The 72089-nt window shown below is 40.3% G+C and overlaps 1 pseudogene; it reads right to left on the bottom strand.

Annotated features, from left to right (window-relative positions):
* Positions 1–24325: 24325 nt before the first annotated feature.
* Positions 24326–42840, bottom strand: LOC110737566 (annotated as a pseudogene).
* Between the last annotated feature and the right edge of the window lie 29249 nt (positions 42841–72089).

Raw genomic sequence — 72089 nt, 5'->3', positions numbered from 1 at the left:
AAGGGTGCCGGCTCGGGGGGAGGATCATACAAGGAGGATTCCCTATCTCCCGTAATTCATGACTCTCATTATAGGCCGGGTCACTCTCGGTCTAGCAGGGGTGAGTCCGATCATAGGACACATTCAGTGTCCCAAAGCCAACCATCGGCTGCGCGCCCTCATTCCCACACTCGGCCGAGGACCCCTATGACGGGGCCCAGCTCGGAAGAGGTGGCAAGAGCGCTGGCAGTACTCATGGAGGCGATGAGGGCACAAAATATGCCACCACCTCGTGATCGAACTCCTCCGCATACCCGGCATCAGCGGAGGAAGTTAGACCATGATGGTGGGAAGCTTCCTTCCTTCCGGGAACTGGAAGAGTGGGAGGAGGATTCCTGGAAAAATGAAAAACAGAGGAAAAAGAACCCTCAATTTTTAAAAGGATCCTCATCCTCAAGACCAGAAGCGCATAAGAGCAGCAGCTCAGCTTCTCGGCCAGAATCTACTCACCGAGAACCTGAGACTGTTCGCAGAAGTGTCCTTGACCGACTCGGCGGCAAGGAACCGAGCGTGCGCAGTCGCCTCTCGTTCCCTGCAGCCGAGGCCCAGACTTCCCAGCCAGGGACGAAAACCACTCCTACCTCTCTAAGAGGGCGGAGCGCGGTCCCTTCGGCCAGGAACAAGGGCAAGGTCGTTATGCTACCCGCCAGTTCACCATTCGAGCAATGGATACTGGAAGAGCGCGTACCCACGGTTAAAATACCGTCGCACATCACATATGACGGGACCACGGATCCGAAGGATCACGTGGCCTCGTATGAGACTCATATGCATCTTTGCCCCAGATCCGAGGCGACTTGGTGCAAATATTTCCCAACCACTCTCAAGGGGGTCGCGCAAGCGTGGATCTCCAAGGGAGTAAGGCAAGGCTCCATAACAGGGTGGGATGATCTGTCCTCCAAGTTTAGGAGCAAGTTTTCCACGGCAAACCGCCGAGAGAAGACTACCGCAGAGCTCATGAGTCTGCAACAGGGGGAAACCGAAAGCCTCCGAGACTACCTGACCCGTTTCAGTAACGAGTCATCAAGCGTCTCCCAGCTGGACCAGGGGCTAGCCGTTTTCGCAATGCAGAATGGCCTTCAGCCCGAGAAGTTCCTAGACTTCATGGTCATGCATACCCCGCAGACCTTGGAGGAAGCTCTTAATGCTTCGGATAAGTTCATCCGAGCCGAAGAATGGAACAAAGCGAAAACCCAACCTCAATTCGGGGGAGGGAAACAGAGACAAATACCCTTGTCTGAAGGCCAAGGCCATAAGGCAAAGGGAAAGTCAAAGGCCCCGGAGCAATCTTTGGCCATCGACCCAAAGAAGGAAAGATCTGCCTCATACACAGGCAGATACGAGTCCTACACTCCGCTCTCTCTTCCACGCGCCAAAATTTACAGCGTGACGAAGGAGGAGCAGAGTTACCGAAAGCCGAGACCACTCCCAGAGTGGTATCAGCGAAAAAATAAAAATCAGTGGTGCGAGTTCCACGAGTCTTCGGGACATAACACTGAGGAGTGTATCCAACTGAAGGACCAGGTAGAGGACATGGTCCGGAAGGGATACTTAAAAAAATACATCGCGGATCACCGCGAGAAAAAAAGAATCCGAGAGGTCAGCAAAGGACCCTCGGCAGGACCTCGACTTCCCCCGGAAAAACAGTAAAAGATAAAGCTTTGGCCTCCAAGATGAATAAAACCAGCTCTAGGTTCATTGTCTTCAGGGGGGAACTTCTGAAAAAGTCCTTTTCAGCCCCATTGCTGAAATGCGTGGGACCAACAGATGCAGATTATATCCTACGGGAGATTCACCTCGGCATCTGTGGGAACCACATTGGGGGAAGAACCTTAGCCCACAAGGCATTGAGGGCTGGATATTACTGGCCCACCATGATCGCAGATGCTAAGGAGCTGGTTCGGAAATGCGAAAAATGTCAAAAATACGCTCCAGTTATCCATCAGCCAGCAAGGGATCTTCAGCCGATCCTTAATCCACTCCCGTTTGCCCAATGGGGACTGGATATACTGGGACCATTTCCAGAGGCTGTGTACCAGAAAAAATGGCTGATAGTTGGTGTCGACTACTTCAGTAAATGGATCGAGGCCGAAGCAGCCTCGAACATTACAGAGCAAACTGTCAGAAAATTTATCTGGCAGAATATCATCACTCGATTTGGCATCCCGAGAGTATTTGTCTTCGATCATGGGAGACAATTCGATAACTTGCCGCTGAAGCGGTATACAGATCAGTTCGAAATCAAACTGGCATATTCAGCGGTATGCCACCCGCAAAGTAACGGACAAGCCGAAGCTGCAAATAAACAAATCCTAAATGCCCTCAAGAAGAGGGTGGAAGATCAAAAGTCCAAGTGGCTGGAGGAGCTCCCTGGAACCCTTTGGTCCCTTCGGACAACTGAAAAAGAGGCAACGGGCCACTCACCTTTTGAACTGGTGTATGGTGCCGAAGCAGTCCTTCCAGTGGAAATTGGCTCTGAGAGCCTTCGAGTGCACCACTTCTCGGCTGAGAATGAGCGACTGATGAGGGAATCTCTCGATTTCCTCGACGAAGTAAGAGACTCAGCCCGAGACAGAATGGCCGCCTATAGGCAGAGAATCAGCAAGTTTTATAACCGAAGGGTCCATGCAAGGCCTCTCAAAATTGGAGACCTTGTCCTTCGGAATGCTGCTGCAGTTCAGAAAGGCCGAATCCATGGGAAACTCTCAGCTGCATGGGAAGGACCTTATGAAATTTATGATGAGCTTCAGCCAGGGACATACCGACTTCGGCAGTTGGATGGAACTGAGTTGAAAAATCACTGGAACGCTGATGTACTGAAAAAATACCATGTGTAAACCCTTCGGGGCAGAACAATCTCTGTAAGTACATTTTGAATTAATGAAAGGCCTTGGAGCCGCCATTTATATAAATGTTTACAACTTTTTATCCTTTCAAAATTTTCTTTGTTCTATCTACTCTTTAAGGGTTTTTTATTCAGCCTCGTCTGAAACCTTCGCCTTCGGGTAACTGGGTTTCAGATTGCTGACAAAACTCGTCTTTTTAAAGAACACTGGTCTTTCAGCTGAAGTCAAACTTCAGTAAGACTTGTTCTCCAAAGACATGAGTCCATGGACAATTTTGGGATATTGCCTTAACTGAGCCTTGTATCCTAGAGAGCCATTATCCGAAACATTGCCTTAAGTTGGCCCTGTGTTTCGGGTATCCATTTTTCAAAGATAGACAGAAAATCAAGGATAACAACAACAGTTGAAAATTTTTAAATCAGCCTCGTCTGAAACCTTCGCCTTCGGGTAACTGGGTTTCAGATGGCTGACAAAACTCGTCTTTTTAAAGAACACTGGTCTTTCAGCTGAAGTCAAACTTCAGTAAGACTTGTTCTCCAAAGACATGAGTCCATGGACAATTCTGGGATATTGCCTTAACTGAGCCTTGTATCCCAGAAAGCTAATATCCGAAGCATTGCCTTCAGTTGGCCCTGTGTTTCGGATATCCAACTTTCAGATGAAGTCAATCTTCAGTAAGACTTGTATCCCAGAAGCATTGCCTTCAATTGGCCCTGTGTTTCGGATACCCATTTTGAAGAAGTGAAGAAATTGCTTATTCAGCTGAAGTCATACTTCAATTTCTGGGGGGGGGGCAAGAAGCACTCTCAGTGCAAGTATGTTCGGCAGAATTGAAGAAACAGAAACAGTAAAGCATTCAAAAACAAAGCAACTGAAGAAAAGAGCATCAGATTAATAATTCATGCTCAGAAATTGAGCTACAAGTTCAATTAAACTGTATCGGCAGCCGCCCACAAGCGGAAAATAACAGCTGCCGAAATACGTACATAAGCAAAAAAATAAACTGTTGTACGACAAGGCAAGCTGAAGCAAAAAACAAGGCAAAAAATTCAGAAAGCGGCAAGTCTAAAGTTAAGCGCATGATGAACCGCAAGATTCTGAAGACGACTGCCCGAGTTCCTATGCTTCAGCCTGAGGATCAGACTGATCAGCGTTGAGCCCCATGGTGGCCTCAGCCCCAGCAGCAGAAGAAGCGGGCTTTGCACTCTGCCGAGCCTCCCTTTCCCTCTGTTCAGCTTCCAACTCCATTCTCTCGGCTTCCTCCTCGGCTTCCTCAGCCTTAAGGATTTCAGCTTCGGCTGGAGTTGCATACTTCATATGAGGGTCTTCGGGATTCTGGACCCACTCAGCACATTTAGACCAGTCCAGCTTCGGTTCAGCATGAAGGCAGACTCTTCGGCATACTCGGAACCCGTTTCTGAAACCCATCTCATATTCCTCTTGGGTATAGACACGGACTTTGAGTAGAGCCTCAGCATCAGCCAGCTTCTTCTGGGTCTCCTCCAAGTCTTCCTTGGATTTCTTCAGCTCATCAGCGAGCTTGGAGGAGGAACCTTTCAGCTCATTCAGCTCCTGCTGAACTTGGGAAGCCTTTGTCTGAGCCTGGGCCATTTCAACTTTTTTGGTCATCAGTTGATCCTCAGCCTCATGGAGTTTCGCTCTCTGAGCTTCGGCAGCAGCAGCAGCCTCTGAGAGTTGGACATCTTTGGCCTGGAGCAGCTCTTCAACAGCCATTCGGCTGGCTTCAAGAGCTTCTAGACGTTGCTGCACTTCAGCTTGTGCAGCAGCTCCTTCCTGAATACGGATCTCAACAGCAGCCTTGAATTTGGAGACGTCCACTCCCATATGCTCCTGGAGGAATTTTTCCCCTTCCATCAGTGGAGGAAAAACTTCCTTCTCCATAGCGTCGCAGAAGGTTTTGAGGGCTTCAGCAGCTCTTTTCTCGTACTCCTCACCCTTCTGCTGTTTCTCTTCAGCTGCTGCTTGCTTCAGCTTAGCAAGCTTTAATTCCTCTTCAGCTACATTCTTGTCGTGCACAGCAGCGTCTACCCTATCTTGTAGGGTATCTATCAGCTCTACAGTGAGAGTCTGATTGTGCACGAACTGAAAACAGGAAGACAAAAAAAAAAATAATAATAAATAATAAATAAAAAAAATATATATTTATAATAATAAAAATAGAGCTGAATTTCAGAGGAAATGAAGACAAGGAAAATTACCTGCATCATCAGCAGTTGGTTAGACCTGGCTGGGTCAGGAACTGATCTGCTGGATTCGCCCATCCCAGCAGTGGCCTTCAGCGACCAGATCCTTGCCCTATCTACTTCGGACATGCCAGCAAAATCGCCGAAGTAGGCTGCAGCTCCTTCTCGGTTCTGACCCCATATGAGGTCCCAGATGTGGTCTGGGATTGGAATTCGGGGGGCCGAGAAACCCATTTCTCCAGATTGCAGAGTCTGGAAGGAAGGGAAGGATGACGATGGAGCTTGATTAGCTTTGGATGGCTCAGCATCATCCTTCTCAGAGGAGTCAATTACTATGACCTCCTCTTCTTCAGGGGTGAGGACGAAAGCCTCAACCTCTCTTGCGATGTCTGCCGTGAAGCCCTCAGCACTGGACATCACGGCATCCTTGTTTTCGTGCTCAGCAGCACTCTCCTTAATTTCTTCTTGGACCGCTCCCTTAGATTCGGGAGTTCTCTGATCCACCTCCATCTTAGGAGGTGGCGGAGGGGTCTTTTGAGGTGATTGGGGTGGTGGCCGGGGAACCCTCGGCGATCCATTGCCTTCATCGGGTTCCCTTATTGCAACGCCGATGGTTATCGGCCTCCGCTGAAAGTCATGAGGGCCGATGATGGCCATCCTTCGGCGCCTTTTCTGAAGGGGCTGCTCGTCCATATCTGAGTCTGAAGACTCTCCTTGTATTTGGTCTTCAGGACGAACAGGAGCTTTCCCTTCTCTATGTCTGTTACTCTCTTCAGACTGTAACAGACAGGGGGAGGAAGAATGTGAGTAAAAAAAAAAAAAAAAAAGAAAAAAGAAAAAAGAAAGACAAAGTTAAGTCTGAAAGCTCACCGAGGTCTTCAGCAAAGCCTCGTCTTCTTCAGCTGCTCTAGCTGCAGCTTCTGCTTCAGCAGCTCTGGAGGACCCTTCTCCTCCTTCGCAAGCTTCGAGAACCCGTGCAACCTCTTCGGCTGTACGGGCAGCTTCAGCTTCTTCGTCCAGCAGCTGAAACCAGGGGTCTCTCTTCTTCCACCAAGGCTTCTGCCTCTGATACAGAGTAACAGCCTCAATTTGGAAGTGGGAAGAGTGATGAACTTCCCTATGCCTCGGCTCAGTGATAGACGGGGCCCGTTCAGTTACAACTCGTTCTCGGTTGACACCAAGACGAGCGTAGTTAATGCCAACGTTGGTCTCGTCCCGCTCTGAAAAAAGGAAAGGGGAAAGGTTAGTTCAGATAGGTTGGCACAGCATAAAAAAGCGAAGCGAGAGAAGAAAAAGAGATAGTTAAAAAGCCTCGGCCCCAGCCGAAGAAGCTTACCATCCTTAAACTTTCGGCTGAGGCCAACAGCTGCTAGCATGTTCTCTTGGAAAACGTAATGCGTATCGGGGAGCCAAGTCTCCGGGATATGCTGCATTCGGCCACTGCCCCCCCGGTTTGGCAGCTTGCCGAAGATATATTGCTGATCAAGGTTCGGATCCGCCCCGTTATCTGCGGGGGGACCTAGACTTCCGATTTCGGGATCAGGCTCAGCGAGGTACCGGGGAGCGCTGAAGACGCAAGGGTGGCCCGGATCTGTGGGTGCCCTAACCCAAATCCATTGACCTCTCCAGTCCTTGTCTGAAGAGTCGTTTGGCCACATGGTTAGGTATTGGGGCCGGGACTCAATCCGGTACCACCCAGAACCATGGCTTCCGTGCCCACTTTGAATATTTGGCACTAGCCGATGGAGCTTTTTGAAGCAGTGCAGGTTCGGCACATACTTGAAGAACTTGCAGACCCATAAGTATGTCATCACCCTTCGGATGCTGGTGGGAGTTAACTGACATAGAGAGATGTTGTAATGGATCAGCAAGTCTCGGACGAATACGTCCAAAGGGAACCTCAGCCCGTACTGAAGCTGTCTTGTGTACACCCCCACATACCCCGGGGGTGGACGATGGATTCTATCGGATGCCGAGGGCATTCGGCACCAATACCCATCAGCTTCAAAAATGCCGTAATGCAACTCAATTTGCTCGGCAAATCGATATTGATCGGCATTCTCCACCCACCATGGGTAGGGGCGGTTCTTTATCATGGCCGAAGCAACTTCGGCATTCTCCCATTCTGAAAACCCGTGGAGGATATCCCAAAGGACAGCGGGAACTTCATCATCCCGTCCAGAAGCGCTCGGCTCCTCCGTTCTCTGAGGAGGAGCCGAGGAAAGGGGAGTCGCCCTAATCCCTTCAGCAGGGTCAGACTCTGGCCTTTGTCCATTCCAGGTCCCAATCCTGTTCCTAGGATCGGGAATCGGCCTTGCTCTTCTTGGAGCACGGGCTCTACCTCTAACTCCTCTTGCCATTGATTATTTCGAAGAAAAAAGTCGAAAGAAAAGGGGAAGGAGTTCGAATTCGAAGAAAAATAAACTGAAATCAAAGGAATTTACCTTAATCTGAAGCGAAAGTTGCCGATTTACGAGTTCGTAGTGGCAAGTCTCAGTTTCTAAGCTTAATGCTCGGGGAATTTGCGAAGTTTTGATGCGGGTTCTTGGTTTCTCTCTCGAGAATTCTGGGTTTGTGTTGGTGAATAAGTGAGGAGAGATGACGCGCCTCTGTTTATATCTCCAGGAATGGGATACGAGGAGTCTGCGTTTTAATTTCTCTTAAATACTCCACTAAGTAACCGTTAAACACATGATCTTGTGATTAAACTGCCCATTATCCGTCCAACTTCCACAATCATCCGCCTTAACCGTTGTTATCTCATTAATTACGGTTTAAATTCAAATTTTTGGATTAATTAAATCATTTACTTCCCTCCTTTTCTGAATTAAATCAAACCCGACCCGTCATCCTTCCAAATCGGGTCTGGGGGGCAAGTTGTTTGGGTCCAATTTAGTCCAATTGGGCCTAGATATTAAATGATCCAATTAAAAGCCCAAGGTCAAGGTTCAACTCTCCAATTGTGCTAAAGTCAAAGGTCAGCCCACAAAGCAAGCCAATTGGGCTAAGGCCCAACCTCTCCATGTATGATGAGGTATAAAAGCCATCAATATTGATACATTCAGATGTTCATTCATAGGTTCATTCATAGGTTCATTCATATGTTCATTCATATATTCTGATATATTCCATTAAAGCCTCAAGCAACAAACTCTCTTGCATAGTGTCCTCTTCTTACACATTGTACTGACTTTAGCATCGGAGGGGCCTTCCTCGGCAACACCCCCGAGGCTAGTTTACGTGTGTTTACTGTGCAGGAAACCTTCGGCCCAACATAACTTGGACCGAATCCAGCCTTCTCCGTTTCAGCGGACCTTCGGCAAGGTCCCATTGTTTTCACCCGAAACAAAGCTTAAATATCTTCAGGCCCTCAAAAGGTCTCCTTGGTGTGTATTGATGAAATTCAAAGCATTTATCAAAATATAAAGAAGCAAATAGAAGCAAAGAAAACCTACGGAGCAGTTCCAGTGGCTCTTGCAAGCTTTGCCCTCTCTTCTAAAAGCGTGTGATAAAGTTGAACCTCGGCCTAAATGCAGAAGATGACACAAAAGTTCAAAATATAAAATTGGAAAATAGAACAGTGTTGGAGAAACAATCATGTAACAACTAACAATCAACACAGATAAACTCTGATATGGATCTCATATTCTCATTATACCTTCAGATTCTACCCAAATTAAGCACTGGATGCTGAATGGTGCTAATCTCCATCCAAAATTGATTGACCAAAACTTTCAAAATGTAACGTACATAAATATTCCTACCCCATAGCAACTAGGATATGTTTATGTACTTCCTCCGTTTCCTATTATGTGTAACATTTGCCAAAAAGGGAAACTATACATTATGTGCAACAAACTTTTTCTTTCCTTTTTGGGTATGTTTATTTAAATGAAATTACTATAATACCCCCTGTTTAAGAAATAACAGCATTATTTTAGTTACTATTTTAAATTAATTAGATTACTTAACATTAATAATTAAAAACTCCTCTCCCCTGCCTGCAACTGCCACCGACCACCATGAGAACCACCGCACCACACCAGACCACGAACACCTTCGACACCAAGGCCACCATAAACACCTCCGACACCGGACCGTTACAACCACCAACACCATCTTCTTCATCTTCATTTAGGGTTCATCTTCTTTACCGCCGCCACCACCACCACCAGCCGCATTCTTCTTCGTCTCAATTAAGGATCTCAGATCGAAACGAAACAGAAAGAGAAATGAGTGTGCGATGTTAGAAAAACGACGGAAATCAGATCTAAAGCTAGGGTTGGTGTTTTCGTGGTGGATTTCGATTTGCTGCGGCCTGCGGGGAGGGTGAGTGAGGTGGGTTGGGTTCCTACCGCGGAGTGGCTTTCGATTTGCTGCGAGGAGGGTGAATGCAGGGTTGGGTTTCAAGATTTCACCGGTACGGTGGTGGGGTTTCGGTATTTTGGGATTTCGCTGGTGGTGGGGTTTCAGGTGGTGGTGGGTTTTGGTATTTCGCTGGTGGGGTTTCGGTATTTCGCTGGTGGTGGGGTTTTTGATTGTGGTGCTGGTGGTGGGGTTCAGGTGGAGTACAAATAGAATAGTGGTGGTGGAGGGGTGTTAGTTGGTGGTGATGTGGTGGATTATTAATCAAACCACTCTCTCTCCTTCACATAACCACTTACCCTTCAATCTCACTAATCAAGGCTTAATATCTTTTGTCTTGGAATCCGTGTCAACCTATTATGTTCACCTTTGCCTCCTATGACGTATTTCACTCATATGCAAAAAAGACAGCGACATACTAATAATACAAAGCCTACTACTACCATGTAATCACGTAATAAGTATTTTACACATTAATATGACCAACATCTGTTAATCCTTCACATTCGGAGGAAGTCAAAGTTTTCAAGCCTTCAACTTGACCTGGTGCACCTTCATCTTCCTCGTACATCTCATCAATTATAGGCAGGATCAAAGGAGGCTGATGATCAGGTCCTGCAGATTTGAGATATTGCGCTCCTTTGGTGCTGACACTAATGCATCAAGAATCCATGAACAAGAAACATGCCCAAAAGTTAACAGAAGCTAAACTAAGTAGCTCAAGGGTGAAGACATGTTGAGTAATATAGACAAAGAAGCTATCCTGTCTGTGACTAGTTTATACATATATATATGACTCACCTCACAAATCTGTAAACGTCACTAATTGTCTCCTTCAGATAACCTGTGTTTTGTTACTAGTTAGCCTTTGAACATACCAAGAAACAGAGATCTTAGCTATTACCATGCAAAATAAAAAAATAAAATAATAAAATCAAAAATCAAAACAAATAAAAATATAAAGTAAAAAAAAATATGAACAATGCAGGGACAACAAAACCCTCCATTTTATTTTATTTTTTTTGAAACACCATTTTTAAAAATATGTCCACATTAAAACAAGATGAACATCAAAGTAATTTCAATGCACAAAAAGAATTTAGTTGTTTTGTCCACTACGGAATGTATGCAGATCATGCAGTCCTTTACAAGTGATAAATCTTAGTCAACTCAGTGTATTTGCAGATCAAAGAAATTTACTAGTTGCAGAGCATGTGGTATATTTGATGACATTATACAGGCATGTTTATAACTGTATATTACTATAATAAAAAAATTTATATATAATTCACAAAATATTCATCTGATGAAAAAGAATTCTGGATAGCAGTGAAAGACACTTTCAATATGACATGTCTTGCTTTGATGATGAAGAGAACTAGAAATTTCCAAGCATTTTATATACTTAAATCACGATTAACACTAAAAATAATCCTTGATTTACCATGAGAAATCAATTGAGAACCTAGCGACTTCCACCAGTTTGAAGAGTATGCCTTCCCAAGGCCATGCAGTGATTTAAATACAAAATCAAAGAAAAATATCATCAGCGTTCAAGGAACAAGAAAGACGGATACAATGATACTGAAAAAATCTAGATAAACATAGGAACAAATTAATGGTTAAGCATGACTTTTTACTCCTATACCATTTACAGAAAATATTATTGATACCGAATCTCTAATCCTACTATACCAAATCATCATTGACATGAACTTCGTCACGAACAAACAAAAGTAGGAATCAATAAATAGCTTGTGGAGTGTTAATGGTGCCTTGAAATCTAGCATAAAAAGAAAGGAATATGGACTGCAGTTCTCGGGAACTTTCTAAAATGCACTCTGCTTAGTGGGATTTCTCAACCTGTTTTGTTTCTAGTTTCATGACTCGTGAAGGCTATTGGATTATTTCTTAGGGAATATTTAAGGTTTCTATCTTATAAAGTTATAATAGGAAACCATAGGGTGATCAACCAATTAAGCCTATATAAAAAATAAAAAATAAAAAATAAAACAAAAAATTCTATAAACCTCTTGTTTCCTCCATTGAACGTTAAAATTCCCCACCTACGAACTAGTCACATTGACCGAACCCCGTAAATCCATGTGACTTTATACTTCTCTTATGTTTTTTTATGATATTTACTTTTGACTATTAGTTGGCACTAATCAAACAGAAATCACCGCCTAATTCAGAACATAGAAGAAAGAAGATCTAGGGTAAATGCACAGGTCAAAAGGGGCAGCTGAATCTCTTCTGCATCAACACATTGCAAACACATTTTTTAGCAAATTTTGATTATCAAGGCCGTGTACAATCTGCATTGCTGCAAGAGTGATTCGGTCATCACTATTGAGATTGTGACTACATCAGAGATGTGAAATCCTGTGTCAGGGTAGAGGTAAATACTCAAGGATAGTGAAACGTAAGCCATTGATCTATAAAATAGTTGTTTCTCCTTCTTACTTCGTATCATGGTTTTTAAATATTAAAGAATCCCAAAAGCCAAGGATAGGCTGGAAAGCATATGAGATGATGAAAATGTTGTTAATGGGCATAGTGGATATTCTAATATGAGAAAAGCCATGTCTATTAACTACCATTTATAGGGAAACTTTAAATGGACATCGTCTATAATCCAAGAAGTTTCCCGTTTCCTTTTGAAATAGGACAACAAGACTAGAACTTTGACACATACATTTACTTGAACATTGAAGTCAACCTAAGTTAACAATAACAATTGTTTGGGTCCAATTTAGTCCAATTGGGCCTAAGCACTAAATGATCCAATTAAAAGCCCAAGGTCAAGGTTCAACTCTCCAATTGTGCTAAAGTCAAAGGTCAGCCCACAAAGCAAGCCAATTGGGCTAAGGCCCAACCTCTCCATGAATGATGAGGTATAAAAGCCATCATATTGATTCATTCAAGAGGGGGGATTCATATTCTGATTCATTCATAGATTCATATGTTCATTCATATATTCTGAAATATTCCATAAAAGCCTCAAGCAACAAACTCTCTTGCATAGTGTCTTCTTCTTACACATTGTACTAACTTTAGCATCGGAGGGGCCTTCCTCGGCAACACCCCCGAGGCTAGTTTACGTGTGTTTACTGTGCAGGAAATCCTCGGCCCAACATAACTTGGACCGAATCCAGCCTTCTCCATTTCAGCGGACCTTCGGCAAGGTCCCATTGTTTTCACCCGAAACAATTTGGCGCCGTCTGTGGGGAAGACTTTCAAAAATCTTTAAGCCAAATTCCAATCTTGCAATTATCTTAGCAGCAATGGCTAAGAACCGCAAGAGCAAAAGCCTCCGTCAAGGAGCGGGCGAAAAGCCTAAAACCCCTACACCATCGCCCTCGCCGGACCGGAACTCTCCCAAGGGTGCCGGCTCGGGGGGAGGGTCATACAAGGAGGATTCCCTATCTCCCGTAATTCATGACTCTCAATATAGGCCGGGCCACTCTCGGTCTAGCAGGGGTCAGTCCGATCATAGGACATATTCAGTGTCCCAAAGCCAACCATCGGCTGCGCGCCCTCATTCCCACACTCGGCCGAGGACCCCTTTGACGGGGCCCAGCTCGGAAGAGGTGGCAAGAGCGCTGGCAGTACTCATGGAGGCGATGAGGGCACAAAATATGCCACCACCTCGTGATCGAACTCCTCCGCATACCCGGCATCGGCGGAGGAAGTTAGACCATGATGGTGGGAAGCTTCCTTCCTTCCGGGAACTGGAAGAGTGGGAGGAGGATTCTTGGAAAAATGAAAAACAGAGGAAAAAGAACCCTCAATTTTTTAAAGGATCCTCATCCTCAAGACCAGAAGCGCATAAGAGCAGCAGCTCAGCTTCTCGGCCAGAATCTACTCACCGAGAACCTGAGACTGTTCGCAGAAGCGTCCTTGACCGACTCGGCGGCCAGGAACCGAGCGTGCGTAGTCGCCTCTCGTTCCCTACAGCCGAGGCCCAGACTTCCCAGCCAGGGACGAAAACCACTCCTACCTCTCTAAGAGGGCGGAGCGCGGTCCCTTCGGCTAGGAACAAGGGCAAGGCCGTTATGCTACCCGCTAGTTCACCATTCGAGCAATGGATACTGGAAGAGCGCGTACCCACGGTTAAAATCCCTTCGCACATCACATATGACGGGACTACGGATCCGAAGGACCACGTGGCCTCGTATGAGACTCATATGCATCTTTGCCCCAGATCCGAGGCGACTTGGTGCAAATATTTCCCTACCACTCTCAAGGGGGTCGCGCAAGCGTGGATCTCCAAGGGAGTAAGGCAAGGCTCCGTAACAGGGTGGGATGATCTGTCCTCCAAGTTCAGGAGCAAGTTTTCCACGGCAAACCGCCGAGAGAAGACTACCGCAGAGCTCATGAGTCTGCAACAGGGGGAAACCGAAAGCCTCCGAGACTACCTGACCCGTTTCAGTAACGAGTCATCAAGCGTCTCCCAGCTGGACCAGGGGCTAGCCGTTTTCGCAATGCAGAATGGCCTTCAGCCAGGAAAGTTCCTAGACTTCATGGTCATGCATACCCCGCAGACTTTGGAGGAAGCTCTTAGTGCTTCGGATAAGTTCATCCGAGCCGAAGAATGGAACAAAGCGAAAACCCAACCTCAATCCGGGGGAGGGAAACAGAGGCAAATACCCTTGTCTGAAGGCCAAGGCCATAAGGCAAAGGGAAAGTCAAAGGCCCCGGAGCAATCTTTGGCCAACGACCCGAAGAAGGAAAGATTTGCCTCATACACAGGCAGATACGAGTCCTACACTCCGCTCTCTCTTCCACGCGCCAAAATTTACAGTGTGACGAAGGAGGAGCAGAGTTACCGAAAGCCGAGACCACTCCCAGAGTGGTATCAGCGAAAAAATAAAAATCAGTGGTGTGAGTTCCACGAGTCTTCGGGCCACAACACTGAGGAGTGTATCCAACTGAAGGACCAGATAGAGGACATGGTCCGGAAGGGATACTTGAAAAAATACATCGCGGATCACCGCGAGAAAAAAGAATCTGAGAGGTCAGCAAAGGACCCTCGGCAGGACCTTGATTTCCCCCGGAAAAACAGTAAAAAGCCGGAGGGGAAATTCCCTCCGATCAATGTTATTTCGGGAGGAATATACTCTCGGAGGGAGCACAAGCGCCACCTTAGAGCTTTGACTCACCAGGTGAACAACGCTGACATTCAATCTCCCCAGTCGCCGGTGCCGAACATGACGTTCACAGCCGCCGACTGCCGGGGGATTACGTTCCCTCACGAGGATCCGTTGGTGATCATCGCCACGGTGGCCAACCACGACGTCAGTAAGGTCCTTGTTGACGGTGGCAGTGGAGCAAACATTCTGTTCCGAAAGGCCTACAATCAAATTAAGCTGAAGCCCAAGCACCTTACGCCGGTACCCTATCCGGTATCCGGGTTCAATGGGGCTTCAACTTATCCATATGGGAAGGTGACACTTCCTGTCACCATCGGTTGCGATGAGGCAGCCCGGAACGTCATGATTGAATTTTTGGTCATCGACGCTCCTTCAGTGTACAACGTGATATTGGGGAGACCCATAATTCACGAGATCCAAGGGGTCGTCTCAACTTATCATCAGCTAATGATTTACGTCTCAGACGCCGGCTTCCCCGAAAGGATACAGGGCAACCAAAAGGACGCCCGAAGGTGCAACTACCTCAAGCCATCCAGTAGTCGCCCAGATGACGACAAGGATGAGGAGGAGAAAGAAAAAGAAAGAGAGCCAAGCACAAAAAAGCCGAAAGGCCTAAGTGCTTCGGCCCAAGGATCTGTACCCAGAGGTAAAGGGCCCGAAAGGGAAAAGGCTAGCTCCTCAGCTGAGCCGCAAGACTCGGAGAGCCAGCCGAAGAACAAAAAGACTGGGACACCTGCTGACATTGGCAGCAGGCCAGATTATGAAGAGTCCAATCCATCAGCAATGGACATGGACCAACAGACTGAAACAGTTGAGTTGGCGAAGGAGACGCTGAGAAATGTGTAACAATCGGGATGGACCTTGATCCGAACACCCGTTGCGAACTTATTCAGCTCCTTCGGGATAACAGAGATGTGTTTGCTTTCTCGGCAGCTGATATGCCCGGGATAAGTTCAGACCTCATCTCCCATAAGCTTAATGTTGACCCGACGTGTCGACCGGTTAAGCAAAAGAAGCGGAATTACTCCGCCAATAAGAACCGAGACATCGCAGCCGAGGTCAAAAAATTATTGGAGGCAGGATTCATTGAACCTTGCCAATATCCAGAATGGCTGGCAAATGTGGTGATGGTTCAGAAGCCCAATGGTACCTAAAGGATGTGCGTTGACTTCACGGACCTAAATAAGGCTTGTCCAAAGGATTTCTATCCCTTGCCGAGAATCGATCAGCTAGTCGATTCGACAAGTGGCCATGCCTTGCTTAGCTTCATGGACGCATTCTCGGGGTATCATCAGATCTTTATGCACCCCGACGATCGAGCCAAGACAGCATTCGTCACGAACGCTGGGGTGTACAATTACAAAATGATGCCCTTCGGATTGAAAAATGCGGGGGCAACCTATCAAAGGCTGGTGGATCAAGTTTTCGCCGATCAAAAGGGCCGAAACATGGAAGTCTATGTTGACGATTCGATCGTCAAAAGCAAAAAACTAAAGGACCATGTAAAGGACCTGGCTGAAACTTTCGCCACCTTGAGAAAGCATCAAATGAAGCTTAATCCGAAGAAGTGTGTCTTCGGCGTGAAGTCAGGGAAATTCCTGGGGTTCATGGTCAGCAAAAGGGGGATTGATGCCAATCCCTCTAAAGTCAAAGCGGCGCTCGACCTTCCTGAGCCGAAAACGAAGCGGGATGTTCAGCGGCTCACCGGAAGAATGGCAGCCCTCTCGAGGTTCATTTCCAGAGCTTCGGATAAGGGGTTACCTTTCTTCAAAGCCCTGAAACTCCCGAAAACAAAAGAGCTCGTTTGGGGGGAAGAGCAAAAAGACGCCTTTAAACAGCTTCGGGAGCATCTGGCTCAGCTCCCAACGCTGGCTAGCCCAGCTGAAGGAGAAACTTTGTACCTATATGTGGCCGTTAGCCCAGCCACCATCAGCGCAGTACTGCTGAAGGAAGAGAGTAAGAGTCAGCAACCGATCTACTTCGTCAGTCACACACTGACGGATGCCGAGACTCGCTATCCTCTACTCGAGAAAGTTGCTTTCGCGGTAGTAGTAGCTGCTCGGAAGCTGAGGCCCTATTTTGATTGCCATCAGATAGTGGTCTTAACTGATCAGCCGTTGGAAAAAGTTCTCGGCAAGGTTGAAAAATCTGGTAGGCTAGCCAAGTGGGCTTTTGAGCTCACCGAATTCAGCATCAGCTACCGTCCGAGGGCTGCCATTAAGGCTCAAGCTCTAGCGGATTTCTTGGCCGAATGCTCATACCAAGAAGCGCTAGACAGTGAAAAGAAAGTCTGGACCGTGTTTACGGATGGGTCTTCCACCGAAAACGGTTCGGGGGCAGGAGTAGTGATAACTTCTCCCGAAGGCAAATCCTTTGAGTATGCACTAAAGTTTTCTTTTAAGGCCTCGAACAATGAAGCCGAGTATGAGGCAGCAATCGCCGGCCTAAAATTGTGCATCTCCTTGGAAGCCGATCATGTCTGCTTAAAAACAGACTCTCAGCTAGTTGCATATCAGATCAGTGGCAGCTACGAGGCCAAAGAGCCCTCCATGATAGCTTATCTTGCCAAGATCAAATCAGTCATTGCAGAGCTGAAAACTTTTGAGGTTCAGCTGATCCCAAGGGGTCAGAATACTCAAGCCGATGCACTCTCCAAACTTGCTAGTTCATCTTTTACCGAGCTGAATAGATCTGTATATGTAGAAGTGCGTCGAGAGAGAAGTGTCGACGAAGCACCTGAAGTGTGCTGCGCTGACCCAGAGCCTAGTTGGATGGACCGCATCCTAGCTTTCAAGCTTCGGGGGGAAACTCCTGAGGATAAAGCTTTGGCCTCCAAGATGAAGAGAACCAGTTCTAGGTTCATTGTCTTCAGGGGGGAACTTCTGAAAAAGTCCTTCTCAGCCCCATTGCTGAAATGCGTGGGACCAACAGATGCAGATTATATCCTGCGGGAGATTCACCTCGGCATCTGTGGGAACCACATTGGGGGAAGAACCTTAGCCCATAAGGCATTGAGGGCTGGATATTACTGGCCCACCATGATCGCAGATGCTAAGGAGCTGGTTCGGAAATGCGAAAAATGTCAAAAATATGCTCCAGTTATCCATCAGCCAGCAAGGGATCTTCAGCCGATCCTTAATCCACTCCCGTTTGCCCAATGGGGACTGGATATACTGGGACCATTTCCAGAGGCTGTGTACCAGAAAAAATGGCTGATAGTTGGTGTCGACTACTTCAGTAAATGGATCGAGGCCGAAGCAGCCTCGAACATTACAGAGCAAACTGTCAGAAAATTTATCTGGCAGAATATCATCACTCGCTTTGGCATCCCGAGAGTATTTGTCTTCGATCATGGGAGGCAATTTGATAACTTACCGCTGAAGCGGTATACAGATCAGTTCGGCATCAGACTGGCATATTCAGCGGTATGCCACCCGCAAAGTAACGGACAAGCCGAAGCTGCAAATAAACAAATCTTAAATGCCCTCAAGAAGAGGGTGGAAGATCAAAAGTCCAAGTGGCTGGAGGAGCTCCCTAGAACCCTTTGGTCCCTTCGGACAACTGAAAAAGAGGCAACGGGCCACTCACCTTTTGAACTGGTGTATGGTGCCGAAGCCGTCCTTCCAGTGGAAATTGGCTCTGAGAGCCTTCGAGTGCACCACTTCTCGGCTGAGAATGAGCGACTGATGAGGGAATCTCTCGATTTCCTCGACGAAGTAAGAGACTCAGCCCGAGATAGAATGGCCGCCTATAAGCAGAGAATCAGCAAATTTTATAACCGAAGGGTCCATGCAAGGCCTCTCAAAATTGGAGACCTTGTCCTTCGGAATGCTGCTGCAGTTCAGAAAGGCCGAATCCATGGGAAACTCTCAGCTGCATGGGAAGGACCTTATGAAATTTATGATGAGCTTCAGCCAGGGACATACCGACTTCGGCAGTTGGATGGAACTGAGTTGAAAAATCACTGGAACGCTGATGTACTGAAAAAATACCATGTGTGAACCCTTCGGGGCAGAACAATCTTTGTAAGTACATTTTGAACTAATGAAAGGCCTTGGAGCCGCCATTTATATAAATGTTTACAACTTTTTATCCTTTCAAAATTTTCTTTGTTCTATCTACTCTTTAAGGGTTTTTTATTCAGCCTCGTCTGAAACCTTCGCCTTCGGGTAACTGGGTTTCAGATTGCTGACAAAACTCGTCTTTTTAAAGAACACTGGTCTTTCAGCTGAAGTCAAACTTCAGTAAGACTTGTTCTCCAAAGACATGAGTCCATGGACAATTCTGGGATATTGCCTTAACTGAGCCTTGTATCCCAGAGAGCCATTATCCGAAACATTGCCTTAAGTTGGCCCTGTGTTTCGGGTATCCATTTTTCAAAGATAGATAGAAAATCAAGGATAACAGCAACAGTTGAAAATTTTTATATCAGCCTCGTCTGAAACCTTCGCCTTCGGGTAACTGGGTTTCAGATTGCTGACAAAACTCGTCTTTTTAAAGAACACTGGTCTTTCAGCTGAAGTCAAACTTCAGTAAGACTTGTTCTCCAAAGACATTAGTCTATGGACAATTCTGGGATATTGCCTTAACTGAGCCTTGTATCCCAGAAAGCCATTATTCGAAACATTGCCTTCAGTTGGCCCTGTGTTTCGGATATGCGTCTTTTTAAAGAACACTGGTCTTTCAGCTGAAGTCAAACTTCAGTAAGACTTGTTCTCCAAAGACATGAGTCCATGGACACTTCTGGGATATTGCCTTAACTGAGCCTTGTATCCCAGAAAGCTAATATCCAAAGCATTGCCTTCAGTTGGCCCTGTGTTTCGGATATCCAACTTTCAGATGAAGTCAATCTTCAGTAAGACTTGTATCCCAGAAGCATTGCCTTCAGTTGGCCCTGTGTTTCGGATACCCATTTTGAAGAAGTGAAGAAATTGCTTATTCAGCTGAAGTCATACTTCAATTTCTGGGGGGGCAAGAAGCACTCTCAGTGCAAGTATGTACGGCAGAATTGAAGAAACAGAAACAGTAAAGCATTCAAAAACAAAGCAACTGAAGAAAAGAGCATCAAATATATAATTCATGCTCAAAAATTGAGCTACAAGTTCAATTTAACAGTATCGGCAGCCGCCCACAAGCGGAAAATAACAGCTGCCGAAATACGTACATAAGCAAAAAAAAAAAAATAAACTGCTGTACGACAAGGCAAGCTGAAGCAAAAAACAAGGCAAAAAAATTCAGAAAGCGGCAAGTCTAAAGTTAAGCACATGATGAACCGCAAGATTCTGAAGACGACTGCCCGAGTTCCTATGCTTCAGCCTGAGGATCAGACTGATCAGCGTTGAGCCCCATGGTGGCCTCAGCCCCAGCAGCAGAAGAAGCGGGCTTTGCACTCTGCCGAGCCTCCCTTTCCCTCTGTTCAGCTTCCAACTCCATTCTCTCGGCTTCCTCCTCGGCTTCCTCAGCCTTAAGGATTTCAGCTTCGGCTGGAGTTGCATACTTCATATGAGGGTCTTCGGGATTCTGGACCCACTCAGCACATTTAGACCAGTCCAGCTTCGGTTCAGCATGAAGGCAGACTCTTCGGCATACTCGGAACCCGTTTCTGAAACCCATCTCATATTCCTCTTGGGTATAGACACGGACTTTGAGTAGAGCCTCAGCATCAGCCAGCTTCTTCTGGGTCTCCTCCAAGTCTTCCTTGGATTTCTTCAGCTCATCAGCGAGCTTGGAGGAGGAACCTTTCAGCTCATTCAGCTCCTGCTGAACTCGGGAAGCCTTTGTCTGAGCTTGGGTCACTTCGACTTTCTGGGTCATCAGTTGATCCTCAGCCTCGAGGAGTTTAGCTCTTTGGGCTTCGGCAGCAGCAGCAGCCTCTGAGAGTTGGACATCTTTGGCCAGGAGCAGCTCTTCAGCAGCCATTCGGCTGGCTTCAAGAGCCTCTAGACGTTGCTGCACTTCAGCTTGTGCAGCAGCTCCTTCCTGAATTCGGCTCTCAACAGCAGCCTTGAATTTGGAGACGTCCACTCCCATATGCTCCTGGAGGAATTTTTCCCCTTCCATCAGTGGGGGAAAAACTTCCTTCTCCATAGCGTCGCAGAAGGTTTTGAGGGCTTCAGCAGCTCTTTTCTCATACTCCTCACCCTTCAGCTGCTTCTCTTCAGCTGCTGCTTGCTTCAGCTTAGCAAGCTTTAATTCCTCTTCAGCCACCTTCTTGTCATGCACAGCAGCGTCTACCCTATCTTTTAGGGTATCTATCAGCTCTACAGTGAGAGTCTGATTGTGCACGAACTGAAAACAGGAAGACAAAAAAAATAAATAAATAAAAAATAAAAAAAAAATATATAGAGCTGAATTTCAGAGGAAATGAAGACAAGGAAAATTACCTGCATCATCAGCAGTTGGTTAGACCTGGCTGGGTCAGGAACTGATCTGCTGGATTCGCCCATCCCAGCAGTGGCCTTCAGCGACCAGATCCTTGCCCTATCTACTTCGGACATGCCAGCAAAATCGCCGAAGTAGGCTGCAGCTCCTTCTCGGTTCTGACCCCATATGAGGTCCCAGATGTGGTCTGGGATTGGAATTCGGGGGCCGAGAAACCCATTTCTCCAGATTGCAGAGTCTGGAAAGAAGGGAAGGATGACGATGGAGCTTGATTAGCTTTGGATGGCTCAGCATCATCCTTCTCAGAGGAGTCAATTACTATGACCTCCTCTTCTTCAGGGGTGAGGACGAAAGCCTCAACCTCTCTTGCGATGTCTGCCGTGAAGCCCTCAGCACTGGACATCACGGCATCCTTATTTTCGTGCTCAGCAGCACTCTTCTTAATTTCTTCTTGGACCCCTCCCTTAGATTCGGGAGTTCTCTGATCCACCTCCATCTCAGGAGGTGGCGGAGGGGTCTTTTGAGGTGATTGGGGTGGTGGCTGGGGAACCCTCGGCGATCCGTTGCCTTCCTCGGGTTCCCTTATTGCGACTCCGATGGTCATCGGCCTCCGCTGAAAGTCATGAGGGCCGATGATGGCCATCCTTCGGCGCCTTTTCAGAAGGGGCTGCTCGTCCATATCTGAGTCTGAAGACTCTCCTTGTATTTGGTCTTCGGGACGAGCAGGAGCTTTGCCTTCTCTGTGTCTGTTACTCTCTTCAGACTGTAACAGACAGGGGGAAGAAGAATGTGAGTAAAAAAAAAAAAAAAAAAAAAAAAGAGAAAAGAAAAAAGAAAAAGTTGTCTGAAAGCTCACCGAGGTCTTCAGCAAAGCCTCGTCTTCTTCAGCTGCTCTAGCTGCAGCTTCGGCTTCAGCAGCTCTGGAGGACCCTTCTCCTCCTTCGCAAGCTTCGAGAACCCGTGCAACCTCTTCGGCTGTGCGGGCAGCTTCAGCTTCTTCGTCCAGCAGCTGAAACCAGGGGTCTCTCTTCTTCCACCAAGGCTTCTGCCTCTGATACAGAGCAACAGCCTCAATTTGGAAGTGGGAAGAGTCTAGATGAACTTCCCTATGCCTCGGCTCAGTGATAGACGGGGCCCGTTCAGTTACAACTCGTTCTCGGTTGACACCAAGACGAGCGTAGTTAATGCCAACGTTGGTCTCGTCCCGCTCTGAAAAAAGGAAAGGGGAAAGGTTAGCTCAGATAGGTTGGCACAGCATAAAAAAGCGAAGCGAGAGAAGAAAAAGAGATAGTTAAAAAGCCTCGGCCCCAGCCGAAGAAGCTTACCATCCTTAAACTTTCGGCTGAGGCCAACAGCTGCTAGCATGTTCTCTTGGAAAACGTAATGCGTATCGGGGAGCCAAGTCTCCGGGATATGCTGCATTCGGCCACTGCCCCCCCCGGTTCGGCTGCTTGCCGAAGATATGTTGCTGATCCAGGTTCGGATCCGCCCCGTTATCTGCGGGGGGACCTAGACTTCCCATTTCGGGATCAGGCTCAGCGAGGTACCGGGGAGCGCTGAAGACACAAGGGTGGCCCGGATCTGTGGGTGCCCTAACCCAAATCCATTGACCTCTCCAGTCCTTGTCTGAAGAGTCGTTTGGCCACATGGTTAGGTATTGGGGCCGGGACTCAATCCGGTACCACCCAGAACCATGGCTTCCGTGCCCACTTTGAATATTTGGCACTAGCCGATGGAGCTTTTTGAAGCAGTGCAGGTTCGGCACGTACTTGAAGAACTTGCAGACCCATAAGTATGTCATCACCCTTCGGATGCTGGTGGGAGTTAACTGACATAGAGAGATGTTGTAATGGATCAGCAGGTCTCGGACGAATACGTCCAAAGGGAACCTCAGCCCATACTGAAGCTGTCTTGTGTACACCCCCACATACCCCGGGGGTGGACGATGGATTCTATCAGAGGCCGAGGGCATTCGGCACCAATATCCATCAGCTTCAAAAATGTCGTAATGCAACTCAATTTGCTCGGCAAATCGATATTGATCGGCATTCTCCACCCACCATGGGTAGGGGCGGTTCTTTATCATGGCCGAAGCAACTTCGGCATTCTCCCATTCTGAAAATCCGGGGAGGATATCCCAAAGGACAGCGGGAACTTCATCATCACGTCCAGAAGCGCTCGGCTCCTCCGTTCTCTGAGGAGGAGCCGAGGAAAGGGGAGTCGCCCTAATCCCTTCAGCAGGGTCAGACTCCGGCCTTTGTCCATTCCAGGTCCCAATCCTGTTCCTAGGATCGGGAATCGGCCTTGCTCTTCTTGGAGCACGGGCTCTACCTCTAACTCCTCTTGCCATTGATTATTTCGAAGAAAAAAGTCGAAAGAAAAGGGGAAGGAGTTCGAATTCGAAGAAAAATAAACTGAAATCAAAGGAATTTACCTTAATCTGAAGCGAAAGTTGCCGATTTACGAGTTCGTAGTGGCAAGTCTCAGTTTCTAAGCTTAATGCTCGGGGAATTTGCGAAGTTTTGATGCGGGTTCTTGGTTCTCTCGAGAATTCTGGGTTTGTGTTGGTGAATAAGTGAGGAGAGATGACGCGCCTCTGTTTATATCTCCAGGTACGGGATACGAGGAGTCTGCGTTTTAATTTCTCTTAAATACTCCACTAAGTAACCATTAAACACATGATCTTGTGATTAAACTGCCCATTATCCGTCCAACTTCCACAATCATTAAACGTTGTTATCTCATTAATTACGGTTTAAATTCAAATTTTTGGGTTAATTAAATCATTTACTTCCCTCCTTTTCTGGATTAAATCAAACCCGACCCGTCATCCTTCCAAGTCGGGTCTGGGGGGCAAGTTGTTTGGGTCCAATTTAGTCCAATTGGGCCTAAGCACTAAATGATCCAATTAAAAGCCCAAGGTCAAGGTTCAACTCTCCAATTGTGCTAAAGTCAAAGGTCAGCCCACAAAGCAAGCCAATTGGGCTAAGGCCCAACCTCTCCATGAATGATGAGGTATAAAAGCCATCATATTGATTCATTCAAGAGGGGGGATTCATATTCTGATTCATTCATAGATTCATATGTTCATTCATATATTCTGAAATATTCCATAAAAGCCTCAAGCAACAAACTCTCTTGCATAGTGTCTTCTTCTTACACATTGTACTAACTTTAGCATCGGAGGGGCCTTTCTCGGCAACACCCCTGAGGCTAGTTTACGTGTGTTTACTGTGCAGGAAATCCTCGGCCCAACATAACTTGGACCGAATCCAGCCTTCTCCATTTCAGCGGACCTTCGGCAAGGTCCCATTGTTTTCACCCGAAACAACAATTAAAAGTGATCCTGAAGACATCCATGGAACACCCGAGAAAGCACATGAGCATTTCACACCATGCATCTTAACCAACAAATCAACCTGAGAGACTATCTGGTCAGAAGTAATAGTCACACACATTTTCTCCTTCCTCTTAAGAACACTAGAATAACCAAGAGTTTGGCTCCCATGCTTGGCAAAAAGCAATGCTATATACTTAACAGAGTGCCGCCATAATGCTATAAAAACAAAGCTGCCACTTCCCTTCCATTCATTGAGAAGTATGATGATCTTCCCATACTAAAGTGTAACGGAGAAATACAGTAGACAACGATACAATGATACAATCAACATCTCCCTGTAGTCCCCGGCCATCAATTGCAAAGGTGATACAAAAAATTCCAGCTATCACCCAATGGAATACCCAGGATATATAACTATAAAACCATCTACTAGCATTAGATGTGATGTACTAATATTAGCTTGTACAAAAGCCTTTCCAGGTGAGATGGCACAGCCAAGTACTCCCAATGCCACAGATTGGGGATTGTTACTTGTTAGCAAGATAATCTAGACTTTTCTGGCACCCGTTCACATTGATTGGCACCTTTCCAAGGCAGTCAAAATGAATCTTCCTAGAGACATTTTACGTTTTCAATAACCTTCGCCAAAAGTTGATAATTATGAAACTGAGACCTCTTTCAAAAGCAAGATTAATAAAAATAAACGATTCTAGAAAGTCTCCTGCCCAAGGCAGGGTCTGGGAGTTGGATGTATACAGACTTAAACCCAACCTCAACAAAAATACAAAGCTAAGCACATAGGGTGTCTGTTATTTAGGTGAAAGTAGGAGCCTCAACATTTTTTACAGCACTAGAATGTATCCATGAGCCATGACATGAGGAAGTGAGCAAATTATCTTTTAGTGGTAGGAGGCCAATTCAGTGGTTCTGAAGAAAGGAAATTAATACCACTCATACCAGAACGTGATCAAAGGGTACAAAGGTAATTTCATGATCAGTAAGTTTCTCTATTACCTCAATATATAAAGCAACAAATCATCAAAACGCAGCATAAATTTTGATACAGCTTACCCGAGATCCCCGAAGAACATCTATAGGCAAATTGAGACCCAGTTACCCCTGCATGAATGAATACAAACCATCAGAAGATAGGCTTCTTTAGACATGTCTCGCTCCCTCCGAGTAGTAGTGCAATTGTCACAATTTCCTGCAGGCATGACGCAAAATGATTAAAACTTTTTTTTTTGACAGGTGATTAAAACATATTTAAATAGGTAATAGATAGTTTAAAATGATCTTAGAGTTGTTAAGACAACAGCAGAAACAACCTCACAAAGATGGGATTTAATTTTCCAATACAAAAGAAGTCTGATAAAAATAATACTTCGTAAAATACATAACATAAGCAAAGAAGATCCATTTTCAGCCAGAAAAGAGAAACTTTAATTCAATCCTCGCTTTATTCAACCCTCTCTCCATTTATAATATCAATATCACTTTCCACCCTCTGCTAGCATCATGTGAGAAAAATTCTATTAATTTCTCCCCAGGCATTAACACAGAATAGAGCAGACTCCGATAAAACCACGGCATGCAATTAACGTATATCAGCTAAGGTACAAAGGTATAATTCCAAACAGAGAAGAGAGTGGTCGCATATTCTTATTCCATGTTAAGAATACTCATTCTTTTTATTTTGTGATAGGTAATAAGGACATATATATTTAAAGGCATCAAGGTCTGTCACGTATCTACAAAAGAATGTTAGACTTAGAGCCAAAAATATCATGCAAACAAGCTGAATAAACCATTTTTCTAAAATAACTCAAGAACAGTCTAATGCCACTAGAAAGTTAAATTGCTGGTTAGCCTAGCTTTGGCATGAGCAAACTCTACCCTCAGGTATCAGCTGGTTTCATTCACCTCCAACATCCAACCTTTCTTCTTCCTTCTTTTCCATGCCACAAGAACAAACTTGGGTCAATTTTGGCTGTAAAAGCTTCATCCTAACCCATCCCAAAAATAGCTGGGATTAATGTGTTAATCCTTTTATTAGAGAGAAATGAATAACCATACAGCTGAATTGATAGTTTGCAGGAAAAAAAAAATTAAATAATAATAATAGCAAAGGCGGTGTCTCATTCAAGATTATAGTGGTTGTGTGATTGTGCAACACAACAATAATGCTTAATGCTAGTCAATTAGATGATGATTTGAATATGTCTGTGACCCACAGGAACCAAGTTGAAGATTAAAAACTATATTTGCAACCGGTTCTCCACACTTACAAAGGACACAGACGTAGCATTTTAGAAAAAGCAAATCACCTAAAAATGATAGCATGAACTAATTTCTTAAGCTAAGCTCATTGAACCAAGAAAATTAACGCAAATGTAAAGGTGTATTGCTGACAGAAAATTGCAGACAAACTTAAGATAAGGTCAAATTCTGCAAACCTGTATGTGCATTTTTTGTAAAGAGGATGAGGGAACTAAAATATTGCACAACCAAAGCAATCAATTAACAATATCCTCAGATTATGAAAACCTAATGAGATCTATAGAAAGCAAAATCCAATCACAGAAAACCTCTCTTAAACAATCCATTTCATTCCATTGTCTTAGGAACCATCTCCGATAATATATAATAATTGATAAATGATGAGAGAACATATAATAATTTCACTAGTAACTTCTATCAGACAGACTACAACTACATTTGTAGAAAAGAAAAGTACTGATAATATTTTTTTATAGAGTTTAATCAACAGTTAGCTTAGCAATTTTAAATGTTCATTAGGAAGTAGTATTCTAATTAAGTTAGTAAGGATGTTTCAGTAACATACCACAATTTTCTTCTGAAACCATTTCACCAAAGTGCTCCAGTAAGAACTTCCTGCGGCACGTTGTCAGCATGCAATACTTTTGTGCTTCCATCAGTGAGTCAACAACAGCTTTTCGTTGATTTTCCTATGAATTTTAGATTTTTAATTCAAAGATACACAATGACAGCAAGTTTAGAAGCGAACAAATTCTTAAGCTTCTATGAAATTGGAACATACTGTTTGCAATCCACTGCAATAGAAGTCAGATTTTGCGAAGTCACTTCTTGTGTAATAGAGCCAGCAGACAGATGCTATACCATCTCTCCCACATCGCCCACTCTCCTGGTAATATGTCTCTAAACTCTTCGGGCAACCATAATGTATCACTTGCCTAATGTTTGGCTTATCAATTCCCATGCCAAAGGCAATAGTGGCAACCATGACTTTTACAAAATTGGAACATACAAACATGGCTTTTATTAAAGAACCTAATACATACTGCATATCTTATCCATTTTTACAAAACTTTGTTCACTAATTAGACATTCTGCACGTGCAGGATAAATCACGCTTCTCTATGAAAGTCTAACTGGCTAATACAAGAGGGGGGGTGAATTGTATTTGAGGTGAAATCTAAAAACTTTTTGCGGAATTTAACTAAATGAAATAATGACGAGAGAAGATATAGGCTTTTCTAAATTTCCACTATGTAATCAAACTCTGTACAAGTGAAGATTCAAACCCGTTAACAAGTTCCCCAAATTAGGAACTTGTTCCCAACTCTCACAGAAGACTTCAGCAACGAAGCTTCCTTAACCTCACCTTACAAACTCACAATCCCAACCCCAAAGTACTTGTATACAATCTGTGATTACAAATACCTATTGCACTCAAGAATATATGAAGGAAAATAACTCTCTTTATGTTATTAGATGGCTACTGGAATTTTTATGCTTAAGAGTTATGTTTTTCTGAGATAGTTTGCACGAGTATTTATAGAGAAGGCTTAGTCATTAACCTCCACCATAATCACGTCCACATGTCAACAACCCACTAACAACTTGTGGAGTTATCTTGACAGATTGTGATCATGAAGAGGTTTCCTAGCCTTATCTAATTAAACCACTATCCTAACAACTTGATAACCATTAGCCGTATAAAAGATTTTCTCACAGAAAAACCACTTGCTAACTTTATCAAATATTTTATTTAAAAGATTATCAAAAGTTTGTTTAAAAAGATTTTATTTGAAAAGATAAATTTATTATTTATTAAAACAACTAGATAATTATCTTCGATAATTATCTTTATTAAAACTTTTACAAATTATCTTTTCTTTAAGAAATTATCTTTTAAAACTAACTTTTATTCCAGTAGTCTTTAACATAAGCCATTGAGTTCCTTTCCGACTTTATATTATTGAGTGCTCACAATTAAAACTAGAACGTGAGATTTGCACGAGGCTTTTTAAAGAATGCTACTCCGCATCCAAGTTCCTACTCCGGAACGAACTTTGCTTGAATCCTTTATTCACCAAAGACTCAAAACATTCATTAGTCGAGTTTGTCAATTTGTCCATCAAAACCAAAAGGCTCAACAAATTCCCCCTTTTTGATGATGACAAACATTGACAAACTTAGGTAAATAAAATCATCCAGGCATGCAACAAAAATTTAGAGTAAGGCATGAAAACAAAAAAAAACAATTAAAGAACTTAGAAAAATATTAAAAAGTATTTTTTTTTTTTTTTTTTTAAAAAAAAACTGAGCAAAAGAAAAATTAACAAAGACTTTAAAAACTGAACTTGGCAAAAGTTTGTACCTTCGATGTGTGAGTTCCTTGGTAAACACTTTAGCCGCCATGAAGTTTGTCTTTTCCCCCTTTTGGCATTATCAAAAGATTGAAAAAAAACATTTTGCTATACTCCCACTAGACTACGTAGGGAATAGTGAGCTCAAATAATGCAAGGCAAAAATAAGTTAGGTACTAAATCATCAGCAACCACACACAATCATATGAAAAATACGAGCCAAGTTCCCATAGACGAAAACAAAAGCAGGAAAGAGCAGCAAAAGTTATGAGTTACAAACTGAAATCCGAATGGAACAAGCAAAAACAAAAGAAGTAAAAGTGACAAGTTTGAAATTGCAATTATGGTGAGTAAGTAGGTTCATCAGCTGGGGTTTTGGGGTCATTGGAAGCTTCCTCCACCTCTTCAAAAGCCACCCTGTTAATCGTCTCCAATATCTCCTGAGTGCTGTGCAGTATGTTCTTCTCAGCAGCATCAGCTTTGTTCTCCATCCCAGTAAAACTGGTTGCCTGAGCATCTGCCACAGCCTGCACTTGGCGTTGAAGAGAAGCCAGCTGCTTTGCCATGTCCTCCAGCTTTGTGCACACCATCTTTATCAGCTTCTCCATTTCTGCTTTCACCTGTTGAATATCAAAAACAGAAGCATTTGTTCCAGAGAAGGCAGCAAAGCATGTAGGCTGTGATGTAGGAAAAGCTGGGGAGGGAGAGGGAGAAGTCTGTTTTGGTGAAACAGGAGGGGAAGAGGGTTTAGCTTGGTTTGTGGGAGAGGCAGGAACAGGAGATGGCTCGGAGGCAAAAGGAACTTGTGTAGGGGTGAAATCAGGGTCTGAGTGATCAGAAGAGCTAATGTCTTCAATGATCACAGGCTTTAGAGTAGAAGTAGCAGGTTTGACAATTTTCCTCTTACTCCGCCTTAGTCCTCCTGTATAAGGGAGGTCGAGACTCTCACTTTCTGAGCTAGATTCCCCCTCACTCTGAGTCTCCTCTTCTTCCTCAGAATCTGCCTCCTGAGGTTCCCCCTCAGAAATTGCTTCCTCTCCTTTTTCTTCCTCTCCTTTTTCTTTATTTTCCTCTTTTTCAGACTCACTTTCCTCCTCTTCTGACTCACTTGTATCTCCCTCTACAACCTGTGTTTTCCCTTTTCCACGATTTTTCTCCTCACTTCCTCTCGTCAAGAAAGTAAGTATCCCACTCTCAAGTTTAAGGCTCAGGCGAAGCAAAGATTGCTCCGAGAGAATGTTCTCAGGTTTAATATAAGTGGGTGACTCACTTTCAACATCAATCCCAAAAGACTTAAACAACACAGTGAGGAGAGATCCATATGGAATAGTAGATTTATTTGCATAGAAAGCCAAATGTTCAATCATCAATTTTGGAAAGTTTATTTTTATTTTCCGAGCAAGACAAAAGATGATGGTTGCATCTAGTAGGGATACTGTGCTACGTTTTTGCAAACGAGGAACAATGCCTCTCCATGTGAAATTGAACAATAATTTGTGAAGAGGGGTGAGTATGTTATGATGTGAAGTCTTGCTTTTCGGGTTTCCACCGATAAATTTAATAACCCTATTCTCATCATAATGCCCAATTTGCACAATTTGCTTGTGTTTTAGGTATGAACTATAGCCAGAGGTGGGGACTTGAAACAAATTCCCTAAATATGCAATATCAAAATGAATGTGAGTATCTTTGACCGTAGCCGTGCAAACACCATTGTTGTGTTTGAAAGTATTTTTGAATTCAAACAAAAGCTTAGGGTAAATTGGATAGTGAGAACAATTTTGGAACAAATGCACCCATTCTTGATAATCAATTAAGGAGATGAATTCGGAGAACTTACTTGCCGTACACCAGTCATAATTGATGTGATAACCGTGAGTGTAATTCCAAGATGGAGACGTTTGAGAGCTTCGCCTCTTTCTGTCACCTCCTTTCACGGTTGTAGCCTTTCTCTTTGTCGAAGCTTGAGGGTGAACAACGGCAAGTGGGACTGGTTCAGGGGAGCCGCCAACAGAGGAAGGCTTCCGGGTTTTTGGTTGTTTCGGGGTTGAGGTTAGGTTGGTTTTCATGGTTATGAGGATGAATTGAAAGGAAGGAGAAGATGAATAGTGTGAATAGGGAGGAGAGAGAGTGAGGCCGGTTATGGAAGTTTATGGGGAGTTTAATTGATTTGATGGGTGAAGGTGGAGTGTTAAAGAAAAAATTTAATTGGGAAGGGTGAGAAAAAGTGACGGTTTGTATGGTAAGGTAGTAGGGTAGTTATAGGGGTAGTATGGGTTTAATAGGGTGTAATAATTGCATCTTTCAAACGTATCACAATAATAAGATAGATAAAAATACGGAAGTTAAGGAGTAGTGAATATGTTAGCTCCTTATCTTACGTGAAAAAAATCTTTTTGTATTTTTGAATTTTATGAGGAATAGAAAAATTGATCATGAAAAAATAAGGAAGGAAAAAGATAAGAATAAAAAAAATAAGATAGAAATAAAAGATAAGAAAGAAAATAACAAGAAGAAAAACAGATAAATAAAAGATGAAAAAGATAAATAAGAGCAAATTGATTGTAAATTATGATGATAATTTACGTGATCATGATACAGAGAGTAAAAAATGATGAAAAGGGAACTTGAAACAACATGGCTCAATATTTTTAACATATTAAAAGTATGTATACGTGACTTTTCAATACTTCACAAATCTTTCCCCTGGGTAATTTCAGCTGTGTTATGCACACAAGATTGAGCATAGCATCGTTAGTTACATCCGATTTTACCTTAGGGGTTCCAAACAAAAATCACTTGAGCCGTAGCATCCCCAATTCCACACGCATCTTTTCAAACTTGTCTCTGCTTAAAGGCTTAGTTAAAATGTCAGCAATTTGAAATTCAGTAGAAATAAAATCTAGCTTAATTAAGCCCTTTTCAACATTATCTTTCAAAAAGTGATGCCTTACATGTATATGCTTAACTTTAGAGTGTTGTACTGGATCTTTAGAAATGCAAATGGCACTTGTGTTATCACAATGAATAGGAACGCACTCTAAAATAATGCCATAGTCATGCAACTGTTGTTTTATCCATAGCAATTGAGAGCAGCATGCAGCAGCAGCCACATATTCTGCTTCGGCAGTGGATAGAGCAACAGTGTTTTGTTTCTTGGAACTCCAAGAAACCATGCAAGAGCCTAAGAATTGGACTATACCTGATGTGCTTTTACGATTGACCAAATCTCCTGCATAGTCAGCATCAGCATATCCTTTTAGGTCAAACGAGTCACTTTTTGGATAAAACAGACACAAGTCTTCCGTCCCTTTCAAGTATCGTAGAATTCTTTTGACGGCTGTTAGATGCGATTCCTTTGGATCCGATTGAAATCTAGCACAAAGACCTACACTAAACGAAATGTCAGGTCTGCTGGCAGTTAAATATAACAAGGAACCAATCATACCTCTGTATTTTGTTTGATCCACACGAGTTCCCTTGGGGTCTTGGTCCAACCTTGTGGTTGTTCCCATGGGAGTGTGGTTTATCTTTGTGCTTTCCATACCGTATTTTTTTAATAACTCCTTCACATATTTCTGCTGATGGATCATTATTCCTTCGTTAGTTTGCTTAATTTGGAGCCCAAGGAAGAAGTTGAGTTCCCCCATCATGCTCATCTCAAACTCACTGCTCATTAAATCAGCAAAGTACTTGCACAAGGATTCATTAGTTGCACCAAAAATAATATCATCAACATAAATTTGTACAATTAATAAATGAGTTCCTTTTGATTTTAAGAACAAAGTTTTGTCAACTTTTCCTCTTTTAAAATCATTTTGTAAAAGGAATTTTGAAAGTCTTTCATACCATGCTCTTGGAGCTTGTTTTAATCCATACAGTGCTTTATCAAGTTTAAAAATATGGTTAGGAAAGTTTGGATCCTCAAATCCAGGTGGTTGTTCAACATAGACGTCTTCCTTTAAAAAACCATTTAAAAAAGCACATTTGACGTCCATTTGATAAAGTTTAAAACCCATAAATGCAGCAAATGCAATTAAAATACGAATTGCTTCTAATCTAGCTACAGGAGCAAAAGTCTCCTCAAAATCGATACCTTCCTGCTGATTGTAGCCTTTAACAACCAATCTTGCCTTGTTCCTTACAATTGTGCCATGTTCATCTAGCTTATTCCTGTATACCCATTTGAGACCAATAACCTTTTGATTCTTTGGTTTAGGTTCAAGGTGCCACACTTTGTTTCTTTCGAATTCATTTAATTCCTCTTGCATGGCAACAATCCAATCAGCATCTTCCAAAGCTTCTTTGTGATTTCGAGGTTCCAGTGTTGATAGGAAGGCATTGAATGCACAAAAGTTTCTCAGTTGGGATCTCGTCTGAGTTCCCTTGCTTAGGTCACTTATAATTTTATCCAGGGGGTGTGACCTTTGATGTTTCCATGGCTTTGGTTGGAATGATTGAGCTGGTATAAAAGTGTTATTTTGAGTTGCTCTTTCTTCCATTTCTTCATGGTGTTCTCCTTCTGCATTTGCTTCGCCTTCTGTATTTTCTGTTTCTTCTGTATTTTGATCAGAGGCTTCTGTATTGTTTGGAACTTCAGTAGGTTCCTTATCAGCATTTTCAGTAATTCGAACAGGCTGCTTTTTGGGAGTTAATTCTTCATCCTGGTCTGTTGAACGAGTGAGACCAATTTCGAAATCTCCATCTTCATATTCCATTTTCTTTGATTTAAATGATGATCGAACATGCTTTCCTTTGATGCAGGCTTCACAAATTTTGTCATTTAGGAATTTGATAGAAGGTAATCCGATTACCAAGTCCTTTGACCTTAGTTTGTCAAGCAATGAAAGACTAGCATGTCCAAAACGTTTATGCCATAGAAGTGGATCATCCTCAATAACACTTAAACAAGATAGATTGTATTTTGGAACTTTGTTAAGGTCCACGGTATATGTGTTCCCTTTACGAGTTCCTTCCAAAACGATTTTACCAGTGTTATTGTTGATGATTTTGCATTTTTCAGAAGAAAAGCTTACAGAGTTTCCTTTATCACAAAACTGAGAAATACTGAGTAGATTATGCTTCAAACCCTCGACTAAAAATACATTGTCAATTGCATGGGAACTTGACCTTCCTACTTTGCCAACAGCAACAATGTTGCCTTTCTTATTGTCTCCAAAGGTCACTGTTCCCCCTGTATAGGTCGTCAGTGAGAGAAATCTGGATTCATCTCCTGTCATGTGCTTAGAACAACCGCTATCGAGGTACCACTGGTTGTTCCCCCTCACTGCGACCTGCAAAAGAAATTAAGGGTTAGTAGCAGGAACCCTTTCATTCATGGGTTCCTGTGTTGACACATTTAAATCAGATTTCTTCTGCCAAACATAGTTCACATTCTTATTGTACAGATTTGCTTTCTTAGTACATTCTTCACTGCGATGTTCCTTTTTACCACAAAAAGAACAAACGGTCTCACTAGGTAAGTTCACATATTTCTTTTTCTTTCCAGTGGACTTCTTCTTATGAACATAGCCTAGACCTTCTGTTCTTTTTGTCTGAGCTTCCTTTACCCACTTGGGAACACCCGTGCTTGCTGTATTTTTACTTTTTCTTGCAATTTCTAGGTCCTTTTCTAGTTTCTCATTTTTATCATTGGTTTCCTTTATCTCTTTCTTAACATGCTCTAGTTCATTATTAAACATGATTAAAGGAACTTCAGTAGACCTGCAAGAATCAATGTTAGTACACAACATTTTATATTGAGTCAATTCAATATTCAGCATGATATTCTCACTCTTGACTCTTTCAAGGGATTCTTTTAGCATAATATTTTTATCTAACAATTCAAAGAATCTGCCTTGAACATCATTTCTTAAGCTATTCAGATACTTAACATGATCTCTACAAATTCCAGTTGCCTTTTCGGCTTGCCTTAGTTTTACACATAATTCTTTATATTCATCTAAGGTTTCTAACAATAAAGAGATTAATTTATCCTTTGAGAGAGATTTCAAATAACGAGGTTGAATGACTACCTCATCATCATGCTTTGCCATTAGACAGAGATTGGCTACTTCATCGTCTGTGTGTTCCTGTTCCTCTTCTTCGGAACTTGATTCTCCCCATGTGGAAATCATTGCTTTCCTGAAATTTGTTTTAGAAAAGTTAGGCTTGGAATTTCTGCTTTGATCAGCTTCTTTTCCCTTGCCTTTCTCTGATTCCCATAATGGACACTCTTTGATGAAGTGGTTGGTGCTTCCACATTTGTGACAAGAAGACTTGGCTTTGGGTTCCTGATTTCTTTTACTGTATCCTTTCTTCTTGTCTAAAAACTTGTTGTTACGGTAGAATTTTTTCAGCCTTCTCACCAACATTGCAGCTTCTTCTTCATCGATGTCAGACTTCTCTTCGGATTCTTCATTAGCTCTTAATGCTAGCCCTTGACTTTTGACAGTCTCCTGAGTCCGATTGTTCGACTGGATCTCGTGAGTAATGAGGGAACCCGCAAGCTGTTCCAGATTGAACTTGGTGAAGTCTTTTGATTCCTGCACCGCTGCAACCTTTGCTCTCCATCTGTCATTGTCTGGAAGACTTCTTAAGACTTTTCTGACCTGCTCATCTATAGGAATTATCTTGCCAAGACACGTTAGTTCGTTAGTAATACTCTTAAATCGAGTAAACATGTCTTTAATGGATTCTTTGTTTCCCATTTCAAAGCGCTCATACTGAGACAAAAGAATGTCTATTTTGGAACGTTTAACATCTGACGTTCCTTCATGTGTAACTTCCAGAAGATCCCAAATTTCCTTTGCGGACTTGCACCCTTTGACACGAGTATGTTCATCGGGTCCAAGTCCCCAAATTAAAAACTTTTTGGCAGTAGCATTCATTTCAAGTTTTTCAAAATCAGTTTTTTCATACTCATCCATAGGTTTAGGGATTACCTCATTATTAGCATTCGTTTTCGTAATTTCGTAATCTCCTACTTGTATAATCCGCCATACCTGATAATTCTCTGCTTGGATAAAGATTTCCATCTTATCCTTCCAATAAGGATAAAATTTGCCGTTGAAGTATGGAGGCCTTTGAATGGATGTACTCCCGAATTCCTTTTCCTCTGTGTAAGCCATTTTCCAGGAACTTACTCAACAGGGTTGCCTGCGTGTTCTGAGTTCCTGCTCTGATACCAACTGAAAGTCTAACTGGCTAATACAAGAGGGGGGGTGAATTGTATTTGAGGTGAAATCTAAAAACTTTTTGCGGAATTTAACTAAATGAAATAATGACGAGAGAAGATATAGGCTTTTCTAAATTTCCACTATGTAATCAAACTCTGTACAAGTGAAGATTCAAACCCGTTAACAAGTTCCCCAAATTAGGAACTTGTTCCCAACTCTCACAGAAGACTTCAGCAACGAAGCTTCCTTAACCTCACCTTACAAACTCACAATCCCAACCCCAAAGTACTTGTATACAATCTGTGATTACAAATACCTATTGCACTCAAGAATATATGAAGGAAAATAACTCTCTTTATGTTATTAGATGGCTACTGGAATTTTTATGCTTAAGAGTTATGTTTTTCTGAGATAGTTTGCACGAGTATTTATAGAGAAGGCTTAGTCATTAACCTCCACCATAATCACGTCCACATGTCAACAACCCACTAACAACTTGTGGAGTTATCTTGACAGATTGTGATCATGAAGAGGTTTCCTAGCCTTATCTAATTAAACCACTATCCTAACAACTTGATAACCATTAGCCGTATAAAAGATTTTCTCACAGAAAAACCACTTGCTAACTTTATCAAATATTTTATTTAAAAGATTATCAAAAGTTTGTTTAAAAAGATTTTATTTGAAAAGATAAATTTATTATTTATTAAAACAACTAGATAATTATCTTCGATAATTATCTTTATTAAAACTTTTACAAATTATCTTTTCTTTAAGAAATTATCTTTTAAAACTAACTTTTATTCCAGTAGTCTTTAACATAAGCCATTGAGTTCCTTTCCGACTTTATATTATTGAGTGCTCACAATTAAAACTAGAACGTGAGATTTGCACGAGGCTTTTTAAAGAATGCTACTCCGCATCCAAGTTCCTACTCCGGAACGAACTTTGCTTGAATCCTTTATTCACCAAAGACTCAAAACATTCATTAGTCGAGTTTGTCAATTTGTCCATCAAAACCAAAAGGCTCAACACTCTATCATGCAAGTATTTGTATATAAATACCTGTTCAACATCTTTAATTGTAAGGCAGTAAATGATAGTTGATCCAGCACTAGCCACAGATTTTGAAACCTCTTGTACAAGCTCATCCAGGAAGTAGATGCCTCGATTAAAAGATTTCACACCATAGAAGAGATTTTTACGATCAAATGAGCCTACAGCAACATAAGGATCCTTCATCTTCAATGACTTAATTATGTCTTACCGAACCCTAGACCGGAAAAAATAAAAATAAAAAAAAAAAAAAAAAAAAAAAAAAAAAAAAAAAAGAGAGAGAGAGAGAGAGAGACCTTTATATCAGAAAGTACAGGGAAATTCGTATAAAATCTAAAGTCCAGACCACAGACATAAATAGTACTACACAAAGCTTAATATTATCATCTTCAGTTTAAGTAAATGAACAAAAAAATCTGGTAGGTTTGGTACTTGAGGACAATCTCAGTCATAATTTAAAGCAAATCATAGGATTAAAAAAATTCCTAACATACTCGCTGAAACTAAGATCATAGAGGTAAATTAGATTATAAGATAGATACAATCTGAAGCTAGTAACAATAGCATGTTAAGCAAAACACATGTTTGATACAAAGTGGCAGTATCTTATCACATATTTTGGCCGTCAGAAATCAGTGTACTTGCTCTGTTGCAACAAGAGCACCATTTGTGGCAATGATCCTCTCACAAGAAGTTAGGTCAGACAAAAAGTATAAAGTGGCAAGATCAAGTTATAGGAAACAAAGGTAAGAAAGAGAAGTTTTTCAGGGATACAAAGAGGCCAGAACTTTATCCTAATCCAAATGCATACAGGTCAAAACCTCAGAAAACATAAACTCTATTCACTCCACTTTTTATAATCCTCTTATTTCAACAGCATCAATATATTATAGCAAGTACATGAGCCAAAGAGACTGAAAGTAATCCATCTGACCGAAGAAAAAAAGTTGCTTAAAATTCTGTCTAATATCTCTAGTGGCGGATCCAGGATTTCCGAGATAGTGTGTCACCATCAATTATTGATCATTTGTGAAAGTACAATTTTTTTTTCCATGTCTTGTTCATAATTAATTTCAATCCAAAACTTATATATATAAAATATATATATATATATATGTATATATACATACATATATATGTATATATACATACATATATATGTATATATACATATACCAAATTGATTTCAATCCAAAAATAGGACACAAAAATTCATATCACAACCAAATACAGTACTTAAGAATTCAATTTTACAAGTCGAAAATACTACAAATAACATGTTATAAACCAATGGTACAATAAAATTATTATATTGAATTAACTTTATGATTTTTTAGTTAATTGATAAGCTTTATGGGGAAATATTAAAATTGGTTGTACAAATATAAGATATAAAAAGGGGGAAAAATTATTAAAAAATTATACAAAAAAAAGTGAGATAACTTAAAAGACCAGTTATTAAATATAACTGGTCTCTTTAATGAAAAAGAAAGTAACGCAAAAAAATTGTGAAATGCAATAGCAGCATCAAAGAGACCTTTTATATAAATAACAGGTCTCTTTAATATATAAAAAAACACACAAAGTCTTTTGTAGCAATAGCAGCATCAAAGAGATCTTCTATCTTAATAAGGGGTCTCTTTGACATTGTTTGTTGTTACCACTAGCTGCATCAAACAGACCCCCTATCTATAATAAGTTGTCTCTTTGATATTGTTTGTTGTTACCACTAGCAGCATCAACGAGACCCCCTATCTATAATAAGGGGTCTCTTTGATATTTTATTTTTTTAAAAAAATACTGTGTCACCGGACCCACTATGACTGAAGGTGGGTCCGCCCCTGAATATCTCCAAGATGATATCCAAAGTACTACTGTAGTCACAGTCAGATTATCACTGTCCCTATTCCCTAGAAAATAAGATGCGTAACTAATGACTTTTAAGGCTCTGAGTACCAAAGATGGCAGCCCTTTAGCTTTCAGGTATAGGGGGAACATCTTCTAACAATAGCCATCCGTATAAATTGATGAGTTCACTTACTTGTCTGTAGCAGTTGCAGTCAAGCTCACAAATGGGACATCTGAGAGAATAGGACGCAACTTGTCTAGTTGTTTGTACTCCATTCTGCAAAAAATCGGATAGGGTAAGTAATATTTTATAAAAATGGCTTATAAAATAGAAAATACAACCTGTCAGAGAGTGTAGACCAAGAAGAATTCATTATATGCTCAAGAGAAATCAATTTGGATCTGATCAAGCAAATATTTAACTAAGATAAAATATAAAGGCACTAGGAAAAGGGCCAAGGTTAATGTTATTTAAATATCTCCCTCACACAAGCAGCAAAGTCATGCACCTACCATGGTCAATACCCAGCCAGCATATATCTTAAACATGATTTAACCCAAATCGAAAAGGATTCAAAGCTGACATCTCAATGGCCCAGAGTAAATCAGATCATCCATTAAAACCCATTTGCAGTAAAAGAATATGTTGGCTAGCCTTAGAAACCTCACTTAATTTGCTAGGTTCTTAATTTTCAAGTCAAAGATTGGATGATCATAAGACCACCCACTGAGAACAATAAAAGGCTAATAATTTGCTAGTCAATGAGAGTGATTAAACAATGGCAAATACAGATAAACACTTCATGCTCTCCAAGGATTTAGGTACTATTTGGTCGGAAGATACATGTTGAACAGAATTTGATTTTACATGGAAAGTAATTCAATCAAATCAAACTTCATTTTTCTTTATTCCTCCCTAGAAAAATTAAAGAGGAAAGGGGGAGGGGAGATGAAGGAAAGGAATAAAGGAGGAAGGTGATGCATGTGGTAAAAATGTGGGCATTTCTGCTTAAGTGAAGAAAATCTTCACCCTTCAGGAAACTAATTCCACCATAAGAAAATATTTTTTCCCCTTTACAAACCAACCAAAGAAGATCAGAGAAAGTTAACAACTAAGTTCCTTTGTATAAGTCCCTCAACTGAATAGTCTCAATGATCATACCAGCTCTAAGAGCAACAAAGCGTTAGAAGGCAATCACTTTGTCATCAATCAAATCATTTTAAACCATCAGGGACAAACACGTAAATAAAAATAGAATAAAATATAATAAAGGAGAATGTAAACTTTGTTACAAGTTCTAGACTGGGATAATGTGTATTATCCGACTCTGAGAGCATTAATACTGAATTATCTGTAATAATAGCAGCTTATCTCATTTTAAGACTAAGGCTTTGTTTTTGTTGTTGTTGTTGTTGTTGTTGTTGCTGTTGTTGTTGTTGTTGTTGTTGTTGTTGTTGTTGTTGTAATAGCAGCTTATCTCAACCCTTTTGAACTTTTCGAAATATATAGAGGATGAGGTGGGAGAGTAATGCAAGAAGAACAAGGCCATATCATTCAGCAAAACACTTGCAGCATGAAACTTACGAGTTACCATTTTAGAGTTCACGTCAACAAACACAAAAAGCTATTTATAGTTGCATGCCAGCAATCATGTGCAATTTGTGCACAAGAAATTAGAAGCAACAGATGCAAAATGCCTTGAGAAAGGCATGTGAATTTAAATGCTATATGACCCTTAACCTGAAATCATGACCCCATTCTGATATGCAATGTGCTTCATCAACAGCAAAAAGACAAATTCCAGCCTTTAGCAGTCTTGTCCAGAAGCTGCAAAGATGAGACAAAGGACATAAGTTTAAGGCAGAGGCAGACAAGTACCATTGATCCAGCAGTCACAAGCTGTAAAAAAAGTATAGCATTGGTTAAATATTATAATAGGTTCATGTCAGTCATTATATATGCTAGAAGAAGTCTTCCATCTTCTTATAACAATGTCTTTGCATTCAATTTTAGAGATATCAACTCATGTCCAGATCAAATATGAGTAACATAAACCTACACTCCTACATGGAAGAAAGATAGACAAAAAAAACGATAAAAAGGTATGAACTATAAAGCAAGAAAGAGGATAGTAGCATTAATAGGATTAAGGATACATCAAAGAAAAAACAAACAAGTAATAGGATAAGAGATATGAAAGAAATGGAGAGTAATAAGAAAACGCCATCGAAGTTCCAACAAATAATATTACCTCATTTCTAGAAACGCAATATGAATATATAAGTTACAACGAAAACAAAAAAATAAGTGATGAAACAGGCACCTAGTAGGAATTGCGCATGCTTTCTCTGGGGTCATGAACAACAAGCTATAAAAGCCTGATTCAGCTTTTGTCTGTACAGTTTTATCAGTTTGAGTGGAGCCTAGGTACTCTGCTTGGATGCCACGTTGTTTTAAAGCCATTACCTATCAGTCATTAGTCAATAATTTGTCAACTTAAGCCCACCATAGCAACAAGAAAGACATGTAATCATTAATAAGATTACCTGATCTTGCATCAAAGATAACAGAGGACTGACTACAATGCCTGTATTCCCTGCAATCAAGGGGGGAACTTGATAGCTGAACAGATTCAAGCAAAAAATTAGAATTACTATCCATGAAAGAAACCAAAACAACCTAACAATGCACAAAGAGGCACCAATATTGATGTTGGCCATTAAATTGAACATGGAGTATGAACATAATATAGGTTTCCGGCTACAGCAACAAGGCAAACAACTTGACAAAACACTAAAGCAGCACCAAACTCAATAGCTATGATATCATGAAATTGAATCAAATAATCTACTAGATAAAGTACTCATGGTCTTCTAATTTATGCCACAAGGAGGAAAAAAAGCTAACTAATTTCCTATAGCTTGCCCGTACCTTGTTCTAAATGCAGTTTTGGGAATAGTAGAAATGCCTTAGTCCTTTATTATTTCCTTGGTTAGAGTTCCTAGCTCCACCATTAAAGTTTCGCCCACCTTGGCGATTGTTACCCTGGAAATTGTTGTTGTTGTGGAAGTTGTTGTTATTGTTATGGTGGTACTTCTGCTTCTTAAAATTGTTCTGGTTACCTTGCGGGTTTCAGAGTTTTGACCTACCTCCTTTCTCTTTTCCTCCCCTTCCACCTCAGCTAACTCTTTCTTTTTCTTCAACTCCAACGCATAAAGGTGTGCATCTCTCCTATACACTTCATCCAATTCAAGGTTTCGAACACTTGTCCACACAGCTTTAGTTGCAAATCAGTAGTCAATCCGCTCTCAAACTTCCTAGCCTTTAACTTTTCTGTAGCAACAGACTCCTTGGCAAATCGTGACAGCTTAATAAACTTGGTGTAATACCGGCGGCATTCTCAGCCTCAGTGGCAGCCGCCGCAGGCGACTCAGCCTTTCTAGCATTCACAGCCCATGTTTAGGCCAGTCATTTCTCTTCAAGACCAGGGCTTACATTCAGTTCCGGTGTTTTCTACGATGCCTCCACAGACGATGCCTATGTGGGGGCAGCCATCTCAGCCCATGCAGTTCACCGGTTGGTCAGGGCCTTCTTTGACTTTGACTTCTACAGGAGCTGTGGAGCCGGGCAAGGACGCGACTCCACATACTCGGATGGTGGAGGGACTTTTCGGCGCGCCATTTCCTTACCAAAGCCAGAGGGAGCTTGACCTGGAGTTTGTCCTAGTTCATCTGGATCAGGAGATTTTTTAGCGAAGGATTTTATTATGTACTTGTTAACGGCACTAAACATTACTATTGTATTATGACTCATTTAGTACATTTTAATCACACTTTATGCATTTGACACTTTATTTATTCATTTGATAAGTATGTTAGTGTGTGCTTGTGACTATTTGTGTGTGATTGTGTATGAGTAACGACGTGAAAATTTTCTGTAATTTTTCATAAGTGGAGGGTATCGACCTTCTCCCAAAATAGAAAAAACAGAAAAGAGGTAAAGAGTTTTACAACTTCCCCAAAAATAAAAAGAATAAAAAAAATGGGATGAGTTTTACAACTTCCCCAAAAATAAAAAGAATAAAAAAAATGGGATGAGTTTTACAACTTCCCCAAAAATAAAAAGAATAAAAGAAATTGGACAAGTTTTACAACTTCCGCAAAAATAAAAAGAACAAAAGAAATGGGACGAGTTTTACAACTTCCCGAAAAATAAAAGAATAAAAAAATGGGACGAGTTTTACAACCTTCTCAAAAAATAAAAAAATAAAAGAAATGGGACGAGTTTTACAACTTCCACAAAAATAAAAGAATAAAAAAAATGGGACGAACAACTTCCCCAAAAATTAAAATAAAATAAAAAATAAACTAAAATAAAAAAGGTAGAGTTTTATTGGAAATAAAACACTAGAGTAAAAAAGAGTTTTAATGAAAAGCAGTTAAGGAGAACGGAGGATAAAAAAAACAAAAGAAAATCCAGAATAAGAAGGCCAAGGATAAGTTTTGATGTAGATTCGGTGCCGTGACACGTAAAAGGTACCGTGGCACGGTAGATGATACCGCGACACGGTAATTTTGTGCGTGCGGCAGGATAATTTTTTCTTGTTTCCAGACTCTTTTTGGCTATAAATTTCGACCAGTAAATTGTGATATGCATAATTACGAAACACAAAATAACTTGAATTCCATATTTCAATAACAATGTCTCAAAATTTTGACAACACAATGCGTGACTGGTCGTATTCTTTGACCAACGCAGAAAAAAGAAATAGCTAGAAACATTCTTTGTTAGAGGATTATTAACATTAAGGCACGTAGCAATTGAACATGATTTTCTAAGAGCGGCGTTGGATTATTGGAATCCAGAAACACATTGTTTCAAGTTTGATTATGATGAAATTTATCCTCTGCCAGAAGAATTTGGTGCTATTTTTGGCTTCCCTGCTAGACTCCTTGTTGCAATGCCTACTCTGCGTGAGAACTACTACCGCGATCTTGAGCGTCACCTTAACCTGACAGGCGCAGACTTGAATAAATTGTATGCGATAGTGAAATAGATTTGGAAAAGCTTGCAAATTTATACTTTAAGCGTCCTGTCTCTGAATCATATCATGTATATCATAGAAGGGCTTATATTTTTTGTCTGTTTAGCAAGCTTTTATTTGCAAACGGTAAAGTTGGACATGCTAGTCTAGTTTCTATGCTTGAACATGTTGAATATGGAAGATCCCCTATGCCTATTTGCATTGGAGAAACTCTGCGTGGTATTAATGAAGCAAAATCTGACCGAAAAGCCGTCATGAAGGGCTCTCTGGGACTATTGCAGGTAAGAAAATAAAATTCTTGATCTTTAAATCAAAAATAATTATTTTTAATGCGACACTGACCATCTGCGTTTTTTTTTTTGTTTTTTTTTTTGTTGTAGATTTGGTTGATGGAACGTTTAGGACTTTTTGAATCCCCCGACGATATTGAAAATATGGTTCCAATGATCTTGTTCGTAGGAAGAAAGTCTACTCTGCAAACATGTCTTATGATGACTGGAAGGTGTTCTTTGCAAGGAGAGAATTTTCCCTTAGGTGGGTGGTGCCCTGGTGGAGGCTTACTAAGATGATTGGGAGGAATGAGACTCCATATTGTCAGCCTTTCAAAATTGACTTTTTATTGTCCTTCTCGATTGATGTGACAATATGGACTTGAACAAGTAGTTCCACGTTATAATGATAGTCCTCGTGAAGTATCATTGTATAAAAGTAATGTTCATAAATTTGAGGCATACTAGATTGAAAGACTAATATGGACCATTTTTGCGAGCGATCAACCTCCTCCACCCTCATCTAACGAGTACAAAGCTTGGTTGAATCCTCGAAGTAGAAGGGAACGAGTTGGATCACACAAATATGATGTGAAGGGACGACTTGGAGGTAAAAAGGCGCCCCCTAAAGATCGTCTTGGTCCGAGATCACAAGGAATTGAGTTTAAGACTCCTATCATGCCTAGGAAGAAGAGTTGGGTAAAAGGAAAGGGTAAAGAGAAGTTGGTTTATAGGGAGAAGTGACCTAAGGATTATGAAAGAGGTGAAAGGGGTGAAAGTTTAACTAGAGGTGTGACTGTTCAAGCTACTAAAGACACACTAATGGTGAAGGCTGACATGGTTGAGAAGAAGAAAGAGATTCCTAAGGTGAAGAAGGATTAGATCAATATTGCTTTGCTTTTATGATTTAAGTTTTAATTTTAAATAAGGCGTATGATGCCAATAGTTGTAGTGACATTTATTTTAATAATAACATATTTATTTTTGCCTTAATTAAAACTTACAATGATTTTTTCCCTTTTTTTTTAATATCCAAGTCAAGAAGTCGGACGCAATGGAAGAATAATAATAAAAATAAACGTCGAAGCAAAACAAATCAGCAAAACAAAATTGTAGGTTTCTGCAAAAAAAAATTTGCCGGTTCACGGTAGACCTTACCGTGTCATGGCGTTGGTGCCGCGTCGCGGTAGCTTTTGCCGTGGCGCAGTGCTTGCTGCTGTGCTTTTTTCTTTATTTTTTTAACTCTGCTGCTTCGCTTACGGTACTTTTATCGACGAAGAAGGGATTTTGATTTTTAAAGTGGCCAAGCCCCCTTGAGGTGTTGCCTACGTATCCTTAAAAAGGAATCAGGACAAACGTAGCTGTATTGGGTCTTGAACCCATGCAATTAAGCGTAAAATTTCTTGAGTTGATCCAAGTTCGTTAGACTGTAGAAACCATTACCGTCTATATCTACTAATTGTGCCGCTATGCCGGATAGGATTTGATTTGACAATGAACGGACCTGACCAGTTTGGTGTAAATTTTCCTCTTGGATCTAACACATTCTTGCGCAGTGCTTTAAGTACCAAATCGCCTTCTTTGATATTCCTAGTCTTGAGTTTCTTTATTGAAGTGACGTGCCATACGCTTTTGGTAGGTTTGGACATGATGCAACGCTGCCAAACGTTTTTCGTCAAGTAAGACTAGTTCATCATATCAGGCTCTAATCCAATCGACTTCATCCAGTTGGCTTTCTAACGCAATCCGTATAGAAGGGATCTCTATCTCGATTGGTTGTACGGCTTCAACTCCATAGACTAAAGAGAAGGGGGTAGCCCCTGTCGATGTACGAACAGAAGTTCGATAACCCCAAAGAGCAAAATGTAGCTTGCTTGGCCAATCTTTGTAATTTTCCTTCATCTTTTCAATGATGGTCTTTACGTTCTTGTTGGCTGACTCCACCGCACCATTAGTTTATGGCCATAAGGCAATGATTTGTGATGTTTGATATGGTATTTCTTTAATAGTTCTGCGCACTCAGCTTGGAAATGCGTCCCGTTATCACTGATCATTTCATGAGGCACACCATAGCGGCATATAATGTTTTTCTTAATGAATTGAGCTACATGTTTTGCTGTGAGCTTAGCATATGAAGCGGTTTCGACCCATTTGGTGAAGTAGTCGATTGCTACAAGGATGAACTCGTGTCCCCCCTTGTCCTGGTGGCGTTATCTTCCCAATGATGTCGATTCCCCAAGTAGAAAAAGGCCATGGAGAAGTGTATATATAGAGGAGTGATGGTGGAACATGTAGCAAGTGTATATATAGATTTGACACTTCATACATTTCTTAACGTACTCGTGACAATCTTTCTCCGTGATAGTCCAATAGTAACCTTGTCGCTTAATTTTCTGGACTAGCATCTTTGCAATCATGTGCGTTCCACATATTCCAGCATGAAGGTTTTCCATTGTTTTGTGTGCTTCCTTCTTAGCTATGCACAACAAGTTTCTTCCTAGTGCGGTCCTCTTGTAGAGTTCTCCCCTGATGAGCACATACTGTGAGGCCAGGAGCCTCAAAGCACGACGTGCCCTTTTTTCAGTGTTGGGAGGGTATTCTCCCTTTGTCATATAGTTAAGGATGTCTGTGTACCATGGCTCTTCGTCCTCTTCTTGTAAGTCTTGTTCATCGTCAAGTGCATGAACATAAGCCGGTTCATATATTCGTTCTATGGTTAATGGCATTCTAACTGTATCTCTTGGAATTCGGACCATCGAAGCCAATTTAGCTAGCACATCAGCGAACTGATTTTCTTCTCTAGGTAAGTAAGTGTATTCCACTTCATCTAGTTTCTCCGTGAGAGTTTCTAGATGAGCTTGATACGTAGCAAGACTTTCACTTCTCACTTTCCATCTCTTGGAGATTTGGTTGATGATTACTGAAGAGTGACCATAGATTCTTAGCTTCTTAATTCCCAAAGCAACAGCTGTTTCTAATCCCAAGATGCATGCTTCATATTCTGCAGCATTGTTGGTGACATAAAAATCGAGCTTCATAGAAATTGGGATTGCTCTTCGTTGGTATACGAGTAAAATTCCTACACCACAACCTTTTTGGTTTGAAGCTCCATTAAAATAGAGCGTCCAACTATCATCCTCAGTCATACGCAAGTCTTCATCAGGGAAATCATACTCTTCTTCCGCCGTCTTAGGTTCTTCTAATGGGAAGTCTGCTAAGAAGTCAGAAACTGCAGAACCTTTGATGGCTTTTTATGGCATGAACTTCAAGTCAAACTCAGCAAGGTTGACTATCCACCTTAACAATCTGCCGTTGAGGGTGGCTTTCTCGAACAAGTACTTAAGGGGATCCATCTTTGACACCACATGCACCATATGAGTGAGCATATAATGTCTTAGTTTCTTTGCGGCCCACACGAGTGCGAGACACAACTTTTCAAGTGGTGTATACCGGATCTCGTAACCTTGAAGCTTTTTGCTTAAGTAGTAGATTGCATTATCTTTGCTTTCGATCTCTTGTGCTAGCATTTCCCCTATCGTTTCTCTTGTGATCGTAAGGTAGAGTCAAAGAGGAATGTTAGGTATTGCTGGTGCTAGCACAGGTGGATTTGCCAGGTATGTTTTGATCTTGTCGAAAGCTTTCTGGCATTCATCATCCCACATGACTGGAACATTCTTTTTGAGCTTTTTAAATATAGGTTCACACACCGCCGTGAGTTTGGATATAAACCTACTTATATATTGCAACCTTCCAATGAAACCTCGAATCTCCTTCTCAATCTTGGGTGGTGGCATGGACATGATTGCCTTGACTTTTGAGGGATCTATTTCAATTTCTCGAGAACTGATCACATAGCTATAGAGCTTGCCTAATGTGATACCAAATGCGCACTTTGCTGGATTTAATCTCATGTTGTACTTGTGAAGTCATTCAAAGAACTTGCGGAGGGCAGTGATGTGGCCTGGTCGATCCTTTGATTTGACAATCATATCATCAACATAGACCTGCACTTCTTTATGCATCATGTCATGCAACAATGCTGTTGCTGCTCTTTGGTAGGTGGCAATTGTGTTTTTCAACCCTAGTGGCATCACCGTATAGCAATATGTACCCCATTGTGTGATGAATGTGGTTTTCTCCATGTCTTCCTTGGCCATCAATACTTGATTATATTCGGCGTACCCATCCGTGAAGGAGAGGAGTGCATGGTCTGCTGTGTTGTCAACCAGAATGTTGATGTGAGATAGAGGGAACCCATCTTTTGGGCTTGCTTTGTTGAGATTCCTGTAATCAACACACATTTTGACTATTTCATCTTTCTTGGGAACTGAAACCACATTGGCTATCCATTCTGTATATGTGTACACTTTGATGAAGCCTGCAGCTAGTTGTTTCCTGATCTCTTCTTTGATTTTGAGAGCCACATCAGGTTTCATGCGGGCGTAGCTTTTGTTTGACGGGCTTCATACCTGGAATGAGTGGTATCATATGCTGAGCTATGTCCCTGTCAATACTTGGCATGTCTTGGTACGACTAAGCAAATATATCAACAAATTCACTAAGAAAGTTAATAAGTTCCTTACGTTTGTCAGGACTTAGTGTTAATCCAATTTTAACCTCTTTGAGAGTAGTGTCATTGGAAATATTAACTGTTTTTGTATCTTCATTTATTGCAGTTTTATTATCGGGTTTCCATTACTTTTATTATCTCTTTGTCATTTTCATCATTAGTAAAGCAATATTGATCAGGGTTAGGGGAATGGCATGCATCGTAAGAAAAGGTACTCATTTAATTGAATTCATTAACCATTACATCAAAAAGGGCAAGGTCAGCTGCGACCTCGCCGGAATTATTTGGGATAGAAGGAGGAGACTCGACAAGAGACTCGACACTAGGAGAAACTACAGAAAGCGACTCAATAGCAGATAGGGATTTAGCCTTAGATCCTACAGGCTCACAAACAAGTAGTGATCTTCACAGTCTTACGCCAACCCTTCAAAACACCTTCAGATGGGACAATGAGCTCAGAGGGGTCAAAGTCCTTGTTTGACATGACAACTTGAATGAGCGCAGAGTTATCATTGTCGATGTGCTTGGGTTCATTCTTCTTGAGCCCAAAGAGAAGATTAATAGCCATATCACCAAAGCTCGGACTATTTGGTTCCCCAGCTGTTGGAAACATATCACTTTCATCGACGAAGTCACAATCCATGAAGACCTCAAATCCTGGCTCACACCTCCCATTGTAGATGAAAGGTTCAGGAAATTCATAGCACAGAAAGTCTTCCCCTTCCTTAATGTACTGTCCATTGAGAGTGAGGGGATAGGGATCCATAGGCATTTTTGTATTCATGGCACGAGCTGTGTTGCGAGCAACCATCTTGAGCACAGCTTGCTTCATATCTTCTTTCGTTGGCTTAAATCCCAGGCCAAAGGTGTCCTTCTTGAGTGCACCAGGGTACCCCTAAGTTTAGCCATTTTCTTCTTAATTCGAAGGGTCATTCCGGGGAAATGCCCTGTTTCTTCATGATTGCATTGACATTGACATTGGAATAAGGATCAAAGTCGAGGTGACATTTCTCTTCTTCCTCGATCATGAGAACATCTTCCAAAGAAAAGCCCCAAAGATCCTCATCTTCGTCATCATTCTCGACATGGACAATGGGGGTGTGAATGACGTGGATGCGCATAGGAGAGGCATCAATAGTGATTGGAATCCCTCCAACTATTGCTTTGACTTTTTGGTGCAGTGATGAAGGGATCGCCTTTAGCTCATGAAGCCAAGGGCGGCCTAATAATAGATTGAAAGAAGCCTTAATGTCCACCACTTTGAAACTTGGTGCGACGTTCAATGGCTCCAGTAGTAATGTTCAACATGATAGTACCCACGGCTTGACAGCGAGTATTATCATAAGCTCTAATCCCTTGAGTGGAGGGAATCAATTCTTCATCTCTTATGCCAAGCTTCTTTAGAGTGCGAAGAGGGCATATTATATTGATTGCCTAGCCATTATCAACTAGGCTTATAGGGACATTCATTTTCCTGTACACCACAGTAAGGTGCAGTGCCTTGTTGTGTTGATCCCCTTATGGGGGTAAATCCTTGTCAGAAAAAGAAATCAGATTGTTTATGCTTGGTAATTCAGTAGTGTGAAAGTTAACTAGCCCTTGAGGAGTCATGTCACTATCAACTCCTATCTTAACAAGAGCATTCATCATAGCCTTTCGATGCTCATGGGAGGTGGCCAAAAGTTTCCACACGTTCATTTCCACCTTAGTCTTTTGAAGTTGTGTGATCACATCGTTGCTTAGAGGGATCAACTACTGGTTGCGCTTGTGGTGGAAGTGTAGGTGAACTAGGTTGTTGCAACTTTCCAATCTTGGTGAGGACCTCAACTTCGAGATCGCCCCAAACATCTACACTAACTTCATAGTTGATGGGGCTAAGAGGTGGACAGGCCATGTCTTTGAGATAGACGTCCTCATAGGCACTATCCCAAATTCCATTAACTTCTTCATAGCTTGAAATAAAAATAATTTCTGGTAGAGGTTCATCCACAGATTGAATGAGTAGCGACATATCAAAGGAGACTTTATCTCCTGTGATAGTCAAAGCATCAGAAAGAGGACCTGTTTGAATATTAGGCTTCTTGGCCCCTGGAGGGACAGGAAGCTGATTGGCATCAATCAGTTAAAGGAATGGTGTCCTTCGAACAAGTGTATTATTCCGATAGAGCGTTCAGAATTAATTAGGATAGTTAATTATTCAGTAAGGTCAAGTGATCGGAATGCCTAGTTGGAGGCCGCTTCCGATCAGTAATATAATGTATAATTAATATTACAACTTGCTCTTGACTGAACCCTTTGGGTCACACCCAATCGTGTAACCGAACCAAAGCGAATAATTAATCCGAAGGATTAAATGAGTTGATAAAGATTTTATGAACTAAGACGTCGGATTCCGAGCTTAGAGCGTCGAAGTCGAGCGTCGAAAGTCGAGTCGAATAGGAACCGACGAGACTAAAAAATCAATCAAACAACACGACGTACTAGGCTAGCACAAGGCCGTGTCGCACCACTCTAGTGGAGGCAAAGCCAAACCGCAGCCCAAGCCCTCACATAGGCTCAGCATGGTGCTGGCCGGGGCATGTAGGGCCGGGCGTGCTATCGCAACGCAAGCCCTCGCATAAGCCGAGGCAAGCGGGGCTGTGTGTGCTGGCCGAGCTAGCATGTGTGCTAGCAGCACTAGCTAGCTAGCCGCAAGGCCAACCCGCAAGCAATCAGCGCCCAGCAGCAAACAAGCGGCCCTACTATGCTTGTTGTCCTAGGCGAGAGCATAAGGGCAGCCTACAAGGCACCCTTGTTGCCAAAGGCAAAGGGCAGCCATGTGGCGCGTGCTTAGTGGGGAGAGTTTTTGCTTGGTGAACAAGGGGGCATGTGGTCCTCCCTTGTGGTCCTCGCCTACTCCCTTGCTCTCCTTGTGCCACTTGTTGTTTGATGACTGTCTTGCCATTTTAATTTAATTTAAAAATTAAATCTTTCTTTTGGCATTTTACCAACTATCCCACATTGAAAGATGATGGGAAATCTTGGGGACATTTCCCTATAAATACCCATCATTGGCTATTGGGAATTTCACTTGAGTTAGTGAACTCTAAGGGATCTCCAAAAGCGAGAAAACCTTAGTTCGTAAACTCTAAGTTATTTTTGGTCTAGCGCCGTCTAAGCTATGGGGTAGGAGCCGGTCCGGTTCGGTAAGCGAGGGTGTGAATCGTCGGAGGTTTCGCACTTGCGCAGCTTGAAGCTTTCAAGTCTGAGCTCAATGAGTGAGCGAAGCACGCGTCGAGGGTGAGTTTCTTTCTCTCTCTTCTTTTTATGTGTTCGTGTTTTGTTTATTTGCATGCTTTTCTTTACGTTGTAATTATTATGCATGCGATCCGGTTATCAGGTTTTATTTCCGCGCGGTGTTGGACACCGCAAAACCTTACAGCGGTATAAGAGCCTCTTGCATTTAATTTTTACAACTAAAATTAATTAATTAATGATTTAAAATAGATTTAAATTTCTGGTTTAGCATCCTAATTAGATTAGGAGCTCGTTTTCAATTGGACTAAAATCGTATTTATGCTAAGTTTAGATTACGAACTCTGATTTTGACCCAAAAATAGTGAATTTTGGGTGGAATCGATGTTCTAAATTAGACTTTACCCAGTATTTAAAAATGGCCTTCCAGAAGCCAAAATCCACCCAGAAAGTGGTTTTTTCGAGGGGTTTTTCGTTTGGAACGAAATTTTTTAAATATTTAAACCTTGATTAATTATGGCATGAAATTGTTGGATTATGTGTTTGATTATACCATTAATCTTCTGCAATTTTAGCTCTTAGTTAGCATGTTTATGAAGCCATATTGGTGCTTAATTTGGTGAGCTCTTAATTTCACATAAACTTGAAATTTCACATTTTTGCAAATTAATTGTTTGGAGTGTGAAAGTTTATGGTGAATATGATTTTTGAAGCCTCTAAAATGTTAAAGACTCAATCTTTAATTGTTTGTTTGGTTAGATCTTAACTTGTTAAAGTCCATAATGAACTAATTTTTGGTTTTAATCATTTTGGAAGTTGATTAAAATCTTAAATGTTCATACTTGTGCTTGAAATATTATTGTTCTTCATATTGGAAGATTATAATATTCAAATGTGCATAAGTAAGTGTTGGATAAATTATTTCATTGGATGATTGATTATTTATTTAACTATTTTTGTCAAAACTCATTATTAATTTATGTTAGTTAAATTAATTGTGAGAATAGCCCTCAATTTTTGTAGCATCAAGTTGAGCCAAACATAATTTAAAGAATGGTTCTTGAATTAATTTTGGTTTTTGCACTAAAATTGATTTTAACTAAGTTGGATGTAGAATTTAGTGGGAGCTTCATTAATCGTTTTGAGCTATTATTATTGCGTTAATTCACATAATCGGATAATTACTTTGACTAGTTTAATTAGGCGCATTAATTGGATTAACCACCTAAGTTAGTAACTAGTTTTGCGCTTGTTTTGAATTGTTGCTTGAATTATATGTAAAATGCATGGGCTATTCCCTTTAGAAGTGAATGGATGAATGGAATAGATATTCTAATGCAGGTTTTACAAAATGGCAACTAGTGGGGCCCGACTAGGATAGTTAATACTGACTGCGTTCCATTTTGTATTTTTGTAAATCTAAATATGGACTGCGTGCTGTTAAGTATTTTTGTATTTAAATTATTTAGATTAGTACTAGCTTTTCTAGTAGTTGCATAATTGGTGGTGATGTCTCGAAGATGGCGCTTCTAAGAAGACGAAGCCAAGAAGATGCAATGAAGGCCCTTGAAGATCGTTTTATTCTCGCCTAATTGGGACAAATTTATAAATGTGTGAATAGAACGTTAATAAGTTAATTGAAATTGCTTGTTTGTATGTATTTCAATGCTTAGTATGTTATCTTGATAAATGGTTATACGTTGCACTTATATTTGTAGAATTCTAAATCAGATTATAATGTTTCTAATGATTGATAAAAGGAAATCTTTTGAGAATGGTTTTCAAAGAATGAAAGCGCATTTCTAAAATACAACTTCTCATAAATGACTTTTATGGTTAAGTCCGAAAGGACAGTTGGACATCATGTATTCAAAATACTAGGTAGTTGTGATAAACATGAAGTATTGAGTTGAAAACTCAAATTGTCACTAGTTGACAACCAACATATCTTTTCGCTTTATACACTAATGAGTAGGACTCATTGATGTAGTAATTCAAGTACGAATTAACGGAAAAGATGGAACTTTTTTTTACAGCGCATTAGATGTTTAATTATGCCTAACAAAGTATAAAATTCAAAACACTTAAAGAAAAGGTTTCTTAATGTTATGAGACGATGTATGATAAGAAATATAGGAAATAAGGAATAAAGAAAAGGAATTTAAGATTCCAATTCTACCAAAGAGTTCATGTTATCGTAGTTAAACTTAGCAACTTATCTTAACAAGTATTAGATACTGCTTGAGAGTTCCACTTTCGAAGTGACCTCAAAACAAATGAAGTTAAGCTAAGTTATTGACTTACGAGCTTGGAATGAAGCAAGTAGGTGCTACATCAGCTGTAAGGTCATTTACTTTGTTTAAAGACCTTTTGAAGCTAAGGCTGGAACAAATAATGGTTATTGTGTTCCATAATCAACAAATGTTCCGTTTACACACGGAAAGACTCACATTCAAAGTAAAATAACAATAGTTGTTGGTTTTATTTTAATGGCAAGGTTGTCCAGGCCATGAGTTAAGGATGCTTGATTATAAACAAATATTTCCCTAACGTAAACTCACAAGGTTCAAGTCATGGACATGATTTGTGTTCCGTCTATGTTTAGCAATGTCACATCAACAGTACAAGAACATACTCAAAGCTCTATTAGATAGACTCTTGAAAGTTAATCGATTTGGAGTCGTTTTAAGGCAAGCAAGTCTTACTTGTTAAAATTGAGAAAGAAAGGAGCTATTGTGCTTGGTATAGACAATTGACTCCAAAAGCTAAAGAGGATTCCATTACTTCAACGTTTTCACAAGAATTTGAAAGAATAAGACTATATTCATCAAATGTTAAAAAACTGGATCTTGAGTAGCTCAAAAGTTCAGTGAAGTATAGAATCGACTTGGCAAGATATCAAAACGTCTAGATTAGATCAAGCAATGTTTTCTTGAGCCAAGAGTGATCATATCAAGGTTATGAAATTGGAATTTCATAATTAGCTCCACAAAGAATATAGTATGTCTTGACGGAGACCTCGATGTCATTTGGAAATGACTCGAATGATCACATCCCTTCCTATAAAGTTCTTAAAGATTTCCACAAATGACTAGTGTTACACTAAACAAAATTGTCGAAGCTAAGAAAGGACACCATATTCAATTATGGATAGAAATAGTTTTTAGCGCCTTTTCAAGTATATGTCTAGGGCTCTTAGCCTCAGTGGGAGCTCATTAGCTCAGTGGGAGCTAAGTGGCTCAGTGGGAGCTAATATGGCTCAAGTGGGAGCTAACTGTTTGTTTCACAACAAACTTTTATCCAAAGACAATATACATATCTCTTTGTAAGCATTCAAGTGAGACTACGGGCATTACTTCCACAACCTAATTGAGAACACAATATTTTTTGCTCTAAGTGGTGTCTTTCTGGAAAGTAACACATTTTCAAAACAACAAGTGGGAGGAAAATGAACTCGATGACCATCGAGATTAGCAACAAACTAGAACTGAGAATCTCAGAAGACTTTAGAAGGGCTTCGTGAGAATGATTGATCAATAATACTCAAAAGACTTTACAAGTGACTTAAAAGAGAATTCAGTACTCACAAAACTTTAGAAGTGTTGGAGTAAGATCAATATAATCAAAGGGCTTTAAAAGCACCTTGAAACTCAGTGTTTGATGCAATTACCCCGTATAGGTATAGAATTCACCAAAGGCTTGGGTTGAATCCTATAAATTTCTATTAAGTTAGAAATAAACCTAAGACTTACAAGCATACTATTTACTATTGGATGGTAAGGGAATAATGTCTTGTAAATTAGCTACGACAAATCCAAATTCCGAATAATGGTTAGAGGCCATAAAATCCCAAAAAAACTCCAAGTTTGAAAATCATGTTTGAAACTTGATTAATTTGCATGAAGGGTAAAGACTCATCAATCGCAAATAAGTTTTCAAGGATAAGACTAACAAATATGGAAATGTATATGCATACATAGCTAGATTGGTTGAAAAGGTTACAATTAAATTCACGGCATTGATTTAATAAAACCTATTCACTAATTGGAATGCTTAAGTCTTTTCGTGATTATTCTAGCAAAATTGCGCATATGAAATATGGCAAAATAGATATTAAAACCGCCTTCTTTAAAATGGGATTTTGGAAGAGACTATGGATATAATCTAAGTGTTTTGTAAATCTAAATAATGTTAGATTTGAAAGCAAGCTCAAGAAATCTATTGGTGGATTGAGAGAACACTATTAGAAATAGGCCAATTTCCGACGGACTGTTTCCGACGGACACGTAATACTGTTGGAAAATTCAGAAATTCCGAAGGATTTTTATTCCGTCGGAAATTTCCGACGAATTTTAACAATCCATCGAAAATCCGTCGGAAAATAAAAATCCGTCGGAATATATGGGATTTCCGACGGAATTAAAATCCGTCGGCAATTTCCGACGGAATATTTCGCTGGAATTTAATTATATATAAAAAAAAAATCAGAACCCTCCCCCTTCATTTCTCTTTTCTCTCTCCTCTCCTCTTCTCTCTCTCCACCTCTCTTCTCTTTCTCTCTCCTCTCCTCTCTCCTCTTCTCTTTCTCTCTGAACTCCTCTCCTCTTTCCTTCTCTCTCCTCCCTCCTTCTCTCTCTAGTACATAATTGACTTTATGTAACATGTAATTGGTAACACTTCTTGAAATTCAAAATATTGGATTAATAAGTAACACTTTAGTAACACACTATTAGAATGTAACACTCAATGTAACACTTTTAACCTAAGTAACACTCCATAGTAACACTTTTTAAAAAAAAGTAACATTTTATGGTAACACTTAGAGGTGTTACATCATTGAATAGTTGAATTAGGTAATATTTTTTGTAAAACTTTAATATTAGGTAACACTTTGTAGTAACACTTTGATATTTGGTAGCACTGTTGTAATAACACTTTGATATTAGGTAAAACTTGGTTGTAAATTTAATTTGATATAATTTTTTTTAAAAAAAAAACCCTCATAGCCTCACAACTCTCTTCCTCCCTCGTATTTCTCGGTTTCTCCATCAAGCTTGATGGAGCTTCTCACTCTCGGTAGCTCCACCGCTTACTCCATCTCGCTCTCGGTGCGATAGTGTATTCCCCACCCACCGTAACCTACCCCCATCGCAACTTGTGCTCCTACCCAAAGACGTATGCAACACTCCGTGCACCTAGTTGAAGAGACACCAATGATTTCTACCTCCAAAGACAACGATTGGCACCTCCTGGCTTCCATCTTTGGCGGCTTCCACCTTAAAGTTTGGGTTAGGGTTAGTTTCGTTCCCTCTCCTTTCCATTATCAACAAGAATTTGAATTAGCTAAAGTTAGGATTTCAATTCCCTATTAACATGTTTAATTTCACTTTTATCATACCGATTTTTGCATGCATCTGAATTGGTCGAAGTATTTTGATGAGTTTGGGATTTTTGTTTTTTCATCTATTCAATTATTGCTGATTTAATTTACCTTGTAATTTGATCTTTGTTGACTAATCTGACCAATTTTAATATAATTATTTTCTTTTCTGAATGTATTCCTCGTACTTATCGAGAATTAAGTAATTGTGGGCAAAAGAGATGTACAAAGTCAAGGCAATGCTAGTTATAATCAGAGGAATTTTGTATTTGTGTGTGATATTCAAGCTACTACTACTATTCCTGCTGCGGCCAAAACCACCACTCCTGGCAAGGTTTTTTTTTTTTTTTTTTTTTTTGTTTTTTTTTGTAATTTTAATTATATTAAGCTCTAGTTATGGAATTTAGTTTTTATTTTTCATTATTCTGATACTTAATTTGATTAATTGTTACTTTTGTAAGAAATTTGTGATGATTGCATCAGTTGCTACATTTACCAGGTGTTAATTTTGTGGGGTTAAAATATTAATTGGCTAAATTTTTGTAATTTCCCCATTTTTTTGGATTTTGCTTGATTTTTTTTTGAAATTTTATGTATCCGATGAGTTTAGCTTTCACTTAAGTCAGAAAACTAAGTTATACTCTTTTTATCTCTTTCTCATACCTGCAAGATCAGTTAATTATATACAAACGAGTTATCCTACTTTATTTCTCTCATCTCTCACCATTATCCTACTTTCTCTGCATCATGCTCATCCCCCTCTTGAAATTTTAGTTGGAAAATTGTTGTAAGTTGGGTATAATTATCTTTTTGGTTGTTAGGATGTAGTTGTATACATGAGAGCACTCGAAGAAAGGAGGATACACAAAGCAAGTACGATAGATTGGCTCTGCCATCACCTTACTTTTGTAGCTACTCTTAAAAAGTAATGCTATACATGACTGATGATGATTTAGGTAGATTGTTGTTCTAACCTGACAGTTAGGATGATGAATTTATAGGGCATCTACAAGAAATCAAAGAAGAGATGGGTTAACTCTGCCAGGTTTATCAATAATTAGCCTCCAAAATTTTCTTGTAATTGGTGCTTGGATCAATTAATTTTACTGATTATGATAACCACATATAATAAAAACATTATAGGAGTATCAGGCATATAAGCTGAAGCATGGGGGACGCCGATTTGAGAATTACTTTTTGGGACACCGTGTCACTCATATAATCTGCAATAAGCTACCTCATTGTATCTTTTTTCTCTTTTCCTTTGTATTATTTGTAGAATACCTTAAATTATATTGAATGTGGTCTGTTTCATTGGATATTTCATTGGTGGACTACATATTGTGAAGCCTATTTGGATTGTGTGGCAGGTGGGAAATTGTTGAGTTGTGAGTCATTATTCGCTCATCCTAACTAATTATCACATTATAGAGTGCTTTTTTTTGTTGTTGATAATTTTCTAATTAAAAATTGAAATAATTTGCTTATTTATTTGTTACTCCCTTCGGCTCTCAAATAGTATATAGAGTAGCTACAACAATGAGTAAATTGGGTACTTTAAGGCTTAATTCACAATCTAAGGTTTATCAAAATTTAATTTGTAGTTTAATTTATGCGAGTATTTATTAAGTTTCACTCTTTTTTTAACTGAGTTAGAGAAAGTTCCGATCTTAGTACGATATTCACCATTCAAATTAAGGTACACACCAATTACCCATAGAAAAATCTAAGTTAATTGCATGTTGTGTTTAGATGGTGTAATTGTGATTTTAGGCTGCGGGTTAGTAGTGAGTCAATACCAGCTTTAGTTGTTAGTTTGAATGATGGATTTTAGGATATTGTTTTGGAGTTTTCAGTTGATTAGTTGTTGAGGATACTATTAGTCTTGTTAGTGGAATTATTACTGTTGTTGGCTGTTATTAATTCACAATTGTCGTTACTAGATAATACTTGAAATGTTGCCCTTACTGTGTGAAGATGTTGTCTTGTAGCTTCTGTTATGTTTGTCCCAAAAATTCAACCTCCAGTCATATTTTTATGCTATTTTGTAGAATCCTTAGGAAAGGCTTTCTTCCGCTTATGCTTTTGGTAAGTGTAATTGTAAGATTATTTAATATCTAAAACATGGATTTTAAGATAAAAGCATGAATATATGAAAGAGGTAAATGACTTTTGCATTAGGTTTGCATTATGAGCGTGGGATTGAGTGAAATCTATCAGAATCTGTATGGATTATTTTTTACTCTTAACCTTTTACCTTTATATTTATTATTTTTTGCAGTGATACTAATATTAACTTTAAGATATGGATAATCATTGTAGGAGTAATGGTACTAATAAGGTCAATCAAATGCTTTGCTATAGAAGGAAGAATGTAGAGGAAAGATCAAAACCGTCATAATGAAAGAACAACAATGGCATCAGACTATTCGGTGAATGCAGAATGCAGATGCAGCTGCAATGATGAGGACGGAGGATAAGATGGAAAAGAAAGTGAAGAGTGTGCAACAAGAAGTCATGATCAAGGGAAGAGTGGGAGTTTGGTGTTTTGTGCGGGTGGAACTAATTTATTTTCCTTGGAACTAAATGATGGGAGGTTTAGCTGAATTGTTAGGAACAGGGACTATTGGTACTACATATAAAGCAGTTTTTGATAATCTTTTTGTTTGGATTATTAGATTGAAACAAAAAAAAATTGTAATGACGGATATTCATTAAAGAAAATATGAAATTATATCAATTTAAACTATTGTCTATTGTATATGCTAATTTCTCATTTGTGGTTGTTGTACAGATTAATATTATTTTAATATATTTAAAAAAAATAATAAAGATGCATGTTTTAAAAATTAATAATAAATAATTACTACTTAATTAACAAAGTGTTACATTAGTTTGCAAAAAGTGATACATGATGTCGAATATAGTGATACTATATGTCTAAAGATGATTGAAAAATGTTACCTGATAATCAAGAAGGTGTTACATTAGTTTCTCAAAAGTGATACAAGATGTCTGATAGAGTGTTACAATATGATTAAAAAATGTTACTATACATAAGTAAGTGTTACATAAGAAATAAAAAGTAACACTTTAAAAATGATACTAATATTATAAAAATGTATTACATAAAAGGATTTACAGTAACACTTTTAAAAGTGTTACCTTATGTTACCCAAAGTGTTACATAAGACCTTAGGTAACATGGGCAGATGTATCACCCACTAAAGTGTTACTTATTGTCTATAATAACACTTTTACCACTTTATGTAATACTTTTTAGATGTTACTTAAGGTCAATTATGTACTAGGCCTGCGTCATTTCTCTTCTCCTTCTCCTTTTCACACCACCACTACGCAACCTACGCAACCACCACCACCACTGCGCAACCAACACCACCACCACAACCAATACGCAACCTATGGAGGTGCTGCCTGTCTTCCTTCTTACTGGCGTCGCATGGTTATTCAGGTCAAATTCGACCATGAAACCTCTAGATCTAGAGGTTTCATGATCGACTTTGGCCGTATTAAACCAAATTCAATGATAAATTAATATCCAATTTCGGTGTTAAGGTATGTTTTCTTGATTTTAATTTTCTTTCGTTTTTTTTTTTTGTTAATTTTTGGGTTGTAATTATGGTTTTGGGCAGTAGTGGTGGTTGTGATTGTTTTTTTTTTTTTTTTTTTGTGTTAATTTTTTTTGTTAAATTAGATCTGTTTTTTTTTTCTTTTTTTTTTTTTTGTAATTGTGATTTTAGATATGTTTTTTTTTTAAGGGTTTAGATCTGTTTGGTGATTTGGTTGGGATTTGGTTTAGGTGGGGGTTTTGGTGGGTGGCGAGGTGGCTTACTGTTGGTGGGGTCTGGTGGGTTAAGGTTAGGTGGGTTTAGGTGGTGGGTCTGTTCGGTTAAGGGTTAGGTGGTGGGTTACGGTGGTGGGTCTGGGTTAGGGTTAGAAGGGTTAGGTGGGTTAAGGTGGTGAGGGTTAGGGTGGGGGAAGTTTGGTTTGGTCAGGGTGGGTAGGTGGGGTGGGGGTTCTGGTCTGGGTGGTTGGGGTCTGGTCTTGATGGTTGGGGTCTAGTCTGGGTGGTCAGGGTGGCTCGATAGGGTGGGTTAGGGTGGTTGGGGCTGGTGGTGCTGTTTTTTTTTTTTATATATATAGCAGTTTCCGACGGAATTTCTGTCGTATTCCGTTGGAAATTTCTGACGGATTTCCCGGTGCTGGAAAACCTCTTTCGACGAAAAAATTCCGTCGAAAAAGGTCGTTTTTCCTACAAAAAGGGCTTCCGACAACCTGTTCTGACGGAAATTCCGTCAGAAATGGGTTTTTCAACGGAATTCAGAGTGATTCCGACGGGATTTTTCCGTCGAAAATGGCCTGTTTTCTTGTAGTGGAAGCATGTAGGAATTGGAATGAGTTTTCTCATAAAGTTAATATAAGGTTTGGCTTATTGGATAACATGGAAATTCTTTTAATAAGAAGTTTAGTGGGAGCTAAAGTCAATTTTGTAAGGTCCAATAAGAAGTTTATGAACTCTATTGTAAAATAACTATCAAATGCTAAATGCTTTGATTTGAAATAATTTTTCATTAATGGACTAGGCTTAGACGACCTTTAGTACATAGTGGGAATTAAAATCTATTGAATAGACTTAATGCGATGTTTGAACGGGTAAAGGAACTTACCGTGTTAAAGATGAAGGACCTAAAAAAGGCTTTCGACCCGTATGTATAAAACTAAGGAACTGTTTGAACTAAGTACAAGATAGGCAAATACTAAGTCAAACAAGAAAGACACTAGTAGAGACTTTCAACCGTATCATATAGCAAACAATTTAGCAAGACTCAGGGAAACTGGATGAGCTAAAAGTCACATGAATAGGATGAAATTGGGAATACTTCTGCAATTGAATCCATCATGTATGCTACGATATGGAATCATCACATGACTTTCATGCTTAGAGCATGACATGTATGAAGTACCAATCGACTTGAATCTAAATTATGGAACGTTAGATTATGATCAAGAACATCCAAAGTGCTTGGTTAAGTAAAAGGATGAGTTCTTGATACATGGAAACAAGTATAATTAGAGTTTGATGTTGCAAGCACAACCTCATGGATTAGATCCTTAATAAGGAAGTTGTTTATAAGTACGAGCTTAGATGCGTCGTGGTTTGAGAATGGCAACATGGACTTGCATCCATGTGTAATGTGCGGAAATTTAAGGTAAATTTCCATGAACACAAATGATTAAGGTATCCCAAATCATTGTGAGCCGGTTGGAGTAAAATCTAAGCAAAGCATCATCAGGTAGTCTACTAAAGTATATGTTAAGAACATTTTTTCCTTAAAAGCAATATAAAGGAAGTTGTTCAATGGATAGTTCGTTGTTAAACTTTGATGATTGTAGGTTTCCAGGTCAAAGGTCTCAAATCATGAAAATGAGTGGGAGCCATCACTTGGGCAATAAATCCTAGGTCACAAGTAATCCATAACACACTCAAATATTATCATCTTATTATGAAGGTGTTCGATAATGAAGATGCTAAGATTTGCAAAGTAATGATAACTAAACCTATGCAATAAGTGAACCACAACATTCACAATTGCATAAAAGAAATCAAGCATGTTAGATATGGGTGTGATTTCTATAAATGTTTTGTAAAGAGTATTACTCTTAAAACATTTGGGGAAAACCAGTTATCATAAGATGAAACGCTGAAAAGTTTCATAGTGGAATAAAATTTTTACTAATAATTCCACAAACTATTTAATAGTGATTTAGAATCAAATAACGAGTCCATTTGATTTGACGATATTCAAAATAGGGTATCAAGACAATGTCTTGGATAAAGAAACACTTATTAAGTGAACATTGAATATCATATCAAAACCATCCCTAATCGAGGTCATTTAAATGTTGGACGACTAAGGACCATGTGAGATTAGGGTGTAGTATGATTTATAGCACCGTTTCTTGTTCTACAAGGACAAGATTGTCATAAATCATTTGCATAGGTATTAGTTTGGAACTATACCGGATCGACCTATGAGAATACTTTAAAAGATTTAACAATCGTCATAAGTGTATTACTCATTATGAGTATCGGAACCTCTTTCCTCGACCATGAGTATTGTTAGTTCTCTTGTTTGAGTACTAGTTCGTTTTGATGTTGTTAAACGTCTGTCGTACAAGGGGATTATAAAGGCAACACTCAGGCGGCTAGGGCCTCTTAGTAAGGGAAGTTAACAATGCAAGACTGGGAATGTCCCCCTAGTAATAGTAGGGAACATGTCTTTGTTGTTTACAAGGCCTCTCGAAGAGCGAGACTGTGATAATGCATGGTCGTGCTCAAATGGATTTTATATATCATCTGCTTATAGACAGTCGAACTCGGAAATCGAGAAACACTTCTGGACGTAATAAGGATGGCGAAGAATCTTACCTTATAGTTCATGAAGAGACATTAAGTGACATAGGAAACAGGCTATACACAATCAGCATACATCTCCGGAAGGACAAGTGGGAGATTGAAAGAAATGGTGTCTTTCGAAAAAGTGTATTATTCTAATAGAGCGTTTGGAATTAATTTGGAAAGCTAATTATTCAATGAGGTCAAGTGATCGGAATGCCTAGCTGGAGGCCGCTTCCGATAAGTAATATTAATGAATAATTAATATTACAACTTGCTCTTGACTGAACCCTTCTGGTCACACCCAATCATGTAACCGAAAAAAAGTGATAAATTATCTAAAGGATTAAATGAGTTGATAAAGATTTTACGAACTAAGACGTCGGATTCCGAGTTAGAGCGTGGAAGCCGAGGGTCGAAAGTCGAGTCGGATTTAGGAATCGACGAGATTAAAAAATCAATCAAATGACACGATGTACTAGGCACAAGGACTTGCCGCACCACTCTATTGCAGCACAAGCCCTCGCATACGCCGAGCAGCTAGCTGGCCAAGGCATGCGGGGCTGTGCGTGCTGGCTAAGCTATCATGCGTGCTAGCAGCGCTAGCTAGTTAGGCCTCACTAGCTGCTAGCCGCAAGGCCAGCCCGCAAGCAAGCAGCGCCTAGCAGCATGCAAGCGGGCCTGCTATGCTTGTTGGCCCAGCCGAGAGCATAAGGGCAGCCTACAAGGAACCCTTGTTTCCCAAGGCAAAGGGTAGCCATATGGTGCGTGCTTAGTGGGGAGAGCTTTTGCTTGGGGAACAAGGGGGCATGTGGTCCTCCCTTGTGGTTCTCACCTACTCCCTTACTCTCCTTGTGCCACTTGTTGTTTGATGATTGTCTTGCCATTTTAATTTAATTTATAATTAAATTAAATCTTTCTTTTGGCATTTTACCAACTATCCCACATTGAAAGATGATGGGAAATCTTGAGGACATTTCCCTATAAATACCCATCATTGGGTATTGGGAATTTCACTTGAGTTGGTGAACTCTAAGGGATCTCCAAAAGCGAGAAAACCTTAGTTCGTAAGCTCTAAGTTATTTTTGGTCTACCGCCGTCTAAGCTACGGGGTAGGGGCCGGTTTCGGATCAGTGAGCGAGGGTGTGAACTGTCGGAGGTTTCGCACTTTCGGAGCTTGAAGCTTTCTAGTCCGAGCTCATTGAGTGAGTGAAGGACGCATCGAGGGTGAGTTTCTTTCTCTCTCCTCTTTATGTGTTCGTGTTTTGTTTATTTGCATGCTTTTGTTTATGTTGTAATTATTATGCATGCGATCCGGTTATCGGGTTTTTTTTTCCACGCGGTGTCGAACACCGCAAAACCCAACAATCAGGTCTTGAATAGCATCCTTCAATTTCCAACATTGTTCGGTAGTGTGACCCTTCCCTTGGTGAAACTTGCAATGAGGATTGGGGTCATAGCTGGCACTTTTATTTTCAGATTTGGGCTCTGGAAATGGCCCAATAGGCATGATCAATCCTTGAATGTGCCTGTGATCGAAAGCAGTATCACAATTCATTCCCAAGGGTGTGTAAACCCTCCTTTTCCTTTGGAATTTTTGTGTGGGAGCATTGAGAGCCAACGAGTCATTGATATTGTACCGGCTAATGTTGTTGGAAGCTTAATTAGGCTTGGAAGATGAAGAAGAAGGATTGTCGTTCTTCTTATTTTTCCAAGTGTTACTGTTATTGTTACTACCGCTAGTAGACTTGATCAGCTCATCTGCGATTTTGATGTCCACACTGTACACAGCTTCAAAGGTGTTTAAAGGCAAGAACCTAAGATGTTTCTTGTACTTGTGAGTCAGATTCTGGATGAAAAGGCCGACCATCTCTCTTTCTTTGGGAGGATCCACCAAGAGTGCAGTTGTTTCCCTCCACCTGTTTAAATAAGCGGTGAAGCCTTCATTTGCTTTCTGTTTGAGAATGGAGAGTTCACAATCAGAAGTTCTAGCTTGAATGTTACACTTGTAATGATTCATGAAGCTCTCAGTAACATCTTCCCAAGTTGCAGTATGCTTAGACTCCAGAGAATAGAACCATTGTTGGCAGGCATACTCCAAGGAAAGAGGGAACACTGTAGGGAAGAGTGTTACATCTGATCCTTTAAGAGCCATAGTTGTAGAGAAAGCCTTCAAATGGAACATTAGGTTGTCAGTAGGCTTGAACTTTGCTATATCAACAGTGGAGAACTTTTCAGGGAGCTTGTCCTTCACAGCCAAAGAAGTGGAAGGTTGTTCCACATAGGTGAAGTCCTTAGAAATCTTGCTCACTTGCTCTTTGATCTTGTCCATTGTGGCCATAGTGACATTGGTTTGCTCCATGGTGGTGACCTTGGTAGTGAGGTTTTGCATCATAGCAGAGAGTACCGCGATGGATTACTGAATGCCCTTAATATCTTCCTTAGTGGCCATGAGTTGAAAGTAAACTGGAGATGGAGATGAGCTTCGTGGAGACGCTTGTGGTGGTTTCCTTGCACGCCTCTTAGGTTTAAGAGGTTGTTGTGGTAGTGACTCGAATCGTACCAATCTACCCCTGCTTATCGACCAAGCGCTGCGATATTGAAACAAACACACCTTTAATGACTTGACTTAACCTTGACCCATTCGGAAAGTAAGAATGAAAAAGGAAATAAAGAGAGTTTTCGGAAAAAAAAAAATTAGAAAAAAGCATGTATGGCAGAATACCATCCGACTTACTCCTAAAAAACTGGAAAAAACAACACAAGACCATCCTAATGTACGGTCATGAGCTACATGGTGCATGACTTGAATAAAAATAGCAAGTGTGTGGACTCAACTCGACTCGTGAGTGATTAAGTAAGGTTATGGGACACATGTTATAACCGTACGGCTAGACATGACTCTTAGACGGGACACACAAACCACAAAAATACGCACGGAAGACCAGAACAAAACTGGCAGCAACTTTTCCTGGGTACCGTGCCACGGTACGACTGTCGTGACAGGCAAACTGTACCGTGGTGCGGTACAATCTGCTGTGACACGACAAAAATTGTCGTGACACGGTAATCAATTCTAGGTCCAGTTTGTGACTTTTTCCAGATTTATTCAATTTTTAGGTCCGTACAAAATACTATGTGGAATTAAACCCTCGGTCATTCATTAGTCAAAAACAAGATGAACAAACACACTTGGGGTTAGCAAACAACAATAAAGCTAAGTAACACTTAGTCACGATGATGCAATGAAAAGTTCGCAACCTAAGGTTAAGTTCTATGTTCCATTATGTTCAAACTTTTTGGTATCAAAAGGGTACCATGGTTAAGAGTTTGGACGAGTTAGCATGGCAGCCTCCCTTGAGGGTGTATGCCAACAGGCGGCTCCGCAAGTTCGTGATCGATTTAATCGAACTCGACTCCATGGTTTGGGTGGATTTAATAACTTGGATGAACCCTTATTCTCATGAACGTTTTCGAGTTGATAGAGCTTAAATCCCACGGGGCAAAAACGTATGTAGAACACATACTGCTTTTAAAAAAAAAAAAAAACAAAGGAAGCTGATAACGAGAAAAATACAGAACCATTGGAAAAATTTCAAGACTGCCGCGACACGGTAAAAATTACCGTGTCACGGTACAGATTGCTGTGTCATGGTAATCTGTGCTGCGCCACGGCCAAATTGCCGTTGCGCGGTAGTCAGGAAATTAATCCAGTGCCTGTGTTTTTTCGTTCGCGATTAGGTTATTCGATTTTTCCTACGAGGCGAACCTAAATACGATGTTAAAATGTCAATGCATTTGCAAAAATTCCAAATTAATCCCAGAAATACGATTCAAGAATCTTTCAAGTCTCATCCACTCATCTTAATTAAATACCGATCACTCAAATAGATAAATAACCAAGAATCCTCCCTAGTGGAGTCGCCAAATTGTAGGCGTCATTCGAAGCGTGCCTACTTAAACTTGTTGTGAATATGCTTGGCACTCATGGGAAGTGGGAAAGGAAAAGGGAAGGAACAAACTAAGGAAAGATTCAAAAAGCCCTCCTTCTCTAAAGCAGACTAGCGCAAAGCCATATGATTGTTGCATAGGGAGATTCAGACTCAGATCAAGATGAGGATTTGAACAACTTGAAGAAGAGACAACCAACTTATGTTTGATGGCAAAACATAATGTTTCAGACTCTAGTAGTTTGAACAATGAGGTAAGCATCGATCCAAATTATATGAAATATTTATCCAAAGAAAAACTTATTAATCTTCTTTTAGAGACTATTGATGATTTTAAAGATATATGCTCTAAAAAGGCTCAAATTGAAAAAGATCTAAGTACATGCAAAGATCATATGACTTATCTGAATATCACTAGGTCTGATGTTCAAAGCAGGTTCTTTGAGCTCTTAGATAAAAATGTCTTGCTTAAAGAAACTCTCGAAAGAGTCAAGAATGAAAGTATAATGCTAAACGTCGAATTGACTCAGTACAAACTGTTGAATGCTAACATCAATTCTTGCAACTCGAATGAAGTTCCTTTACGTACTTTTAATGCTGATTTTGAAAAATTGAAAACTGATTTAAAATTAGTAAAAGAGAAAAAGGAGAAACTTGAAAAGGAACTAGTGTTTGCAAGAAAGGATAAGAGGATTGAACATTTAGCAGTTCCCAAATGGATTCTTGATGCCTAAACCAAACGGATAGAAGGTCTTGGTTTTAATTACAAAAAGAAAGTGGCAAAAAGAAGAAGCATGTGGAACTTCCAAGCAGCAAGGTATGCACTTTCTGTGGTCATACTGGTCATTTAAAAGAAACTTGTGAGAAAAAGGAGAAACATACTATGAAGAATGTAAAGCAAGTCTGGCGAAAGAAATCAGTTGTTACCATGCCTAACGAGGAACCCAAGGAAACCTGGGTTCCTAAAACTAACAACTAATTTTCTTGCAGGTCCTAGTGAAGAGGAATAACACGTGGTACCTCGACAGAGGTTGTTCAAAGCATATGACAGGTGATAAATCAAGATTCCTCTCACTTGAGGCCTATCCAGGAGGAACTGTGACCTTTGGAGACAGCAAGAAGGGAGAAGTTGTTGCAAAAGCAAAAGTTGGAAGGTCCAGTTCTCATTCAATTGTAAATGTACTTTTAGTCGAGGGATTGATGCACAATCTGCCAAGCATATCACAATTTTGTGATAAAGGAAACTTTGTAAGTTTTACTTTTGAAAAATGTAAAATCATCAATGACATAACAGGAAGGGTTGTTCTTGAAGGAACAAGAAAAGGGAACACATATATAGTGGATCTCAATTCTGTCCCAAGGAACAACCTTACATGCCTTAGTGTCATTGATGATGATCCTTTATTATGGCATAAACGCTTTGGACATGCAAGTTTTTCACTCATAGATAAACTTCTTACAAGGAACTTGGTAATTAGTTTACTTTCAGTCAAGTTCCTTGTACAACATATATGTGAAGCATGCGTGAGAGGCAAGCAAGTCAGATCTTTTTTTAAAAGTAAAAACATGGTTAGCACCACAAAGCCATTAGAACTTATTCACATTGATTTGTGTGGCCCCATGCGTGTTCAAAGTAGAAGTGGAAAGAAATATTTGCTAGTTATAGTTGATGATTTTTCTAGATTTACGTGGGTGATTTTTTTGTCCATCCAGCAAGGACGAAACTTTTGATGAATTTGTGTTTTTTGCCAAGAGAGTGCAAAAATCTAGTGGATATCAAATTATTCATATTCGATCAGATCATGGAACCGAGTTCGATAGTTCAAGTTTCAATGATTTTTGCAAGGAACATGGCATTGATCATGACTTTTCAGCTCCAAGAACCCCACAACAAAATGGGGTTGTTGAAATGAAGAACAAGACGTTATAAGATATGGCAAGAACTATGCTAATAGCTAGTGGACTTCCAAGGAACATCTGGGCTGAAACTGTAAAGACTGCCCGTTATATTATTAACAGAGTTATGATGAGATCAATCATCAACAAAACCCCTTATGAACTGTTTAAGGGTAGAAAACCCAATATTTCTCACTTTAGAGCTTTTGGATGCAGGTGCTTTGTGCATAATAATGGAAAAAGAAACATTGGTAAATTTGATGAAAGAAGTGATGAAGCTGTGTTCCTTGGCTATGCCTCAAATAGCAAGGCTTATAGAGTTTACAATAAAAATTCTTTGTGTGTCGAAGAAAGCATTCATGTTATTTGTGATGAAGCTAACACTTTTATGAATGTGCAGGAACAAGAGACTAATGATTATGAAATTGGCTTGATAAGAATCAGAGAAGAAGATGAAGAAATCATGAAGCAATCTAAAGAAGGTGAAAAGGAACCAGTGCAGGAACAACAAGAAAATGTTTAAGTTCCTCAACCAGAAATTCTAGAGGAACAAGTTAATGAAGAACCTCCAAATGATGAAGAAACAGGAGAAACTGAGCCAGAAGTGCCTCAGATAGGAGTTCTAGCAAGAGAATTTCAACCAAAGCCATTTAAATATCAAAGTTCTCATCCCACCGATCTCATAATAAGTGATATTGGTAGAGGAACTCAAACCAAATCGCAAATGAGGAACTTTTGTGCCTTCCAAGCCTTTCTATCTATAATTGAGTCAAGAAATCATGTAGAAGCTTTAAAATATGTCGACTGGATCATTGATGCAAGATGAACTCAACAAATTTGAATGGAACAAGGTTTGGCACCTTGAGGAGAAACCTAAGGATAAAAAGGTAATAGGGCTCAAATGGGTATTCAGGAACAAGCTGGATGAATCTGGCGCTATTGTAAGAAACAAAGCCAGACTTGTGGTGAAAGGCTACCATCAACAAGAAGGTATTGATTTCGAAGAACATTTGCTCCTATTGCTAGATTAGAAGCTATTAGAATATTAATTGCTTTTGCTTCTTTTATGGGTTTCAAATTATACCAAATGGATGTGAAATGTGCCTTCTTAAATGGATTTCTGGAAGAGGAGGTATATGTTGAACAACCTCCTGGTTATGAAAATTCTCAATTTCCTAATCATGTCTTTAAACTTGATAAGCCTTATATGGGTTGAAACAAGTTCCTAGAGCTTGGTCGAAAGACTTTCCAAGTTCCTTCTTAAAAATGATTTTAAATGAGTAGATAAAACTTTGTTTTTAAAATCTTAAGGAACTGTTCTTTTAGTTGTACAGATTTATGTAGATGATATAATTTTTGGTGTAACTAACGAATCTTTGTGCAAGTATTTTGCTGATTTGATGAGCAGTGAATTTGAGATGAGTATGATGGGGGAACTCAATTTCTTTCTTGGTTTGCAAATAAAACAAACTGAGAACGGAATTATGATTCATCAGCAAAAATACATCAAGGAACTTTTGAAGAAATACGAACTTGAAAGCACAAAGATCAATCACACTCCCATGGGAACAGCTATAAGATTAGATGAAGATCCCAAAGGAAAGAGGGTGAATGAAACGAAGTATAGATAAAGGGTCACTACTATATTTAACTGCTAGTAGACCTGATATTGCATTTAGTGTAAGTCTATGTGCAAGATTCCAATCAAATCCAAAAGAGTCGCATATGACTGCTGTGAAGAGAATCCTCCGATACCTAAAAGGAACAGACAATTTATGCCTGTATTATCCAAGGAGCGACACATTCGATTTAAGAGGATTTACGGATGCTGATTATGCCGAAGATTTAGTCAACCGAAAGAGTACCTCAGGTATGGTTCAATTTCTTGGTCCTTGTTTGGTTTCTTGGGGTTCAAAATACTGTATTATCCAAGAAACAAAATATTGTTGCTTTATCCACAGCTGAAGTTGAATATGTAGCTGCTACTGCATTTTGTTCCCATTTACTTTGGATAAAACAACAGTTGTGTGACTTTGCCATTATTCTTGAGTGTGTTCCTATATGTTGTGGCAATACTAGTGCAATTTGTATCTCAAAAGATCTAATTCATAGCTCCCCGAAGGTATGTCCATCTTTAAAATAGTTAAATATTGGGCATATAGTCGCTCACAATATTTGTGTGCACAACACTGTTTTGATTTACACATTGTGAAGGACTCTCCTAATTATTAATCTGCTTAGTACATGATAGCAATGCAAATTGGGTGTTGAACGAAAAGA

Source organism: Chenopodium quinoa, unplaced genomic scaffold (assembly GCF_001683475.1).
Source record: "Chenopodium quinoa cultivar QQ74 unplaced genomic scaffold, ASM168347v1, whole genome shotgun sequence".
Taxonomy (NCBI): domain Eukaryota; kingdom Viridiplantae; phylum Streptophyta; class Magnoliopsida; order Caryophyllales; family Amaranthaceae; genus Chenopodium; species Chenopodium quinoa.
This window is presented reverse-complemented; position numbering and strand designations above follow the sequence as displayed.